Genomic DNA, 54047 nt, shown 5'->3' on the forward strand with positions numbered 1-54047 from the left:
AAATTCTAATTTTAATTAATTTGAATTTTCTGAGCTAATTATTTGCATTATTATTTGCAGGGAAAATTTTGGAAACACAATTTGGGACATTTGGAGGAGACAAAATAAAGTCAAGACTCTTCACATGGACATTTCAAATTTAATTACTTTGAAACTTAGTAGTCTAGATAGTTTTAATTATATTTGTAAACAATGGGCCAACTTTTGGTAAAAATAGTTTAGGCCCATAATGTTAGAATAAGACACATGCACCTTAGGGTTTTTAGAGGTGGACCCCACCTATTTTTGGGGTGACACTTGGTCCTAGGAATGGAGAGAGCCGTCACTTGGGCATTGCGAGACTGGGTATTTTTCTTTTGGTTGGCTTTGTAACGTTTCTTGGGGTAGAATGAATGAAACACACGGTTCTTGGCATTTGTGGGAATGAAAATGAATTCATACTCTCTTTTCTTTTTAATTGTGTGCAAGTCTGGAATGTTTTATCCTCTTAGAGTTTCTTATTGAATGAAAAGTGGTTGGTAAAGTCATGTCTTGAAGGAGGAGCTTTTACACGTTACAGCATTTTAAAAAATTGATACCTTTCTCTTGTATTGTGCTGCAGCCGCTGGTTCAATTAGGAAGGGAAGCCACGTCCATAGTTAAGGACTGGAACGTTTCTTGGGCAGAGTTTACAAGGGCACGGTGCATGAAATTCAACTTTTAAATTTGATTTGCTTTATCTTTGCTTGGGACAAACTTAAGTACGTTCAACATTAAGAAGAGAGGCACGGTTCCCAGTGGATAAAGATTAGAGCAAATTCCCTGTTGGTTTTTCTTTGCTTGGAGAATGAAGCAGCAAATGGAGTAGGTGGTAGTTGGTGGTACTAGCTGTCACGGTCATTGAAGAAAACACACATTTAATTACTTTGATTGGATGGAAATGGAATAACATTTCATTGTTGATTGAACCATTGCAGTACGGTGTTCAGTGATGATGGTTAGAGAAAAAATTAATTTCTTTGCATTGAAGTTTTAATATTCAGCACATTCCATTTCATGTGTGGATGCACTTGAAGGAAGTCACATGGGCTCACGGCTGGAACAAATTCCAAGCCTCAAAATTTGGGAATTAACATTTGAGAAATGAGAGGAGATTTGAAGAATGAAGTCACGGCCGAGAGGTCTAAGTTTTGGGCTATTTGTAAATTCAATTTCTTTGGTGGAGGTAAATAAGGTCATGTGAGTTGGTAAAAATAATATGTTGTTTATTTTCCTTAGCTTTAAATTAGTTTGCATTGTAGGATTAGTTGTTTTTAATTTCTTTAATTTAGTTTTGCATTTAATTTAACTGTGTTTAGATATTTGTTTAGTCTAGTATTTGGTTTAGCATTTTCACTCTCTGGACTCGATTTTAAAAAAATAANTGCAACCNNACNAGAGNTCCAANNGNTACGTTTTATATATCAAATGAAAGATAATTGAGTCTACTTTCCAGGAAAAAAAACCTCATCTCATTTAGAGCTNTGNAGAAAAAGTTATGGTTAAAACATTGAGCAAAGGTCAGAGTTGCCTAGTTCCAGCGTGAATTTTCGTTTTTACTGTTTTAATTTCATTTTAATTTTTCCGCATCCACAAACAACATTTCAAACCCCCCCCCCCACTGTGTTAGACCTGATTCTGAACCGCAATTTGGTCCTTGAGAGACGACCTAGGGTCATTCCCTAGCACTATACTGCATTCTTTATGCACATCAAATTTGTATGGGCCGCGACACCCATCACTCCCCTTATAAGCGTCAATACCCGGCTTTCTAAAAACATTCCCAGCCAAAAAAAATTGAGAGTGCAGAGTGTGTCCTGGCTCCGTGAATCAAGCTTCATTCATGTGCAGCAGCAAAAGAAATTGGTAGTGACTTCCCTCATCCAAAATCAAGAAATAACATCAACATTCTTCAAAGAAAACGTTGCAGCAGCCTAATGCTCTCCTCCAAATTTTTCCAGCCGAGAGCTTCCTTTTAATGGGTGACGGCTGGTGCTATTCTAAGGGGCCATGTGTCCCTCCAAATAAGGGTGGGGTCCACCCTAAAATAAAATGGAACCCTAGGCCTAGTGTCCTATAATTTTGGGCCCATCATAAAATTTCCAAAATTGGCCCAAGATGCAAAGAGTTTGTCTAAAAATTCTAACTACTAAATTACAAAATAACTAAAATTTAAAATGTCTAAAATGAGAGTCTTGAATTTATTTTGCCTCCTTCCCAATGCTCCAAATTGTGTTTCCAAAATTTTCCCTGTAATTAAAAATGCAAATAATTAGCTCAGAAAATTCAAATTAATTAAAATTAGAATTTCCGGTCAAATTAAGCATAATTAAGAAAAACGGGAAAATACCGGACAATTAAGCACAATTTCCTGATTAATTCTAGCACAATAAACTAAGTAAAGTCAAGAAAATATCGACTCATCAGAAATCCTTACCGAAGATCCATCTTGAGAAGTTGGACAAAGTAGGAAGGATGTAGTTTCAGTGGTTGTATTTATATCCGAAGATTCAGTTTGGGGGACAGAGTAGGATAATATAATTGAGCTAGCAAGTAGGTGCATCCATATCCGAAGATCCACTTTGGGGGACAGAGTAGGATATGATGTATCTCAGTAAAGTACCACTACAAGCGTAAAACCTGTTTAGAGTTCGATATTCATTATTTGAATGGGTTGAGTTTATGATGATCATGGTGTGTTTATTGTATTATTAAGAGATTTGACTTATAAGTTAGAAATTATGTTATTAATTTAAATATATCATGATATTTTGTTGCAATGGCTCACCCTTGCTTTATCTGTTGTTTGGTGGTTACTGTTGTGTTGTGTGTTTTCTCTCGGCAATGATCATCCGGTGGGTGTGAGCAGAAAGTGGTGAGACGTAGGTGGAACAAGTGTTAGATGAAGGATCGGCTAGTGTTTAGCTCTTATAGACGAGAACCTTGTTTTAATCGTTTTAAGTTTGGATTGTATTAAGTTTAAAATTTGAGTGATGGTTTGTATATTGAGGAAAACTTTTATTCCTCATTTTTCTGACTGTTCTATCATATCAAGAATGTAATAACTATATTATAGTTTAATACTATAATTATTGGGATGTTACATGATACCCTATTATTAATTTATTACCACAGTCATCAAACTCATATAGGACTTTGAAGGAGAAATCATCAAACATAATTGATAGAAGAAAACTTTATAGCTGAAATGTTTTTGAAGTTAAAAAACACCAAGAATAAAAACAAAAATTTTAGCATGTTATTTTATTAATAAGTATTCAATTTAATATGTAATTTGATATGTTACATAGTAACTCAAAAAATTTATTAAAATACATTTTAATATTTAATAAGTTTGTAAAAAATTATTGGGAAGCATGTTACTTTAATATAATTTCACAAAATTATGATCATAAACAATAAATTGTGTTATTTAAGTAAATATTGTAAATATGTTATTTGGAGAAATTGTAGCCATTTGGTTCTTGCACTTTTTCAAATTTCGACATGGACCCCCTCAAATGTTTGAAATGTCAAAACTAATCTTTTGAGTTTTGTAATTTAAGACTATATTTTTGCTATCTTCTTTTTTTGCTATCTTCTCTTTCACCTAGTGTGTCCTCTGCATGTGTGATATCAATTCTTCTTGTTATAATTTCAAGTGTGAGTTTAAGTCCCACATTAGATAGAAATGAGAAAGTAGAACACTATATAAAGCTGAAGAAGATCCATTAATCCATTGCCTTAAGATTTTGGATAAAGAGTGGTGTCAATCTTATCTGGTTGGGTTCAGGCCCGCTGGAAGGGTAGTGAGTGTATCAATGTGGAAGGGGCTCACCCTTAAAGGGGGAAATTGTTAGAATTCTAAGTGAGTCTAAGTCCTACATTGTATAGAAATGAGAAAGTATAACACTATATAAAAGTGAAGATCCATTAACTCATTGCCTTAAGATTTTGGGTAAAGAGTGATGTCAATCATTTATGTGGTTGGGCTTATGTCTCATTGGTGTTGTATCTCCTTAGTGAACCTCCTCATTTCTAAACCTAAATTTGGAGCATCGAAAAAGAGACTTGTCATGATGCATTATGTTGACAACGACTGGTAAGAATTTTCTTTTTCTTTTCTAGAATGGGTAATCCAAAACTTTACTAAAATGAGAAATCCAGATTGCGGAGAGATGTAAAGGTGGAAATAACAACCTGTAAATAAAATTCTTAGTATATTTCTAGAATGAGCTTTGTGAAACATATTTTCACAATACACTTTTCGAAAAAAACATTTTGGATAAGGTATTCCAAAAATATGTTCTAGAAGGACAATTCCAAAAACATATTTTGGAAAGTCTTGGGAGTATATTTTGGATTCTATATTTTGATATGTGTTTTCTAGAATTGTTTAGTGATTAAATTGCTTTCTTGTTTGTTAATTATTTGCATGTGTTATGTGTCAACTATTGTATAATATTACTTTTGTTCATGTATATGAAGAAAATAATGGTTAGAAACTACAAATGTTGGGTCCCAAAGTGATTATATAGGCTAATTATGTTTCTTAGATGAAAATAGTGAGATAGCTTGAGTAACATTATTTAAGATGACCATGTAGAACATAATGTTATTATTGAGGAGGCACGTGTTGTTTAGAAAGAAGAAGACTATTTGCGAGAATAATTGGACATGTCATTGCTTCTTAATTACGATGAATATGTCGCCCAATAATTATGAAATGGATTGGCAAGTAAATATGTTCATATAGTTTAATTGAGATTAGTATGTTGTGCATTGGAGATGCTAAAATAATATTTAAAAGTTGTGGTATTATGGTGAGCTGAAGTTGGTATCACATTGTAGTAAGATGAATAAGTTAGGAGGTCCACATGAATAGATGAAAGTTGTAGTTGAACAACTAGGCTTGAGAGGTCTTGTATGAGCTAGTTATGAGCTTGTAAACAAATGATTGTTGTTTGCACTTGTTGCACAGTAACATAGATAAAAATTCATTTCATTTGCCTATTAGTGAGATGACCATCACATTGGATTATTTGTCCAATTTGATGTCATTGCCCATTTTCGGGCAATTACATATTTATGCAACTTTAGATGTGGTTGGAGACAAAGTTATTGGTAGAGACACTATGTGTTGCAACAAAAACTATAAGACCCTGTAAAAAAAATAAATGAGGTGATGAATAATTATTTTAAAAAGATTATTTAAAAAGTTATTATAAGATATAACAATTTATTATTTTTTTTAGATAAAAGATTTTCTAAGAGATAGAAACAAAAATGTAGGAAAAGATATATGTGATATTTTGTGGTTATTAGAAAGATAACATAAAATCTCTTTAGTGTATATAGGGTTTTAAGGTTGAGAGTAAAACCTACAAATATACATATTAAACGAGGAAGTGAGTGTTATGCTCGTTGAGAAAGAATGTGGCATACGGAAGAACATTTATACCTATTGGTTTTGTATGTGTTATTCATCATGAATACAATATTAAAGGAATTCAATAGTTTTAGTGAATCCGGATGTGTCCAAATTATATTTGTAACCACCTTTGTGTTAGGATACAAAAAAAAGTCTCACATCAAATAAAACAAGAGATAAACATGAGATACACATAAGATATCTTCATTAGTAAGAGGTATTTTAGAGTGGTACCAAAAGCAAATCTATGAAGACTTGGACTAAAATGACACATACCTAACCATTATAAACTTGCTTTATGATAATCACAAAATGTTTCTCCATCTTTTACCGATTTCCCTCCCAACTTAAAAAGATATTTTCATTTTTTTTTTACTTCCATCATTATTGACTTTTAGGTATTTTTTTATATCATAACTATCTTGTCTATTACAATTAGGGATGACAAAAAAATCCGCGGGCACGGGCATCCATGGGTAAAATCTGCGACGGGTAGTTACTACCCGCGGGTAACGGGTATTGGGTATTTTAATACCCGGTTCTAAACGGGTCGGGTACGGGTAGTATACTATCCGATCTACGGATACTCGTTACCCGCAAAAAATAATAAAACAATTAATTTATATATTTTTTATTAAATTTAATTAAAAATAAAATAAAATTATATTTTATTAGGTTAAATTTAATTAAAATTAATTTTTAATTTATATTATATTATATATATATATTTGTAATTTTATTTAAATTATATTTTAAAATATATAAATTATATTTTTATTTTATTTTTTGTAGATATCCGCGGGTACCCGCAGGTTTTAAAATACTCACGGATATTTTCTAAAAGTGTATCCGGTGGATAACGAATCGGGTAACAGATAAAATTTCATCTGAGAGTCAGATTGTGGATAGGTACTATCCGTACCCAACCCGACCCCGTTACCATCCCTAATCACAACCTAATATGTACATCCTCTTTTCTTATTATCCATTCAATATATTTGACCTTAATATAACAATCACAAAAGTCAAAATTATAAGCCATCTTTCTTCTATAATGCAAGAAGTTATCCTATTATCAAATACCTAAAAAAAAAAATATTACAACCTTATATTTAATTCAATAAATACAACTTCAGAACACTAATGTGTCCGTAAGGCTTACCACATATGTTATAAATACATTACTATAATATTGTGAGCTACATTCATTGCCCAATTCATTAGAAGAGACAGCATTCTCTATTTCAACATCATATTAACTCTCTATTTCAACGTCATATTCACATGCACACACTTCACCATCATCCGATATAACTGAAATAAAAATTCATCCATATTACTTTTTTTTGGTCATAAATCAGTTTTAGGTAAAATACAAAACAAATGTTTTTTAATTTTCATGAAATATTTTCTGAAATAAAGGTGATATGTTTGGGAAAGATGTAGAAACATAAATATACTTTTAAGAAAAGACCATTCCGAAACAAAATTCAGCCTATTATTACGGAATTATATTTCCGGCAGTGTTATGGATTTTTCATCAACACCTTCCAAAATGATTTTTCCCAGAATGCTACATTACTCGTTCGGAAATACGAATATGGAAACATATTTCCCATCTTTTACACCTATTTTGGATCATATTTTCCAGAAGCATATGTCCGATTTTCGATGACCTCAACTTCACCATTTTACCCATATATGCATTAGGGAAAAACACATTCCACCAACCCCACCAAACCACTGTCTTTAAGAAGGAGACCACTTCCAAATAAAACAGCTGAGGGCCAATTTGAAATTCCAGTAAATGGATGGACTCACATAGAAATTAGTGGGGTGCAGGAAGTAATTGTCGAAATTTTATTATGCTACGATAGAAAAAAATTTCCTTTCGGCAATTCTTATTGTGATAAACAAAATATTAGAGACAATTATTTTCTAAACCGCATTTGCCTATTTATACACATTTTTCAATAACTTACGAACCATAAAAGCCATCTCCAATATAACTATTTACTAATTATTTATATAAGATCTCAACTTAAACAACATCGTTTAACAGACTTTATTTCTAAAACAAAGACATTGTTCACGTAATGTACCATTGGTTAAGAAAATCTTTCTTTGAATAGGAGATATAAATAGAAAGAGCGTTTTAAGCATTTATCCAAGAGGTTAATCTTAAAATTTATAGCATCAATTAAATTAAGTATTCACAAATTTGTAATTTTTCTTACAAGTTAAATAACACTATAAAACTTACAAAGTTCAAGTAAAATAAAAAAATTCTGTTATTTGTTTTTCTTTACATCATTTTCTTTAGCAAAGGGACCGTGAAAGAGAAAATAAAGCAGAGGAGGACAAAGAAAAGAATCAGATAAAAAAAAACAAAGGAAGCATGTTGTTGAGACGAGAGGGAAGCAAGAACATAAAACTGAATTTTTCAGCAAGTACAGTGAAAAAAAAAAGAATAAAAAAAAAGCGTGCACGAAGGAAAAGACGTGTAGTAGAAGGTGAGTGAGAACTGGGTGGTGCAAGGCAAATACACCCCACTCTCACACGAAAACTGAAATTCCAAATTAGTTGTATATTTTTATTTTTCGGGCACCAACCGAAAAACAATAACAATAAAAATAAGAATTGATATTCTCCTTTTCGGAGAGATTCCATCGCAGTACACACTCAACCAAACCAAAGATTGATTCCTCTCTTTCTGACAGAAACGCACATACACAAGCAATAAAACAAGGTGCCGAAGGAAAGAGATAGTGTTGTTGATTGATCGATAACAGAACGAAAATGGATGATGAAGTTGTTCAGCGAGTGTTCCATGAAGGAGGACGCGATTACTTCCAACAACAGCCTTCGACTTCTTCGTCTTCGTCTTCCATCCTCCAATCTCTCCCTCTCCATGTGGTATATGTAGCATGCAGCAATCTTATCTTCTCCTTTTTCTAATTCTTGCTTTCTCCATTTTCTCTCTCATATTATAGCTTTTGTTCGAAATTGTTTGCAATTTGGATTAACCGGCTTTGGTGTATATATATTTGTCCCTTGAAATTTATATTTTCCCTCCCTGACACAATTTTAGGGTTCGAAACTTCATTTTTAGGCTGTGTTTTTTATTTTTAATCACGTGATAGTTTTAGTATCAGCTAGCACTCATAAGTACTGAAAATTAGAACTGGTATCATTTTTACATGATCACTCCATTTCACTGTCATCTTATTTTAGACGAGAGGGAAAGAGAGATAGAGTTTTGCTTATTAATGTATGTTGAACTTTTACATATCGGTGAGGACTCCTCAACGTGGAGTGGTAAAATTGATTTTCATGATGGTTATCAGTTTACTGTTATCATTTGTTTATTTATTTGTTTGTAGAGTTTTGAAGTTTGAATGATACTGCTATTCATGTATGTTGAAGCTTTTTTGCGTGCTCAATTTTTCATGATTCATGAGATTTGTGGTAACTGTTGCTAATACGTGGATGAAATGGTGCAGTCTTTTGATCATGGATATTATTTGTTGGTAAAATCTATTCAAGAACTCCGAGAGAAAAAGGATGGCCTTGTTACTGTTGGCATTGGTGGTCCAAGTGGATCTGGTAAAACAAGGTAAGGTGTTGATAGTGTTTTCAATGCATTATTTTGAATATGTTTTGCTAGAGTATGTATGCTCTGCTGCCTTAGTTTTCCTCATTTGTTTTTTCAATTCCGTGGTTCTGAAGCTTAGCAGAAAAGGTGGCATCTGTTATTGGTTGTACCGTTATATCAATGGGGAATTACCGTCATGGGGTTGATGAAGGGAATGATGTGGATTCTGTAGATTTTGATACGCTGATCAAGAATCTTGAGGTTTGAATTTGCTTCGTTACTTTACCATGCCTTAAATGCTGATCTGGTTGTCCCTTATATACTTGAGAAAAATATAAAGAGAGAAAATATATTTCAGAGTGCTTTTTCAAGACTCTCAGAGGTTCTCACATTTATATGTATAATTTGTAGATTAATTTGAGATACAATGAGAGAGAGCAAACAGTAGAAACCAAGTAAAGACACCTCTAGGACCCTAGGTACAGATAGGTACAACGAAAAACAACATTTAAGTAAGCCTATTCTAACAGGTCTTACAAGGCCGATCTTATGATGGCTTTAAATGCTTTACATTTTGGCCTTTTGTAGCTTCATATGTTGCTGAAATTCAGCAGTCCTATGATCTGATTCTGACTGAAACAAAGAACACCAAAAGATGAAAACAAAAAATAAAGATTGTTGGTTAAGTAATTATTTTCATGTTTGTCTTTTTGGAATGAAACAAATTCGATCATGTGTCAATATAACATGTACTGTCCAGGACTAGCATATGGTTTTAATAAGCAATGCAAACGAGTCTTGTTTGTTGCTTTTGTCTTTTTTTTTATTTTTTTTTATTTTTTTTTATTTTTTTTATTTCATGGTTTGTCAATGATCTTCTCTGTTTTAATTAGGATTTGATTAAAGGCAAGGATACATTAATTCCAAAGTTTGACTATCAGCAAAAGAAGCGTGTTGGCTATAAAGCAATAAAGAGCGCTTCATCTGGGGTGGTAAGCTATGCTAATTGAAGTTTTGGAGGAGTTCCGTGTTTCACCATTTTATTCCTTTCTATACAATTGGTTTCAGGTAATAGTTGACGGCACATATGCATTACATGCAAAACTGCGGTCTTTACTGGACATACGAGTTGCTGTGGTAATTTTTTTTTCTTTTCTTAATATTGCAATGACTTTGTTCCCATAATTATGTTCTCAATTGCTTAGAAGTTTCAAAATAATACAGAGGATGCATTTCTGATAAATCAGGTTGGTGGTGTTCATTTTAGCTTGCTTTCTAAAGTACGCTATGACATTGGAGATTCTTGTTCACTGGATTACCTCATAGATAGCATTTTTCCACTGTTTAGGAAACACATTGAGCCAGATCTTCATCATGCACAGGTTGGTCCTGTTTTTATTTTCTACTCTAAATTTCACCACAAATATTTTAATTTCCTCTGCCCTTCTTTGGCAGATCAGAATTAATAACAGCTTTGTCTCATCATTCAGAGAGGCAATATACAAGGTTAAATGCAGAAGTGAGGTGTGTCTTTGACCTTTACATTAGTACTAATTATTGTATTCCTATAAGTGAATTTTATTTTCGATTAGTTGCCTATTACTAAAGGTACAAACAAGTCCGTCTAGCTAAGTTGAGCACTTGAAGCTCAAGTTTGGTTTGTTCATGCTTAATTCATTTAAATGAGCTAAATTAAAAATTTGAGCACGACCTGTTTAAATAATATGAAATTTTAAGCTTTACTCTTTCATGGCTTGAATATTTTTTTCCCTTTCAAATTTCTTCTTGAATTAGTTTTAAAGTTTAAAGATGAATGAAGAGGATTTTTCTTTTGAAATTTTAACACAATAACAAAAATAACTTTATCTTACTTGGTGAGGTCAGCTAAATGAAATTCCTTTTAATTATTTTCTCCAATGTCCATACTCTCTTGTTTCCTGTGCTTTTCACAACATTAGAAACCATGCAGTCTACTCTTTTCACTTGTGCATCTGGTGATCTTCCATGCACATGTCCAAAACATCTGAATTGATTTCCTGTCATCTTTTGTTGATAGATAACTCATTAATATTTCCCTAACTACATTAATTCCATATATCTTGTCCTTTCTGGTGTGATGATGCATCTTTCTTAACATTCTCATTTATGCTACTGGTACTGTTCTCCTACCTACTGGTACTGTTCTCTTCCCTTTAAAGCCTAACGTTCACAGTCTGAGTATAATTGGTTATTTGGTAGTACAATAATATACCCTTTGAGCATGATGTTATTTTTTGATCAAAAGTAACTTTTTCTTCCTTCTCCGTTAATTGAAGTTGTTCAACACATGACATCCATGCAAACACACATCCACATGCACAAGTTGCACCCCAAGATTTATTTAGGTGATGTGGGACTTTCCAACACTCCCTCCATGGATGTTTTCTAGAATAGATGAGCCTACCAGAATAGGTGATTGACCAAAATAGGCTTTGATATAATGTTAAGTTTCATCTCAACCAATTAGCATTAAGTTAAGTTTTCCAACAAATACATATGCTACACCCTACCCCTCCATAGGTGCTTGCCAAATAGACGGGCCTACCAGAATAGGTTATTTACCATGATGAGGCATAGGCTCTGATATCAAGTCAGATTTCCTTTCAAAACCAATTGGCATCAACCGAAGTTGTCCAACAAATATACAAGCTACACCCCAAGATTTGAGGCAGGGGGTGTAAGACTTCCCAACAGTATATCTTAGAATGGTCATCCTTTGGCTACTAAATCTATGCTATGCATTCTTTGCCTCTCCATCGTCTGTTATTAGATTATCTGCTATGCTTTTCTGGTTTTTTCACTGGTTCTATTGTCACAAACTCATAATTTTGCAAGTTAGATTATTAGAGATTGGTAGAAAAAGGGAATGTTTAACTTAGAGTTCCCCGATAATGGTTAATATAAAGCAAGCATGGATATATCTGCATGTCCTTTTATTGTTAATATAATCTCCTGTCTCAATTTAGGATAATTTTGCAAATATCTTTTCAGTCCTATTTTCTAGTATTTGCGTGTCTACGTCAATGTTTTGCATAAAGACTGTATGTTTTTAACTTAAAAGTTTTGTGACAGTCTACAGATGGACATTCAGGTTCCGCTTTCCAAGGAAATGAAGCCCAAACAGACAAGTTAGTATTTTGATTGTGGAAAGAATGAGTTTGGTGGTAACTAGTGAATTTTGTATTTAGATATTTCTAACTACTGTTCTATTATGTAGAATTTAAAATTTTTTCACTGGAAATTTGCCTTGTTTTCAGTTTTATTGAAATGTACCTTAGACCGCCTTCATCTAGTGAAGAAGCAAGGATAAATGATTGGATCAAAGTGCGGCAGTCTGGAATTAGATATTATCTATCACTTGGTGACCAGAGGATTGTCGACAAGAATTTCATTATCAGGCCTAAAGCTGAATTTGAGGTATGGATGTTTTCCGTTTCCTTTCTAAGGACAACAAGCTATTAGCAAGATGAGTGGGATGGTCTCATATGCCCATTAGGTAAAGGATATATTACCCAATTACTGTATATTTAAGCCTGCTTATTTGAATAGAACTGTGCATTAACTAGAAGGCCTATGCTTTTGTCCCTGTCCGTGCTTAAAAAAATTTGAGGTATGTGCAATTTGTAAATGTGCCCTTCAAGCTCGATAGGCAACATTAAAACAGTTAGCAGTTGACATGTTAGGAACCAATATTTGAATGGGAAAGAAAAGAAAGATTTTATTAAGAGGAGTAGAATAAGAAATAGGAGAGAAATCTCGTCCAAGGATTTCCTCTTTACGAATGATTTCTCCTTTTAAAAAGGAGCCAATGTTCAATCTACAAATGAACATATATCCAACACCCTTTACCTTTATTTCCTCCTATATATTTAACTCATTAACTCCCCCTTTCCCACGACTTAGATGCTGCCCCTTTCAATAATGCTAGGAAGTTGAACTTTAATCCTTCCTAGAGAGCACTAATTAGAATTTAAATTTTGGATAGCTTCTTCGTTTTGTGCCAACATATCAATGTTATGACTGCAGTTTGAATGATGAGAAAAAGACAAAACATAGTGGTATACTGTTTCAGTATTACAAGATACATTTGTTTTCTCATGATGAAGTTACAAGATATACATGATACTAATTCATCCTTATTAGCAAAGATAATTGCTGACACTTCTTTTAACATTTTATTCCTTTAAAGTTATCATCCATCACGAAAAAAATGAACCTACTCCTTTTTAGCTGATTTTTGTTTGCTTTTTATGATTTTAATGTTGAAACAGGTTGGTCGAATGACATTGGGTGGGCTGTTGGCTCTTGGGTATACTGTTGTGGTTAGTTATAAGCGTGCATCGGCAACTGTCAATAATGGCAAGGTTACCATCTCTTTTGAGACCATTGATGTTCTTGGTGAGACATTTATGGTGATGAGAGGAACTAATAGAAAGGTATAGTTTTTTCTGATCCCACTAGACATGTTCTAGTTAAAATGCAATCGTATTGAGGACTCACCAGTCACCATGTATTTTATGTAAAGCATCTTATTGTAGATTTCATTATACTTACTATTGTTTCTTAGTTTGATCAAGGTAAATAAGGGTTAATCCTCCGCAGCACATTTAAAATACCTTGTTTTCTCATTTTTAAGGATTTTTTGTTTTTACAATTTCTTATATGAAAGGCTTCCCATGGTTTCTTCCGTTTTATATTAAATAGCATTTTTTTGTTTGTTTTTACTTTCTGCTCAGTCTGATTAAGCCTTGTCTGGTTGATAATATGGTGAGTTACTTATCTGAAAAATGGAAAAAAAATCTCAGACTGTTGGAACAGAAGCATCAAGGATGGGTATTGATGGACCTTGGATTACGAAATCATATCTGGAAATGATTCTGGAGAGAAAAGGTAGGGATTGGGATGCTCTCCCTTCAATATAGTTTATGCACATTTAATTAATTCAGTTGTTTTTCTTACAAGTGATAATAACTGCTGCAACATGAAAAATATTGTGGTTTGAAGAGTGTGAGTACAGCATTTGGCCAATTACCTTCATGACTACTTGAACTGTTTATTTCCAGTAGATTATCTTAATTATCTAGACTAGTGCAAAGACAGGAACATCTGTACACATATTTAATCCTTTTTAAAACAGTTCAATATAATTAATTTGACAAGAGGCTATGAAAGAAGCAAATATTGTGCAGTGAGTAATAGGTCCCATAAAATGTGGAGACCAGAAAGGGAAATTGCTTTGTTGTTGTTATAGATTTACATTATAGATATATTATAGTTATAGATTACAAGTTAGAGAAAAGGTCTTGTGTTGCATTTAGTTGTATTCAACTTCTCACTTTCATTTGCAGGTGTACCTCGTCTTAGTACTCCACCACTTGTGTCTAATACTACTGTGGCTGGTAGTCAAGAAACAACAATCATTGCCCCAAAGCCAATCCGAGTTACTCCTAGTGTTGTTACTGGGTTGGAGGATTTACCCCAGCCATGGACTCGATCCCCAACAAAATCTAAAATGGAACCTGTTGTGGCTGCATGGCATTTCATATCTTCAGATTCCTCCCAGCCTGACAATTCAGTTCTAGGTATTTTTCCTTGAATTGGAGAATGCAAATAATTTTGTAGATGTTTATGTAAAATTTCCTTTATATCAAGACTTCTCTCATGAAGCAACCACAGATCCTTCATCTTTCAGGGATAGTATTAGGCTTGCTCCAATGCCTGATTCATTTGACTTGGACAGGGGATTGCTTTTGGCTGTTCAAGCAATACAAGTAAGGAGCAAAAGGCTTGGAAAATTTTCTGTGTCTTATGTTTTGAAGATTACAATTCCATAGGACATTCATATTTATGTGTTTGATGGAATCCTATTTGCTTATTTATACTTTTTCCAGGCATTGTTGGAGAATAAAGGTGTCCCAGTCATAGTTGGAATTGGTAATATGGACATTTCTTGATACAGCGTCCTCCTTCCTTTGTCTGTAGTTTTTGCCTATCCCCATTAGCGCACAAATATTTAAGAGGAAAAAGACTTCACACTGATATAATTTATATAAGGCATTTAAAGATAAATGACAGTCACTTTGGCTATTATCGTTTTTGAAATACCAGGTTGGTTCTTCACATGCTTGCTGATAAAGCTGGAAACTAATTGAGCTGAATCAAAATATTGCTATCTCAAACTTTCTTTAAAGGAAATGGGTCCATTAACTTGACTCAAGTGCATATCACCTTAAGCCCATTACCCACCGCATTTTCATTTGCCAAAATTGATCCTTTTATTAATTAGATATTTTAGTCCAATGGTTTCAGCTTGAATGTGCATGTAAAAATCATATCGAACCTTTTCTTTTGGTTACTGCTTTACTGAATAATTCTGAATCAATTTTGCGTCATCTCAGTCTCAGCATGTATTTTTAACAGCGGTAGTTCTGATAGAATCACTTATCCTGGAGAAGTTGTGCATTTCAGGAGGTCCAAGTGGGTCTGGGAAGACTAGTTTGGCTCATAAAATGGCAAATATAATTGGTTGTGAAGTAGTTTCCCTGGAAAGCTATTATAAACAAGTAAAGGACTTTAAATATGATGACTTCAACACACTTGATTTATCTTTGCTATCGAAGGTAAGGTAATTGAACAGTTTAGATGTGATTGATTTGGTCACTCTGCATGATATTGATTGATGTCACACATTCACCCACATTACTTTTTCTGAATAAAAATGGTTTTATTTCTTCTGAGGAATCAATTTTTTTTAGTACTTACTTTTACCATGACATGTTAATTTAGTGTCACTATTTTTAGTTCCCATCCATTACCCTACTTCATTGTTTGAAGTAATGATCAACTTAATATGAAGCATTTGCTTTAGAAGATGTAAACCTTTGAATGGTTGGGGACAAACTCTGGTTAGACTTGTTAGTTAAGAGCTTTGTGTGTATAACTTGACAGAGTCTGCACGTCCTCAATTGCTCCAAAACTTGTCCTGTCAATTACCCAAAACTCTTATTCCTTAATCTGAATAATGTAACAGTCCAACTCAGTAACACAGTGCCATTAATTAAAAATCAGTAGAATTAAACGATTTGTAGCAAAGGAAAGATTTCTTTTAAAAAAGTTGCTTTTTTGATTTTGAATAATTTTCTCACAATTTATTTTATATTTGTAAGTTTGTAACCTTATATAAATACTTGACTGATACTTAGTGCTAATTTGGAGTTATTAAGGTTCATAGAAGTTTCAGAGAATTGAAACTTTATTGCTGGGGAGAAATATTTATTACAACAACATTAATTGATGTGATATAGCTATATAGAGCTAAGAAAGGAAACTAACTCGCAACAGACTTCAAACAACTACCAATAGACCTTATTTCTAGTTAATTTGAGACTTTCAACAAACAACTACCACTAATAGCTTTCAGTTAGATAGATGAACAGTTAACTGCCTTCAAAATTAAAAATACAGCGAATATAAGAAAAACTACAGGGAATAAAATTCTATACTCTAGTAAGAGTACCACATCATTTGAGATAAGCATTTTAGCTATGACTTCCTTGATGGTTGCATTATGCTGATAAAAATTGTGGCATTAGAAAGGATCAGCTAATTGTAGGATAGAAATTATGGTCCGTGTATGCTATCCTTGTTGTTCTACTGTAGTTATAGCAGTGAAGCTTTATCCCACTAGAACAGAGCAACTATATGGATGAAAATTTACACTGTTCTATTAAGAATAAAATTTCTAATAAATTTATTACTCTGGAAATGTTATTGTGGTCCAAGGTCAAGAATGACAAGTTTTATATAAAAGCTCCACTTTTTTTCTACGAAGAACAAGAATGACACAAAATTGGATCGATATAAGTACACGGAAAAATAAAAACACATAAGACATGGAAACACGTGTGTGTATGTATATGACAACAAGATTATATGTTGATATGATAATAACTAACTCTCAATTACTAAGGCATCACATTTCATCAGTTGGCATCTGTTTGTGGTATTGAAATCAAAATAAAACTCTTTTAAACTGAAAAAAAAAAGTCATAAAACTACGGAGAAGCAGTGGAAGGGAAATAAAATAGAATAATTCAATGGAAGTGCAGCGAGAGAGGATAAAAATGAAAGTTGATTACATGAGTGGAGAGAAAAGGCATCACAGTATGCACTACAATTGTCACCCGAAGCACTGTTTGGCTGTGTGGAATTGCTCTCTACTTGTCGGTAGGGATGACAATGGATCGGACACAGATAGTATTTACCTATAATCCGATCTGTCAGATAAAATTGTATCTGCTATCCGACCACCTATCGGCGCGGGTACCTGTTTAGAAAATATTTGTGGGTATTTTAAAATCCTCACCTGCAAGTACCTGTAAAAATTAAAAAAAATATTTTATACATTTTTAAAATAAAATTTAAATAAAGTTACAAAAAATATATAATATAATATAAATTAATTAAATATAAATTAAAATTTAATTTTAATTAAATTTAACCTAATAAAATATAATTTAATTTAATTTTTAATAAAATTTAATTAAAAATATAAAAATTAATTTTTTTTATTATTTTTTGCAGGTAACGGTACCCGTGAGTCGGATAGTATACTACCCGTACTTAATCCGTTTAGAAACGGATATTAAAATATCTTATTACCCGTTATCCGCGGAAAGCAAATATCTGCAGATAGTAACTATCCACCGCGGATTTTACCCGCGAATATCCCTGCCCGTAGATTTTTTTGCCATCCCTACTTGTCAGCATGGAATGGTGTGAATCATTCTGGTTTTTCTCTTGCGTGAAGGTGAGGAGGGAAGAGAGGATGTTTCTCTCTTTTCTTTCTTTTTGTGACATGATTTATTTATTTTTTGTAAAAAGTAAACGAGGGACTCTGCCATCTATTAGGAACCCGAAATTGAAAAGAGAAAGAAGAGTAATATTCTTTATTGTATAGACTAAAAAAACACAAAATAGGAGAACACTCTTTCCTCCATGGGTTTCCACTTCACAAAGAGCTAAAGCTCAAACTACAAAATTATCCAAAAGTCCCCCACATACCAGGACCCCAAACTATATAAAGGAAACTTCACTCACCCTAACAACCTAACTAACAACTACTTCTTAATCTGTTTCCTTCTATCATACACATTATATCCTATGATTGCATGCCACTGCAGAACAACCCTGTCCTCAAGGTTGGGATAGTGAAGCTTGTCCCCATGGTTCATCTTCATCAATTTGTTATCATAGGAAGGGAACCCACTAACTACTACCCTCTAATTTAGGTATGGAGGCTTGGGTGGTGGTCGATATGAGAGAATTGTTGACTCTTTCTGTTCCATTAATGATAAGAATTGATTCTTTTCTAGGATTCCCATGGACCATATGATTGTTCTATACTGCATTCTGATCCAGTGACCTCTTACATGGGCTTGGACTTTAATAATTCTTTGACGAATGATCAAAGAATTATTTTCTCTTCTTCCAACCTTGAGACTTTTTCTGTATTTGTATAGCAGCTGCATTGGCTAAACCCTTTCCTTGTCTAGATTTGTTCATCCTAGAAGCTAAAAAGGAAAGAGCTTGTTGATTTGACCATCCAAATTCATCATCATCATGTTGAGCTAACTGTTTCCTTTGAAATGACTGCATTCTGCATACTTGATGTATTTGATCAGCAACTTGTGTAGCATTTTGGACAACATTGAGAGAATCCTTAAGGTAGATAACATTTGGTTTATCCCCGTAAAGCACAAGTATCACAGTTTGCTCTAAAACTGTTTGCCCTGCTTCCATTCCTGAAGTTTCTTTCGTACCATCTTTACCTTCCTCCACTGTGAGTAATTCAAGATGGCTAGTTAATAAAGAATCTGCAAGAAAATTGGAAATTCCTTTGTGGCAATTGCTAGAAGCTAGATCTGCAAGTATTATAACATCAGGAATTTCAGGATATGGATCTGTAACTGCTATAGTGGATGCACCCATGGACACTCAGACCTCAACTCGGTTGCTTCTTGAAACCACTGTTTTAACCCCATGCCTCAACAATTTTTCTCCTTCCTTATCTAGTTTACTACTTTATGGATATCTTTCTCCCTTCTCTTCATCATTAGCCAAGTACTCTTCTTCAGAGAATTTCTTGCCTTTCTTGATGTTGTGCAGACTGTCTTTCACAGTATTCCTACCCGTTTTTCCCTCTTTCTTTCCTTTCATGACAGATTTCTCACTTCTTTCTAAGCCCCTTCCACCATTGATGAGTTCTTGTAGCATGTCTTTTATTTCTTGGACGATTTCCCTTATTTCTTGCATACAGTCCTTTTTTTTTTTCTCCTGTCATAACTCTTCCTTGTTTGCTGGCCCCTTTCTCCAAAATATTTACTCTTTCTTCCATGCTTCCACCTCTTTCTTGATCTGGTTGGACCAATTTGTTAAGAACCCGAAATTGAAAAGAGAAAGAAGAGTAATATTCTTTATTGGATAGACTAAAAAGAACAAAAAATATAGGAGAGCACTCTCTCCTCCAAGGGTTTCCCCTTCACAAAAAGCTAAAGCTCAAACTACAAAATTATCCAAAAGTTCCCCACATACAGGACCCCCCAATATAAAGGAAACCTCACTCACCCTAACAACCTAACTAACAAGTACTTCTTAATCTACTTCCTTCTATCATACACACATTATATCCTATCACCATCACTGGTGTGTCTGGGTGACTGGGAATGTTGAGGCTTGGTGGGCTGTGTTGGGCACTGTAGACATTCCAGGTTTCCATCCTACTGGGTTCTCACACATGGAACCGCCCGTTTTGGGCACATTTGAGCTTCATAGTTTGTACTTCATGGACACAAGGATATGACAAATGTGAAGCTTAAATGATTTAACCCAACCCAGTTATTGTGCATTGTATTAAATTAACATAACATGAAAACAAATCTTTAAATTAAAAGAGAGAATTGATGTTTTAGAACTTAGCATGATTTGATGTAGACACAATAAAATGCCACATGTTATCTAATTATTATGATATTCCAATATTTGTTGGTGTACGAGTTCAATCATTATAAGTTAAATTTTATCAACGAAGCTAGGAAACTCTAACATGTATGTGAAGCTAGGGTTTTCTAATATTAACTTGTCTAACAATGGATATGATTATTATTTTACATTGTTTCTGCTGCTTTTTTGTTTGCCATACAGTAATCAATTTTCTTCAGAAGTAACTATAAAGAATCTTTATACTAGTATATTTAGATAAATTTCTTTACAAACACTTGAAAATAAGAATATTTGAAGTTAAAAAGAAATATAATCAAACTTCTTCCCAAAGATAATATCAACTTGCATAACTTTTGTTTTATCGTATAGAAATGGTCAATCAATTTACTTTCTTATTTTCTTCTCCTACAAGTGTCTATAAACAAATTTTTTCATATGGAGCCAGAGTGAAGCTAGTTTTTGGATGAAAAGGTATTTTGGAGCGCTATCAAAAACCAAAACTGTAATAAATTCATTTAGTGATTAAAGTGTCATTCTCGTGCAGAGTCTCGACTTGTCACTGCCCAAAAACTTAATGGACGTCCCTTTTGTGATTCCTGCTGCAAAGTTTGTTGGTAGTAGTTATTTGTTTCCTAATTGTGTCTTGAAATGTAACTGTTTAGCATTGTTTTTTGGCATTATTGTAAAATTCTTTATTCGTTTGCTTTCTCTATTTGTTGTTCAAATAAGATTATGGTAATATCTATATTCACCAGGAAAAAAGTTGATGGTAATATCTCTTTGCCGTAAATGCTTTGTTAGTCTAAGCTTGTGGATATTTTCAGACAAATTACTAATGGATTATTAAACTTTCTCGTTCTCGTTTCCCTTGCAGAACATTGATGACATAAGAAATGGCCAAAGAACAAAAGTACCTATATTTGATTTGGAAAGTGGTGCTCGAAATGGTTTCAAGGATCTTGAGGTTTCTGAAGATTGTGGAGTGGTCAGTTATTAACTAGCACCCTAAGTGCCTAAGATTTTGTCTCTGTACTGACTTTTATTGTGAGATATAATAATATAGCCTAAAGTTGAAAAGTGATTTCTTAATTGCACTTTTGTTTTCATGAAAATATATTAGTAGATTTTGAATTTAGTGCTCCTTGAGCTTAAAGTTAGGACAAAATGAAAGCTTGCTTAAACCTTTTACTGATATATTTTGAGTAGAACAGTGGAAAGAAAAAATTTAACTCCACATCACTTGGTCAGAGAAGTTTATGCCAATAGCTGCTAAGGAGTTTCCACATGGTGTTAGCGTTTAACCCTTCATAGCTTGCAGGCTTTTGGGCTTGTTCCAAAAGTGCCTCCGTAGAATGAAATCACTATTGATCTGGAAAATGGAGTCATTTACCATAATACTGACTGCAGTACAGCGTGCTTTCTGCTTCTTTTACATCCCACATCGAGCTGGGGTATGGGATATAGCAATTGATTAGCCCACCATTTACACTTCATATACAATGTTGTCTCCCCCCACTACCCACTTTTACTTGTTTCTTAGTTTTTTTCAGAAATCAAGGACACCAGAAAAATGTATGCATGATAGCTTGACATTATATATAGTTTATCTTTATGCTGAAATCCTGATATAGTTTGCTAGTCCTGTTATGGTAGTTCTTTATGTAATTGTTTCAATGTGGTTCTTGAGAGTGCATTTGTTAATTTTGACCAGATTATATTTGAAGGCGTCTTTGCTTTGCATCCTGATATCCGAATATCACTTGACTTATGGATTGCTGTTGTAAGAATGAATCCTCAATGATGACCTTTTCTTTTTCTTTATTTTATAGTTTATTGTGGGGCTAAGAAGGCCTCGTACTTTGATTTTCTTATTTGGAACAGGTTGGAGGTGTTCATTCACATTTGATTTCACGAGTTCAAAGGGATAAGAGTAGAGTGGGATGCTTTATTTCTCAAAATGAGATCATGATGACAGTGTTTCCCATGTTCCAGCAGCTTATTGAACCTCATCTTGTTCATGCACATGTTAGTGGATAGTATGCTTTTCCCCCTATATTTTAAAACTTCTTGGAATTAATGGTTAAACCATTATCGTTTCCATGTCAACTGACAAGTTTTTATATTTTAAAGCCTTGATGATTTTAGATTTTCCAGTTTAACCATCAATGATTCCATGTAAACAAGTACACTTCCTTGCCTTTTACTGTGCTCTCTAACTATGCCTACTTTATAATTTGTATTTCTGTTAATTTTGTGAAAAACTTCGGCTTCATCCATGATGACTGACCTGTCTTCTTGTTTGTATATGTGAATAATGTATAGGTTGGTTATTTTAATTGATATTTGCAGTCCACTCTTTCTATTTGCTGCACTCACCAGTCACCCATTTGTTGTAATAGCATCTCAGTTTTCTTTTTATTATGATTAGCAATTGTTTCTTTTTGGATAATAGATTAATATATATCACATCATCAATTAATGTTGTCTTGCAGCTTAAAATTCGAAATGATTTTGACCCTGTGCTTTCTCCTGAGAGTTCATTATTTGTATTAAAGAGTAACAAAAAAGTAAGTTTTAACTCTACACACACTCACATATTGTGACAAGGTTTTGTTCAACATGTTTGCTGAAAGTATAGTAATAAATTACAGGTAGCATATCAAGATATTGTTGCAATTCTTGATTCAGCAAAATTTTGCAGTTCGGTGCAGAAATTTATTGACATCTATATTAGGCTTCCTGGGATCCCTTCTAATGGACAGTTGAGGGACAGTGATTGTATTCGAGTCAGAATATGTGAAGGCAGATTTGCGTTGCTGATACGAGAGGTTGGGAACATTATTTGCTTGTTGACGATAGCTTAACATAATTATACACATAGTTGATAGTGTGGCACTTTCATGATTTATTTTACTAAACAAATTTTGTTATCTTGTTCATGTGCCAGCCCATCAAAGAAGGAAACTTTATCATTCAGCCCAAAGTGGATTTTGATATTAGCATTAGTACGGTTGCTGGCCTTCTTAATCTTGGGTAAGCCAAAATTCAATAATGCAAAAATATATTATATACTAATTTCCAATAAATGGATGACTAATATTTATGATGATTAAGTTTTTGTGTTAATAGAGTGAGAATTGTTTGCTAGTAGAATGTAGATTTTTATTGATGTTGTCCTGATTCTATGTTTCTATATTAAAAGAAAGGGTATTTTATTGTCATTGGCATTGCTGTCAGTCACTTATATGTTTTAAGCATTGGGAAAAGATAAAATTCCCCATGCTGCCTTCAACTTGGTTGTCAGAAGGAAAAAGTAATTCATGGAAGTAGTAAATGAGGATAAAACACCATTAGTAAATGATATCTCTATATGCTATGAGAACTATGAATAGGCTAGGCCTTACATAACCACAAAAGCTAGCTCAAGGAGGGAAGGATTACTCAAGTCATTATTTGCAGTACAGTTGTATTTCCATATTCCTAATTACAGAATGGTATAATTTGCTGAATGTATTGTGTCTAGGACCCCAAATATCTGAATGAACTAAGACAAAAGGTGATGAAATACTTTTATTAACTTGAGTACCATAGGTATGACCAATGTGTTTTCCTAACTGGCAAGACATGCATTGAAAAGATGAACTGTTAGAAAAACTTGGAAGCATTAGATGCATTTTGGTCGAATTAGGATGACCTAAGTGTTGATGCTCAAGAGCTAGAGATACAGTGGAGATACAAGCAATTGATTGTGACAAATAATATAATCCTCAAGACTCATGTCTTGCTCCAATTGTTTGTCCGAGACACCGGTCCTGAACATTACAAAATTATTAGCATAAAGAGCAAAGTAATTTTGGGTGCGAGTGAACTTTCTTATGGATATTAAATTAAAAGGACACTTGGGAATATAAAGCACATTATCTAGGGTAAGATTAGAAGAAGGTCGTGTTTGACCAATGCCATGAACTTTTATTTAAGAGCCAATCTACCATGGTCACATAGGGTAAAAAACTCCAAATAGTTCCTTTAATAGAAAAGGGACTTGTTACTAGACATATGATCATAGGCACCAGAATCAAGAATCCAAGGCCAAGGGAGGAGGACTGAGAAATACATGTTACAAGATTACAAGACAGAGCAACGACGACGACAGGTTGTGTAGGTTGCATGGCTCCCTTGTATTGAAGAAACTCATTGAAGGAATCAACGAAAATTAAAACCTTATCTGATGCTTTTGGGGAAATGACTTGAGCAATATTAGCTGTCTTGGGTTGTTGTCTGATAGGTTTTCAGACCTATAATGAGATGTTTGAGAAACTGCAGATCTTTATTCCAACAACATACCAGGTTTCTTCCAATGTGGAGAAACCAAACACATACAATTTCTGTTATTCGAGAGAACCAGACTCTCCACTCTTCCTATTCTTTTCAGAATGAACAGAAACAATGAAAAAGGCTGCTAAAAACAATTGCCTACATAGACTTTATAAAAGTCTGAGACAACAAAACCTACCCATAGACAGTTATAACTGTCTGTCCCTTTTATTTCTCCTAATATGAATATTTCCCTTGAACCTATCAATACCCTGTTACGTGCCTGAGTTAGGGACGTAACTTAGAACAAGTCCTCACACACTCTCACATAGAAGGAATAATGGCAAATAGATGAATAAACCTCTTTTATTGAATGAAAATACTGAATCAAAGAAAACAACCAATAACTGGGAGCATAACCTCCGTCAGTCACCTGAGAGCATAACCTCTCTTATGAACTCACAAATCAAAAGCATGCCTTTATCCCTAGGCTTCCCCTTAATTTATAATAACTAATTCCCTCCCAAGATATACTGAATATTAGAAAATATTCCTATATATTTAGTCTTATTTACTATATTATATCAAATAATATCGTAAGATATGGTCCTGATTACTCTAATTGATATCCTGTGAATCTCCTCCCAAGATTTCCCTCCTATTACTCTAATTAGTTTCCCGCTGCGCTCTTCTAGGAATCCTCCTTACTGCTATCCATCGTTCGGTCAGCTCTGTACCCGTCCTCCCCCGCTCCGTCCATTCGGTTTTCTTCTTCAGCTCATCCCCTTTCTTTCACCGTTCGGCCTTCTCCCCCTCGGTCCTCTTCCCATTCCCTTCTTACCGTTCGGTCTTGGTCCCTTTCCCTTCTTACCATTCGGTCTTGGTCCTCTTCTCTCTCCCTCCTATACTTTCTCCTCTCATATACTTTCCAGCCCCTAACATACCCCCTCCATGAAGTTTCACCTTGTCCTCAAGGTGAAAAGCAGGAAACTCCTTATTGATGGTAGTGACATCTTCTTAACTGTTTTCAATGTGTGAGAGGTGTTTTCAACTGGACGAACAACCTTCTTTTTTTTTCTTATTTTGTAAACTGTATCAAACCTATCAACACCCCCTCCATGAAGGTGCACCTTATCCTCAAGGTGAAAGTTTGAAAATTCTTTATGAATGCAAGCAGCAGATTCCCTCAACTCCTGCATTTCCTCTTTCGAAATAAGCAACATATGGAGTTGTTTAGTTTTGCAAGTATGATTAGGCCCAAACTTTTCATCACACCTGAAGCATAAGCCATTTTTTTATCTTATCTTGCAATTCTTCTTGGGACAATTTTCTAAATGTGTCCCTCCTTGTTGAGTCCCAGCAGGAGAACTATTGATGGTGTTCACACAGCCACTGCTCTCTCCACTTCCTCTATCGGAGTTGGTAAAACCCACTGAATTTCCCCCTTCCTTTGAGTAACTGTGAGTAAGTAGCAATTGTCTATAGGTGTTACTTTGAAGTTGCACAGTGAGAGAGTCCCCCTTGGTGGTGACTCTAACCTTTTCCTCCACCATTTGAGCCTTCATCATTAACTCAGCAAGATTATGGGGTTCATAAAGTTTAACCTCCGCCTTTATGTCTTCCTTTAGCCCATTCAAGAATATGTCCACCAAGTAATCTTGTTGCATTCCTTTCATGAACCTTGCATATTGTTCAAATTGCTCAATATATTCCCCTACTTGTCCCGTTTGGCATAGGCCAATCAAAATTTCAAACGGGCTTTGCAGCATTGTTGGCTGAAATCTTCTAACCATCGCGTCTTTGCAGGCTTCCCATGTGGGATTCGGATTGCAGGTTTCCCACCATTGAAACCAATTTAAAGCTTTCCCCTCCAATGCCAACATAAGAGCCTGCATTCGCTCCTCCTCACTAACCTCTCTCAAACGGAAATATCGCTCTAACCTATTGGTACACCCATAAACTTCGTCCCCTGTAAACACAGGAATGTCCAACTTCCTCCATTTGGCAGAAATCCCAAAAGAACTTCCTCCTGCATTACTCCTATTGTCCTTATGGGCATTCATGGCAACAAAATCTTGAGCCTCTTGATGCTTATAAGAGGATGCCAGGCGTTCAACCACCCCTGTCAGTCCTGGAATCATCTCTTCCAACCATAGGAAGCGACGGTTATTTGCGTGTTCTTCTTCTTGGACGATCTTCTCCAAGCCATCGCATCTTGCCTCCATTCTTGTGTTGACCATAACCTTCAGTGTGCCCCCACTTCACTGGGAATGAGGCTCTAGATACCAATTGATAGGTTTTCAGACCTATAATGAGATGTTTTAGAAACCGCAGATCTTTATTCCAACAACATACGAGGTTTCCTCCAATGTGGAGAAACCAAACACATACAATTTCTGGTTATTCGAGAGAACCAGACTCTCCACTCTAACTATTCTTTTTAGAATGAACAAAAACAATGAAAGAAACTACTAAAAACAATTGCCTACACAGACTTTATAAAAGTCTGAGACAACAAAACCTACCCATAGATAGTTATAATTGTCTGTCCCTTTTATTTCTCCTAATATAAATATTTTCCTTGATCCTATCATTGTCATTGTACAAGACATTATGCCTTAGTATGGCCGTACCATTGACAAAAATTGCAACAAGGGCGTTGACCATGATATCCACCACGAATTCCACTTTGTCCACTCTGGTATGAAGATTGGGAGTAAAAAGCAAATGAATCAGTTGGAGGTACAAGAGAATGACCAAACATGTGAGGAACTGAGAGGTGAAGTAATGGTTAACTAATAGTGTCATAAGATGGAGCAACCGTGCCAAATAATATTTGATTGTGGACAGAGTCAAACTCTAGAGGAAGCCCGACAAATGCAAGAACCATAAAAATTTTCCACATTGTTCAACATGTTTGTCTGCATCATTAATGAATCAAAATCAGCAATTAAGGGATCGAGCTTACCAAGATATGTTTGTATATCATGATTTTCCTGTTTCACAGTTATAAGGTTGGAAACAACATTATAAAGGTGATGAACACCATTGGAGTATACTTTCTTGGCTTTGTTCCATACATCATAACAAGTAGTAAAAGCATGGTATTGAGGCTGCAATTTGACATCAATGGAGAACTAGAGAACATTACACAAAGAGGCATCAATTTGCATCCATTGGGTTTGGTCTTTGCGAGGAATGTCTTTGGCCTATGTCAAGTGGTCGACATGGTCTTGACCCTGAAACCACAGCTGGACAGCAGCAGCCCATGAGTTATAGTTGCTTGTCCCAGACAAGAACAGAAATCTAAATGGAACAGAAAATGCAAATCGATAATGGAATCAGACGAGTAATGCAGAAACTGAAAGTAGAACTATGAATTATAAATTGAGAATGAACAGAGATTGAAAACCCATTTGAAAGCGAAAATGCAGAAGTGAGAAATGCAAGAAGATGAACCAAACAACAAGAAAACTCTGAAAGTTGCTATAAGAGAAAAGAGGAACGCCAATAGCCAAAACCAGAATACTGAAAAACTATTACAACTAATTGTGTCTCTACTCGTACCTCCCTATGGATTCCTTTTCCTGACTAATTCAAGCTTATATATAATGTTCTGAACACAGGAAAATGAATGGGCCCGAAGTTGAATCGAGTTGGGCTTTTTACATTGTCAAAGAAAAACAGAATTTCTAAACAGAAAAGCTACAACTTCTGACAAGTCATTTGCTGATGTTTTTTTATAGCTCTGCACTCCAAATGCTGCGTTCCACATATCCAAATTAAAGTCCTGGAAGTAAGGAATCCAATGAAAAAAGAATAAGCTTAAATGGACATCTAACTAAAAAGATATGGACAAAACAGTAGACAGAGGTAAGAGTAGACTGCTTATAAAAATACAGTATAAAAATACTGAAAATAGCTAGTACTTAGAAAAATTCCTATTTATTGCAGAAAATACATGTACATGCTATTCCCTACATGAAGCTCTTTCGTCTTCACCTTGACTAGCAATATAAAAAATACAACATGGAATTCCAATTGCAAGCTATTCTATGCAACGTAAGGGCTATGATTGTTTAAATTTATTGGATAAGATCACCATTTCAAAAGATCTCAATTTCAATGAGTTTGGTCCTTTCGTGAAAGCCAAAGTTAGAGATAATAATATGAAGAGAAACCTGATCGTCTCATATAAGTATCATTTGAGTGACATCTCCAAATTTTAACTCTTTAAGTAATCGTTTAAGCCTAATAAGTTCACAAGTGGCTGAAGTCATAACTCTTGCTTTCATACTAGACCTTGTCACAACATTTTGTTTTTTCCTATTCTAAGAGATCACGTTATCACTAATGGAGACACACGAGAAGTGGACCTTCTATTAGAAGGAGATCTTGTCCAATCAGCATTTGAATAACAAACTTTAGTATGGTTATTGTGACCATATATTAAACCTTTTCCAAGAGATCCTTTAATGTACTTTAATATACGAATACGAATGATTGCATTCCAATGATTTGCACATGGGGAGTTGAGAAATTAACTCACCACATTGACTACAAAGGAAATGTTAGTTCAATTTTTCAACTAATGTTATGTAGTTCTCAAGATCTGAGAAAGACTCCTCCTGATTAGGTAGGACTTTGGTATTGGGATCCATGAGTGTATCAACAAATTCTGAGTTCATCAACCCAATTTACTCAAAAATATCCAATGCACACTTCCTTTGAGATATAACAATACTATTGTTGGATTGTACAACTTTAATCCCCAAGAAATATCTAAGTTTGCCAAGATCTTTGGTCTAAAAGTCGTGACAAAGGGGTTGTTTCATCTAGAAAATGCCATGGTAGTCATTTCCTGTAAGAACAATGTCAGCAACATACAATATTAAATAGGCACACCCATCACTTGTGTCATAGTGAAAGATTGAATGATTTGCCACACTGATTCATACCAAATTGTTGAACAAAACTGCTAAATTTTCCAAACCAAGCCCTAGTAGACTTTTCTGGCCATTTAAAGATTTGTGAAGACGACATACTGGCGGTGGTAGTGATGATGCCAATAGTGATGGTGACAACTATGATGACAACGGTTGCAATGTGGTGGGAAGATCAGACTGGGTGGTAGGAGAAACAATGGTTGGAAAAAAAAAAAAACTTAGAACAATGTTTGAAATAACAGTTTTTGAAAAAAAATGACATTGACGAACAGTGGCTTCATCGAAGAGGCAAAGAGTAACCCTAGCTTTGATACCAAGTTAAAATAAAAGAGAAAGAGACATAGGATGAATCCCTAATGTGTATTGAGCATATAGGGTTATGCATTTATAATAGGAAATTTTAAAGATATGGGCTTAAGCATGTTATATGCAAAACTAACACATAATATTGTAACTAACAGTGTCTAATGTTATCTTAACAATATCTAACCATTTTCGTCTTCATTTCCCCTCCCATATGTTCCTATTCATTCTCTCTCTTTCTCTCATCCTAGGTGTCCAAGTCCTCTTGCTCCTATACATTCTTTCCTAACTTTTCTTCGTCATGCTCCAAGCATAACTTTTCATGGTAGGACCAATGGATGACTATCATTTTTAATTAAGAAAATGTTATCTTTGTCAATTTGATTGGGTTTGTCTACACTTACTATTAGTTAGCAAACAATGTTTATTTAATCCTTTAGAGAACCTTAAGTCAACTCTATTAGTATTTGTAACAAGCTCTATACATGATATACATGTACACACACATATGTTTGTTTGCTTCAACTTGAGGAAGGGGGTCTCAGGATTAAACACATGCTTCATATGCACTTTGTAGTATTCTTTTTGTTGGAGATCCTACATCGATTAGGAATAAGGCCAAATTATAATATACAATTGGACGCAATTCTCATCTTACAAATTGGTTTTGTATGATTGAGTTAGGTTTAAAGTCAACTTAAAATGGTATCAAGCCATTTAGAGCCTATCTTAGTGAAGTTCATTTGGCCTTGTGTCACCTGCTATCGGGTTACCTCGGCATGAGGGAGTGTGCTAAAGAGCCCACACCTACTAGAGATAAGGACAATTTATAAGATATAAGTGGGTGCAAACCTCATCTTACAAACTGGTTTTTGTGAGGTTAAGATAGGCTTAAAGTCCAATTGGTATCATACATGTTGAGTCTATCCAAGTTAAGTTCATTGGGGCTGTTGTGCCACCACTATTGGACTCTTGTTAGACTTCCAACAAATATCTAATCACATGCTTGAGATGTTCATTCTTTGGTGTAAAAGAGTGTGTTGGAGATCTTATATTGACTAGAATTAAGGTCAATTTATAAATATAAGTATGATGCAAACCTTTCCTTACAAACTGGTTTTGTAAGGTTGAGTTAGGTTTAAAGTTCCCTTCTCAAGACTTGAAATTACTTGATATTGTAATGTCTAGCAAATAGAAAATAGTGCCTATGAATAGTTATGATACTGCCCTCCTGTACTAATCTTGTATATAGATCCTTTTAGATGTGGTAGCACACAATTCCTCGATACTACTTTTCACTCCATCACTTGTTTCTGTTTATTTGTTTGACAGTTAATATATTTATTTACCATCGATGATTTATTGATCAATAGCATTTTCTGTCAGGTATCAAGCAGTTGCTTATATTGAAGCGTCTGCATTCATCTATCAGGATGGAAAGGTCAGTTGATTTATCTCAAGAGTTACATTGACTGAAAATACTTGTTTCCATTAATTATTTGATTGAATTTACAGTGCTGAGATGAACTTGTTCCTGATTTCCTTTTCTCCCAAAGTTGACTGAATTTTGTTATTGTTTATGTTCACAAGAACTTGAGATCAGATTTATATTATAATTATTTATTCTTTAACTGTTATTGGTATTTAATAGCTCTGCACGGAGTAAGCATTGTGAAGTCAATCAGGCAACTGAAGATTGTGTCAATTTATCCAAGTATATATGAACATCATTCTCTTATAATAGAACTGGGTTTTAATGTAAAATTTATCCTTGGAAAACAAGAGAGATACAAGATTCAGAGGGACAGTCCTAATTACTTCAGAATGGTTAATAGCAATTAGACCTCTATTTTATAAATGCTATGACTACACAATGGCCCTTATTTTCCCTTCACTTTTGGGGGTTTCCTAGTTGTTCAGCAAGTTAGCAGTACTACTATATTATATTTCTTAGCATAAATTATAAAAAATATTCACCAAGCTCTCACTACTTGATGGTGAGAACTTATGGATTTTAATTTAAAAATTGACAAATGTTCTTAGTTTATAACTAAGCGTTCTGTTAAAAATGTTGGGAAGGAGAGAGTACAAACCAAGAAAGTGTATTATTTTCTAGATTGTTGATTGCATAAAATTCCCTTTACATATAGCTGGGTACAAGGAGGTAACAAACTAGCTAAAATTCTAACAAACTATACAGCTATCGGATAGTGACAGGTGTAAACTGATTACAGTTATAACAGTAGCCTATTGCATTGCACTCTATACTGGACCTGTGTAATATATATGCGTGCATACATCCATATAATAAATGAGCATAATGCAACTACAAAAGTAACTTTGTGGTTAGCTATGTTGCTGTATGGGCTCTTTTACTTCTGTTTGCCGTCCTAAAGTTTGCTGCTTATGCATATTGAAATAATTTATGGTTCTTCTGTCTTACATTATTCTTTCTTATATCGGGGTAGATTTTAATTGAGGTTGATCACCTTCAAGATGTACCTGGCCCATACATTCAGATAAAGGGTGTTAATAAAGATGCAGTAGCCGCAGCTGGTTCAATGCTTAAATTGGATACTTCATATACGACCAAGGTATTAAATTTATTGCTTTATTGTAATTAATCTTTTGTGTCTGGTGCATCTTGCAGGTCCTGGATAAATTATGTCATGGATGTCTATATAATGGTTACTTTTTATTGTTCTAATTTTTTACTTTGGTAGAGTTATCTTGAAATAATTTTGGAAAGACTACCAGCGATTGAAAGAACTTCTGGTGGGATTCATTCTCAACAATCAGCAAGGCTGCTAGAGATTGTTGAATTTATTCAAACTCAGGTAGGCCTTTACTCAACAGGTTTTTGTCTTATTTATTTATGGCTTCATCAACTACTAACCATCTGATTTAAGTATTTTAAGCATGAAATATCACTTTTAGGCATTATAATATAGCGGTATTATGTTCACACAAACAGGGGAGTAGCTCTGCTTCAGAATCCTCATCAGGTAGAGTAGTCTCTCCAATTGATGGGGTTATTGAGGAGATGCAATCAAGGATTAGAAGGCTTGAAAAGTGGTTAGCGATAAATACGGTACTCCCAGAAACTCTATTTCAAACTGTTTTCTGAATTTGGTTTTTTCTTTGAATTCACTGTACTTATCTTGTTTTATTTTAATTTCTTTGTTTACTTTGATACTGTGGGCAGGTCTTATGGACATTTCTGATGTCTGCCCTTGTTGGTTATTCACTGTATCAAAGGAGGCGTCAATAATGGCCTTGTGGAAATTTTCTGCATCATGCACTGACGTGTGTATATGGGGCCCATTTTTTTGAAGTGGCTAGTCTATAAACTAACTATTGCCACTAACCCATCGATTTTAGGTTACAGTTTATCAAAGGTTAATTGTTGATTAATCCATACGTACATAATTTGGTGACCAAAATGAGGGATATGCAGCCCCCACCCACTTCCTGCTATTCAACCAAGAGAATTATGATGACCACAAGCAAGAGAATCGTCTGGCATTCAGCAAATGGCTTTACTGGTATTAGCAGACACGTGACAGATTGTGGACTGTTCGATGTCTGCTGGAAAAATATCCAGGTATCTGGGCTGTAGAACTGCGAATGCTCATAAGATCAAATATAAATATTTTTAGAACTTAAATTTACTTGTAAAAATATTTTATATGATTTCTTACCAAAGTAAAGAGATTTTTCTTAAGAAGTTCCGTAGATATTTTTTTTATTATTATTTTTTTTAAATAGGAGTTCTGATTTGTTTTCATATTGAGAAGGCCAATTAAAAGAATAACTTTAAGAAAAACTACTCATTTTCGTCTTCTCTTTTATCTTGAATCTAATTGTTAAAATGCTATATATTATAATCATTAGATTAAGAGAAATTTAGTTTTACTTCTAGAGTAAATTGATCCTTATGATACCTAATTGTGTGTGTGTGTGTGGAATTTTATTTTTGTTTACAATAGAGTTGCTCAAAAAGTCACTACCTTATATCTCATGTTTCGACTAGTTAAATGAGAATTAATAATTTTTTACAATAATAAAAAATCATACCTAATATAGCACATGCAAGTAAGGATTCCCTCTAAAATATAATATGAAAATATCAATTAATATATTTTACCCTTTCATTCTTTTTAAATATTAGTTTAAATTATTAAGTAATGATATTTTGACTCTTATTTTTAATATTTTAATTCTGTCACGTGTCAAACAACTATTAGTCTACATAAGAAAAAATACGTGGAAAATCAATATTTAGGGATTTGAGTTTTGCGGTTTTCCTCATTTGTTTTCAAAATTAGTTTTCGAAGTTGGTTTTGGGTGAGTGAGGTCTTTGTTGGGAGGAGCAGGGACGCGCATGCAGTCATCACTATTTATGTTGATTTGTCTTTATGTGTTGGGCGTCAGTGTTGTAGTTTGTGTTCTGGTAGGAGTTTTGTACTTGATTTTGGGAGTTTTTTGGAACAATTATTGTGGTTGTGTTGTTCGTTAGCTGTGGGTTGTAGTGTTGGTTGATGTATGTGGTTTTTGTGTTCTGGTTTAGGTACTGGGGTTCTTTTTGTCAACATATTTGTTATTTATTCTTTGATGGATGTGTTTTTTATGGGTTGTTGTTAAGTGGTTTTGTTTTTTTGCCAACAATTGTTTCCATTCCACAAGAAGATAAAAACAAGGTAAGTAAATGTGTAATAGTGAACAAATAACTGGGAAAAAAACCTACAACATTGATTGGGGAGTAATGCTAAAATAATTAGGGACCTAGGTGTGTGGTTTTGCAAAGAAAGGTAGGCTAACAAGTACATAAATGTTTTAAACTCAAAATATTGATTAGGATGTCAATACACCCTTAAGTACAAAAAGATTGGTATATTATGATTAAAACATACACTATATGTGACAAAATTACATCAAAACCTGGAGTATTGGTTGAAGAATAGTGCTAAAATAACTAGGTACTTAGGTATAAAATTTTGCATATGAAGGAAGACTTATTTATACAAAAATGTTTTAAATTCAAAATATTGATTATTATGTCAACACACTTTTAATTCAACAAGGTTGTTATATCATGATCAAAACATGCAACATATGTGACAAAATTACATTAAAAACTTCAAAAAAAAAAAAAAACTCTACAATATTGGTTGGGGACTAGTGCTTAAATAACTGGGGACCTAAGTGAGTGGTTTTGCACAAGAAGGTGGACTGACTTGTAAAAAAATATTTGAACTCAAAATATAGATTACCATGTCAATACACCTCTAAGTTAAACAAGGTTAGTATATCATGACCAAAACATACATCATTTGTGACAAAACTACATTAAAAATGTCAAAAAGAAAAATTTGCAGTATTGGTTGAGGACCAATGCTCAAATAACTAGGGACCTAGGTTTGTGGGTTTGCATAAGAAGGTAGACAAATTTGTACAGAGATGTTTTAAACTCAAAATATTGATTACCATGTCAATACATGGTAATGAATATTTTGAGTTCAAAACATTTATGTACAAGTCAATTTACTTTCTTATGCAAAATAAAAACACCTAGGTGCCTAGTTATTCGAACACTGGTCCCTAACCAATATTGTAGATTTTTTTGAGGTTTTTGATGTAATTTTGTCACATATGGTTTATGTTTTGGTAATGACATACCAACCTTGTTGAACTTAAGGGTGTATTGACATACTAATGAATATTGAGTTTAAATATTTCTGTAAGAGTTGGCCTACCTTCTTGTAAAAAGCTACACACTTAGGTCTCCAGTTATTTGAGCACTAGTCTTTAAACTAATATTGTAGGATTTTTTTTTTTTGATGTAGTTTAGTCACATATGGTGTATATTTTGGTCATAAGATACCAATCGTGTCGAACTTAAGGGTGTATTGACATGGTAATAAATATTTTGAGTTTACATTTTTTTATAAGTCAGTCTACCTTCCTCTGCAAATCTAGTATTGTAGGCTTTTTTTAGTTTTTGATGTTGTTTGGTCACATATTGTGTATATTTTGGTCATAAGATACCAATCGTGTTGAACTTAAGGGTGTATTGACATGGTAATAAATATTTTGAGTTTAAAACATATTTGTACAAGTTAGTCTACCTTCCTATGTAAAACCAAAGACCTAAGATCTCAATTATTTGAGCACTAGTCTAAACCAATATTACAGTTTTTTTTTTTTTAAGATTTATGTAGTTTTATCACATATGTTGTATGTTTTGGTCATGATATAGCAATCTTGTTGAACTTAAGGGTGTATTGACATGATAATGAATATTTTGAGTTTAAAACAATTATGTACAAGTCAATCTACTTTCCTTTGCAAAACCTCATACCTAGGTCTCCAATTATTTAAGCATTTGTCCCAAACCAATACTTTTATATTTTTTTGAAGTTTTTAATCTAGTTTTGTCAACATATGTATATTTTGTTCATGATAAACCAACTTTGTTGACCTTAAGGGTGTATGGACACAATTTTCAGTATTTTGAGTTTAAAACATTTTTGTACAAGTCATTCTACCTTCCTGTGCAAAATCACACACCTAGGTCCCCACTAGGGATGGCAAAAAAATCCACGAGCACGAGTATCCGTGGGTAAAATCCGCAGCGGGTAGTTACTACCCGCGGATATTTACTACCCACGGGTAACGGGAAGCGGGTATTTTAATACCCGCTTCTAAACGGGTCGGGTACGGGTAGTATACTATCCGACCCACGGGTACTCGCTACCCGCAAAAAATAAATAAAAAAATTAATTTATATATTTTTTTAATTAAATTTAATTAAAAATAAAATAAAATTATATTTTATTAGATTAATATTAATTAAAATTAAATTTTAATTTATATTTAATTTAATTTATATTATATTATATTTTATATATATATATATATATATATATATATATATATATATATATATATATATATATATATATATATATATATATATTGTAATTTTATTTGAAAAAATATAATTTTTTTTTTTGCGGATACCCGTGGGTACCCGCGGATTTTTAAAATATCCGCGGATATTTTTTAAGCGAGTACCCGACGGGTAGCGGGTCGGGTGGCGGGTACATTTTTATCCGACGGGTCGGGTTGCGGGTAGGCACTATCCGTGCCCGACTCGACCCGTTGCCATCTCTAGTCCCCACTTAGTTTAGCATTGGTCCCCAACCAATATAACAGGTACTTTTTCTGAAGTTTTTAATGTAGTTTTGTCAAATATGGTGTAAGTTTTGGTCATGATTTACCACCATGTTTAACTTAAGGGTGTATTAACATGATAATTAATATTTTGTTTAAAACATTTTTGTACAAGTCAGTGTACCTTCCTGTGCAAAATCACAAACCTAGGTTCCCAATTATTTAAGCATTGATACCCCATCAATACTATAGTTTTTTTTCTTTTCATGTTTTTAATGTAGTTTTATCACATATGGTGTATGTTTTGGTCATGAGATACCAACCTTGTTGAACTTAAAGGTGTAATGACATTGTAATCAATATTTTGAGTTTAAAACATTTTTGTACAAGTCAGTCTTTCTTTTCGTGCAAAACGACACATCTAGGTCCCAAGTTATTTGAGCTCTGGTCCCTAACCAATACTGTTTTTCTTTCCTAGTTTTTGATGTAGTTTTGTCACATATGGTGTTTGTTTTGGTAATAATATACCAACCTTGTTGAACTTAAGAGTGTATTGAGATGGTAATGAATATTGAGTTTAAAGCATTTATGTAAAAGTGACTCTACTTTCCTTTGCAAAACAACACACCTAGGTCCCCAATTATTTGAGCACGGGTCTAAACCAATACTGCAGTTTTTTTTTCAAGTTTTTTATGGAGTTTTGTCACATATGGCACATGTTTTGGTCATGATATACCAACTTTGTTGAACTTAATGGTGTATTGACATGGTAATGAATATTTTGAGTTTTTTTGTACAAGTCACTCTACTTTCATGTGCAAAACCACACACCTTGGTCTCTAATCATTTAAGCACTAGTCCCAAACCAATATTGTAGATTTTTTTTGTAGTTTTTAATGTAGTTTTGTCACATATGGTGTATGTTTTAGTCATGATATACCAACACTGTTGAACTTAAAACATTTCTGTAGAAACTAGTCTACCTTCATGTTCAAAATCACACACCTAAGTCCCTAGTTATTTTAGCACTGGTCACCAGTCAATACTGCAAGTTCGTTTTTGAAGTCTTTAATGTAGTTTTGTCACATATGGTGTATGTTTTGGTCATAATATACCAACCATGTTGAACTTAAGGGTGTATTGACATGGTAATCAATATTTTGTGTTTAAAACACTTTTCTATAAGTCAGTCTACCTTTCTGTACAAAACCACTCGCCTAGGTCCCAAGTTATTTGAGCACTAGTTCCCAACCAATATTGCAGGTTTTTTTTAGGTTTTTAATGTAGTTTTATCACATATGGTGCATGTTTATGTCATGATATACCAACCTTATTGAACTTAAGGGTGTATTGACATAGTAATCAATATTTTGAGTTTAAAGCATTTTTGTGCAAGTCGATCTTTCTTCTTGTGTAAAACCACACACCTAGGTCTCCAGTTATTTGAGCAGGAGTCCTTAACCAATAATGCAGGATTTTTTTTCCTGGTTTTTAATGTAGTTTTTTCATATATGGTGTATGTTTTGGTCATGATATACCAAATAGAACTTAAGGGTATATTAACATTGTAATCAATATTTGGAGTTTAAGACATTTCTATACAAGTCAGTCTATCTTTCTATGCAAAATCACACACCTAGGTGCCTAGTTATTTTAGCAATGGTCCCAAACCAATACTGTAGGTTTTTTCCCAGTTATTTGTTCATTATTACACATTTACTTACCTTGTTTTCACCTTCTTGTGAGATAGAATCCATTGCTAGCAAAAAAAAAGTGTGTCAAAAAATAGGTTTTTGTACGGATATAGGCAAATTTGAGTGCCTAATTACGAAAATAGGCAAAAACAAAAAAAAAATTACAAAAATGGGGAAGTCGTGGGGGGGCCAGAACGACTTCCAAAGAAGAAGTTGTGCCCTCCCTGCACGACTTCACACTGTTCACATGAACAGTGGTGAAGTCGTGCACCCCAAAAATGACTTCTGGGCCTGGTAATCGATTACAATGTGGTAAAATCGTGCCCCCCCTGCACGACTTCAGTTTTCTAGGCAAAAATGGGCCTGGTAATCGATTACAGACCCTTGTAATCGATTACCAGGAGGTTTTTATGTAGTAACAACCCTGGTAATCGCTTACCAGTGTTTGTAATGGGCAAAAAGTCCCTGGTAATCAATTACGATGCAGTGGTAATCGATTACCAGCAGGTTGAATGCAATGACAGTCCCTGGTAATGGCTTACTAGTGTGCGTAATAGACAAAAAGTACCTTGTAATCAATTATAGTGTAATGATAATCGATTACCAGATTGTTTGAGTCATTTTATTTGTGTTGTAGAGTCATATTTTATTGAATGAAATTACAATTGGAAAGAAGAAGATAAACTTAGAAACGAAATTTGAAGTATTTTATTCAATTGAAAATTCATTACATATGGATTATAATGACCGGGAAGCAGATAAACTGGACCCATCTCATCTGATATAGGATGAAGAAGGCTTTGAAGCCGAATGCTCCTTTACCATATGCGTTTTTGATCACCCGTATCTTGGAACATTTGGAAATTCCATTGGATGATGAAATTCGTGGCCCACGGAACAGGCATATGAAGATATCGAAAAAATCACTAGATTCCTTTGGATTTCACAAAAATGAAGACGACATATGGGTTCACAAAACTCCTCCTCCTCCTCTTGAAGGCGACAATGAAGCACCTCCTGCACAACAACCACCACCACCGCCCATTCTTCCCCACCAAACTTTTTCAAATGATGACTTCATGAGGGGGATCAATGATCTGAGAACATTTGTGGGGGACAACTTCAACGCATTGAATGAAAGACTTGAACAGCTCGAGCTCAACATGGGAGACCGCTTCGAAACATTGGACACTCGAGTTGGTCATTTAGAGCATGAGGTTCTGCGTCGTCATATTGATCCATATGGTGGACCTTCCTCCTTGATAGTTACCAGTGTTATTGTGTTTGTTTTTACTTTTTATCGTATGTAATGCATTTTCAATTGAATAAAATACTTCAAATTTCGTTTCTGAGTTTATCTTCTTCTTTCCAATTGTAATTTCATTCAATAAAATATGACTCTACAACATAAATAAAATGACTCAAACAATCTGGTAATCGATTATCACTGCACTGTAATTGATTACAAGGTACTTTTTGTCTATTACGCACACTAGTAAGCCATTACCAGGGACTGTCATTGCATTCAACCTGTTGGTAATCGATTACCACTGCATCGTAATCGATTACCAGGGACTTTTTACCCATTACAGACACTGGTAAGCGATTACCAGGGCTGTTACTACATAAAAACCTCCTAGTAATCGATTACAAGGGTCTGTAATCGATTACCAGGCCCATTTTTGCCTAGAAAACTGAAGTCGTGCAGGGGGGCACGATTTTACCACGTTGTAATCGATTACAGCTCCATGTAATTGATTATCAGGCCTAGAAGTCGTTTTTGGGGTGCACGACTTCACCACTGTTCATGTGAACAGTGTGAAGTCGTGCAGGGGGGCACGACTTCTTCTTTGGAAGTCGTTCTGGCCCCCCACGACTTCCCATTGACTTTTTTTTACCCATTCTGGTAATTTATGAGGCAAATTTGCCTATCAGGGTCAAAAAACCCAGAAAATAAAAACTTTACACCCAACAACAATCCTAAAAATACTCATCCATCAAAGAACAAATAACAAAAACGCTGACAAAAAGGACCCCAATACCTAAATCAGAACACAAACCTCCAACGCCCACCAACAACATCACCCATGGCCAATGAACGACACAATCATGGTGATTGTTCCACGAAAGTTCCCAATAACAGACTCAAAACCTCTACCAGAATACAAACTGCGACACCCATGACCAACGCACGATAACAAATCAAAGCGAACCGTGTGGACCAATATTTACTTGACATGTGGCATAGTTAAATTGTTAAAGAAGAGAAGTCAAAATATCATTATCCTATTGTGTTTAATCAAATAAAAGTAAATGAGTTAGAATTATGAAGATCTCATGAGTGACTATATAACTGGTGGAGTGGACCTCAATGTGCTATGCCCAAGTTTTACCACTATCTTTAGATTGTTATATTTTTATATTAATGATAAAGCAAGTTGTCTTTACAATAGGTGATGGATCTACCATATACCCTAAATTATATTACACTCTGTTTCACGATTCACAGATATTCAAAACATTTGAAAAGACCTATTCTATACAACTATCTCTTTTAAAGATATATTTAAAAAAAAAAAAAACTAAAAAAGAATCCAAGTTTTAAAAGCAGGTTATAACATAAATCCTAAAGAAGACCGTCATTATAAGCCTACAAGCCTACATTTAAAGTAATAAAAATCACTTGTTAATCACAAAATATTTTATATGGTTATCATATTTAAAGTAGTTTCAATTGGATTTCTTTTAAAAATATATATATAACAAATAAGTCATTTATGTTCATTTGACACAAACCTCGTCAAGACGTGATGAACTATAATATTTAATAAAAGACTTGTCATTTGGTTGAATAATTTCAGTAACGTGTTCACTCGTCTCCTTTTTAAGTGATTAGATTATTGGATCCTTGAAAGGTTCTTTGATCATGATAGTTTCTAGCTTGTGAAAAATCAAAACCTGGATTCTACATGAGGGCACAACAGAATCACGAGTAGTGGTTTGAATAAGACAATAAGATCATCGTTATCTAAATTATTAATGACTAAGGTTACAATAGTGTAACACAATCTGGCGCAAGAGACAATTATTGAACCTTATCAAATAATAATTTAATAATCATCAAGTTAATTTTAGGAATCAACAATGGACCAGCTGTCAAAAGGCAAAAATTTAGTTAATTTAGGAATAAACCTAATCTTGTTGACTGTGTAAGTGAATTATGTGAATTCTATTGTATCTATATAGACAATGTTTGTGAGTTCTACTAAGCCAAAAAAGGGTTTCAAAAAAAGCAAAAGAAAAAAAAAATACTCCCATTTTTGTTTAGGGTGAGTGTCAAAATTCAACAAAATCTATTTAGGAGTAGAATAATTCGTTTTGGCAAAAACTAAAGAAAAAAAAGAGGTAAAATCTTGATCATGGATGAACTGGTTTCCTTTTCACACTGTTTTCAAATCCCTAGCTATTGGTTTTCTGTTGGTCTTTAAATCTCTAATTTTTGTATGACCATGATAATTATGAATCAAATCTCCAATTCTTGTGTTAACAAAGTTGTGCAATTAACCAATATTAAATTTTACATAATAAAATAATTCATATTATAATGTTTATGTTAACCATTACTATTAATCATTTATACAATATTAACGATTTAAACTTATTTATTAATCCAATTAAAACTACTTAAAATCTAATAACCGAATTAAGATTTTAATACATAAAAAATCATCCAAAATTTTTAACCTATTTTATATTGATTAGAAAGATTTCACATTTATTAACATGTAAAAATAAATAAATAAAATGACACAAAAAGATAAACAGAAAATGTAATAACAGAAATTTAATTAAAAATTATAAAAATTTTGAACACAAAAAATTAATAAAAATTCAATGAAAAATAATCAAATTTATGGAAACTTAATTAAGAAAAAAAATATTATAATGAAACTATTTAATATTTATATTTGACAACGTTATTCATGAGTGATTACAAGATCATTTTTTCATAAATAGTTTACATTATTAATAAATAAAAAAAATACCTTTATTTGCTGTGAATTAAGAATATAAAAATGACAATTACTCTTTATTCTTTCTTCTTCATACTACTTTTGCTTTACGAAATTGTGAATATCGGATAAGCAAACTTTGTTTAACGTACTCGCAAGTAAAATTGTACCACCGTCATCATCATAACTTTTAACCACAAAAGAGACAAGTAAATAATTTACCAACAATAACAGAGATAAGAAAATATATGCTTTCATTAAAATTAGAAGTTTGCAGTAAAAACTCAGCCTTGAAGTCTTCTATATTGGTTGAACCATTTGGCAGAACTGGTAATATGTAATCACACACCTTATGGCAAATATTTATTAGTTTATGGGGACTATTGACTACACCCATGCCTTTGGTGTATTTCTCACTGAAAAAGCTACATAAAAAATAACATCAAAATAGCGAGCAAGTAATGAATAACTGCTCAACTCTACAAGGAAGAATTCCACAACACATGTAAGGTAACGATACAACCCATGTTACATGGCATTTTAGAGAGAGGGTTGTCCAAGAATAACGTTTCATGAAGATGCCAATACAAAAAAAGAAAAAAGTATCAGAAAACCCCTCAAAATGAAAATGCATCAGCACTGAGCAGTGGCATTCACAAAGATGCTAAATGTTTCATATTGAAATAAGCAAAATCTTGAACCTTCATTTTTCAAGTCCTTTCTGGAGAAAGTAAGCAGCAATAGCAAGTAGGATGATAAATACTGCAATCCACAAGCTCAGTCCTCCTTGAAACAAGAGAAAAAGTGAGTCGAGTGCAATATTGACCTTCTATTTGATAACATGATCAAATACAACATTCATTTAGTAAAGTCAATTATATATTTTATTGAAAGATGAGTCTCTAATTTCTTTTGTATCATATTATTTTGTAAGTTACATTTTTTTGGGTGTGCGGTTAGTCAAATTTGGAAGTTGTTACCTTCGACCCTTTATCCAGAAAGTTTTTGGATAAGCTATTTGAATAGAACTTTCAATACACAACTGAAACATGGAAAGGGGGAGCTACGTAACGTGAATGATAAATATTCAACCAACCACGCTACAACACTATATTAGATTACTTATTTTTCCACTTTAAGCTAATATGACCCAATTTCACTTTGCAGGAATTGAAAATTTAGACTGGTCAGATGTTTAAACACGTGCTTTCGATACCTGAGTCTAATACAGAATTATAGACACCCACAAAATTAGTTATATAAATCTTCACTAGCAGGAAGAAGACATCTTTCACACGCAGCGTGCTAAACTTTCTAACTTTTCTGAAACATTGTCATTTCAACCAAAATCCTGGGCTCCTAATGTTCCAGGTTAATTAAGTCACAGATAGGCTGAAAGGACTATACACTATGTACAAAGAGTTCTGCAAAAACAATTATGTATGTGTATAGCAAGAACATGTAGAGTTAATCTGAGAACAAACTATGAAATATACACGTACCATTTGTCTTCTTCTCTTCAATTATTGTTACCCTTGCACTTGAATCCATGGATACCGAAGCCAAAGCCCTAAATACAGAAGCACAAATATGACTACCCTTAAACATGGCATAAGACAGCAAAGGGTTAATGACCATTTTGATATTTCAATGTGGGTGGTCACTGAAAAAACAAAAATTATGATTTAGCCCTGAATGTGTAAAATTTTCAACAATTGTGTGTTGTCAATAAGTTGTAATGTTTAATTCGAACCTGAATGATATCTTTTGAATGTCAATTGGCATTAAGTTGTAATCTTCAAGAATCAATTTGTTAATATAACTGTCACTTTTTATACATTGAGATTAAATAAGAACAGTCCGTCTTTGAGGAACTAAATTGTTACCAGTTTACCTATTTAGAAACCAAAATCATCATTATCGAACATAAAATTTCTACGGAAAATTATATAATACATATTTCAAACCTTGAATCAGGGGAGAATGCTAAAGCAGTTACAATGCCAAGATGAGCCTTTTTTATCATTGTCTGAATTCGCATATTTGTTGAATTTACAATTACAATGTCTCCTGAAGGTGTTCCACTGCATGAAAATCCATCAAAATAGAAGAAATAAGTTTTTGTCAAAGTGCACCTCGAGGTCTGAAAATCACAAAAGTCAAGGCACATTTTCTTCAAGTAGCTTAAGAAAAGATGGGGGTGCCATCTTAAGTAGTAGAAAAATACAGATCACAAAATGTACCATGCAAGAATCTTTCCATCAGCTGAGACATTAAATGCAGAGATTGCATCACGGATAATATGCTTTGAGCCCATCCTTTCCCATGTTTGTGTATTCCAGGTAAGGATGCTTCCACCTTTATCTATAGACAACAATAAAAACTTCGTTCAGTTAAAAGATACAAAAGACAGATAAGATAACTTTTCTCTGAAAAATTATTTACCTGTCATGGCAGCAATATACAAGACTTGAGTCTTGTCATTTGTTTGAGAAAATCTGCAAGAGCTAAAAGTTTCACGCTGCATAAATTCAACAAAATATGATTAGAATACATAGTTATTGACAAAGCAATCACCAAACCAAATATGAGAATAATAGGGGCACATGTTTAATCCTGGAGTTAGAAAGCAGCCTTAATTATGGTCACAAAAACTGCATTAGCTGCAGTCTATGTGGAGGTTTCCTTCATAGTAGTCTTAGGGAAAATATTTAGTCACAGATCTACAAGAGATATAACTTAAATAGTATTCATACAATTTGAACAGTCCTCATGTTACCCCTTGATTTTGTGGGTTTGAGTTAAACCTAAATCCAAATCCAAAAATGATAGCAAAATCTATCTTAAAATTCATTGTTGGGCAACCTTCACTGCCATGCTTGCTGACCTTCTACCTTGCCTTAGTTGCAACCTATTTAGACATTGTCTTAATTGTGGTATCAAGGGTAGTCTTTAGTCTAACAATCCTCAAAAGCTAACTTTTAAAGTGAGAACTGTCCAAGCTTTAATTTAAGTCATGTCTCTCATTAATGTGGGACTACACATCACCCTTGAGGCCAACAACTGAGGTGGGCTACGGGTAGCTACCATTAAGGTGAAGCTAGGCAATATAGAATTTTCCCCACTAGATGTTGAATGCTAGATTTACTTGATACAACATGGTAGTTATGACTTTAAGATTATAACTAATTTCTACTTCGGATAAAGGTAACCTATTTGCCAATAATGACTAGAATGAGATCAAGACATATAGGAGTTATGATACATGGTGAACAAAGTTTCAAGAATAGTTATTATTTGGGATTTCTACTTACTCCTAGAATATATGTTGTTGCCTTTAAAATATTGGATCCTAACCTCTTATTTTTTGTCTCCTTAATTTTTCCCATTAGTAGCCTCTCTACAAGGAAACCAATTCATCTTGTTTTCTTTGAGGTTGCTTTAGGATCCACTGAGCCTGTTATCACAAAACTAGTAAATTCAGACCAAAAGCAATCTGCTCATTACATCTGATAGGTTCTTTAATCAAGAACCTATGGAAAACACACTGCACACCCAAAAACACAACACAGAATACTATATAACCTCGTTGTATTTACTCTCAATCAAAGACTTGAGATTAAAGACTGATAAGAAATATTCTTGAGGGCTTAAAAGACCCTTCTCATGTTCTATTATTTATAGAGATGATCATTTGATACAATAGAGAGATGGAAGGTGAAGGGATTGTCCTAGACTGCTAGGAACAATCATNATAGATAAACCAACACACAACCCCCTACTTTAGGCTCTACTACCTATACTAATCATAGGTAAACTTAATAATTATTCTAACACAAAGAATCGTATACAGAGAGCTTAACCTCCCCCTCTCAGGACAACAAATTCCTGATAAAACTCCTGTTCACCAAAAGTCCCTCTACAATTAAACCCAAAACTATTTATACAAGTTTCTTCTCGCTCTCCCTATCTGCCTAGGCAGTTAGGCTAACTAACTAATATCTCTTCCTTCTCTCATATACTAATAATGGCCTAACATTACTCTCCCCTCCTTCAGCAACCTTGTCCCTAAGGTTGAACTCAAGATATTGATACTGCATGGTTTCCATGTCTTCCCACGTAGCTCCATCTCTCCCTCCGTCTTGCCACTCCACCAAGACTTGTTGCATCGTTTCTTCCCCCTGCTTTGCTGTTATATGAGAGAAGGAAGAGATATTAGTTGGTTAGCCTAACTGCCTAGGCAATTAGGGAGAGCGGGAAGAAACTTGTATAAATAGTTTTGGGTTTAATTGTAGAGGGACTTTTCTAGCTGTGTGGTTCTTGCCCATCAAACCCCAGTAAGTTTACATTTTTCCTCCAATTCTGTTGTATCCCCCCATTGTCGCGACGCTCGTGGTTGTCATTCATTGAGCTACTCCCCCTTTCCGATCCTCCTTCATGATTATTCTGGCCTCCGCCCATCATCCTCATCATTTGTTGCAGGCCATGTCTTATCGCCGCCGTTTCCTCCTTAATTCCCTCCACCGTTATCTCAAGATTATCTAATCTCCCCTCCGAATTGCTGTCCATCGCTGATTTCTCACTCCTCTTGATCCGGCAGGTCGGACCAAATGATAGGTTCTTTAATCAAGAATCTATGAAAAACACACTCTACACCCAAAACACACAACACAAAAAACCTCATTGTATTTACTCTCAATCAAAGAATCGTATACAGAGAGCTTAACCTCCCCCTCTCAGGACAACAAGTTCCTGATAAAACTCCTATTCACCAAAAGTCCATCTACAATTAAACCCAAAACTATTTATAAAAGTTTCTTCCCGCTCTTCCTAACTGCCAAGGCAGTTAGGCTAACTAACTAATATCTCTTCCTTCTCTCATATACTAATAACGGCCTAACAACATCTGTCAAACTGAAAACCTTCCACAAAAAACAGGTATCGTCACTGAGTAAGTCAGAATTATTAATCATAATAGATCAACATCAGCACAAAGCCGTTGGTTGACAGTGATGCTCTCTGACCACTGGTTCAACATGAACCAACCTAAATCACATAAGAAGAACATTTTATTATAAAATATATATTAAACTGGGCCAAGAGATATATTACTTAGAGGGAAGGAAATCTTATGCTATGCTATCAAACAAATGTTTTTAGTCCCCCCCCCCCCCCCCCTCTTACTCTAAGTAATAGATGAATAATCATGTATGTCCTGGATAATAATTGATATAGGAAAATTGTAACCAAATAAGTATTATACAATTTATAACAGCTAAAAAGGTTTTAACACGAATGTATGAAAAAAATATTATGTATCATCCTAAGTCTAGACAAATAAAAATTAAATATAACTTTTACTAGTTAATTGTGATTTATAAAATTTTCATCTCTAAATATTATGTTAGTAGTAGTATGGAGCAAATCCATGACATAACCAAATTTCATCTATTATCAAGAAGACAAATTAAAAAAAGGCACGTAAAGCTATCAAGCCCATGCAAAGTTTATCCAGTAAGATTTAATCAATTGCTCACATTTTCATTTGGTAGAGTAGATAAGACCATTGATGAAGAAATGTCCCAAACCCTGCAGGGGCCACCACTTCCCAAAGAGGCAAGTAATTTACCATCAGAACTGCAATACATGTAAAACCAAACTGTAAGGCAAAATCCTTTTACAATAATGGGGTTTAAAGAGATCATTGCCATCTGTCATTTTTCCTTTATGAATTATAGGTAAATGAGTGAAAGGGTAACACATCTGTGAAATGCTGATGATTATATGCACATCAAACCTGAAATGTAAATCCTTCACAGAAGAATGAGCATTAGATTCGTTGAGAATAACTTCCATGCTAGGCCACTTGAAAACCCTTATATTTCCATCCTGTACTGCACCAAATTACAATATCATACCGCATTTCATTCCTTGATCAAAAAAGAAATTATCTACTAGTTAATGCTTATTTTTCAGAAGAATGAAAGCATTGTAATTATGCAATGAAGAAACTTTAAAGCATATATATGACACGGAATCACTGTCCAATAAAACAAGTTTCTCATCATTTAATATCAATTAGGAAAAAGTGACAAACAAAGACAACATATCACATCATACAATGAATTGAAGAAATTGGAGAAGCATTAGGAAAGGTTACATTTTTAGATTTTGACAGCTTTTGAAGCAATGTTTGACATACAAATTTGATGTTTGTGATCTCTTCAAACTGGTTCTCAGTAAGCACAAACAATTCTTTGATTGAGAGCATATTTTCATTTCGACTTTGTAATACCATTTACTTACATCAAATTCTTCTTAATGAGAATTTCACATTGGTACCATTTGTATGAAGCACCGTAAAACAAGTTTGGAATTTGGTTATTAATCAATTTGTATATATTCATAACTTGAAAATGAAGTGCAGAAATAATTAATTGGTGGAAATGTTTTCCAAAAACCATCTTTCCTTCATGTTGCTAAAAATTAGCATCAATCTTATATTGTTTCTTTTGACTAAAGTAAATATAAAGGAAATCCATACCTCCCCACCAGCAGCTAGTGTAGTACCATCATTGTTGAATGCTAATGCTAATTGCTGTCCAACATCCTCCAACTGCGTGAGCACTTTATCTGACATCTTCAGACTCAACTTATGAATTTCAGAGCTCTTGTTTTGATAATCCCAGTCAAACCATCTATATAAACGAGGCACAATGCTGATCATAGTGTTCTACAGCTAGATGAAATTATAGAACAAAATGAAACCAAAGCTTCTTCTTGGTCTAAAATATCAGTTCAGCATGTAGAATATGGAGTGACAAAAATACCTTTACTTTCCTCTTTCTACTTTATTCTTGTGTAAACTTTATTAAATGAATCACTACTTTCATTTAGTTGGTGGAAACACTAGGGAAATATTTGGACAATTTACAATGGCATACACCAAACATCGAGCTACCAATCCCCTAAAAGAATTTATAAAAATGAAAAGAAAATGATAATTTTCTAGATATTTTTGTACATTGACGCAACAATGTGCTGTTGTTATTTGCCTTTATCTTGTTCTGAAGTAAACAAATTTCCACAAAAAAGAAAAAGAACTAGACAATAGAAACTCCCAAAACTACCAAAACTGGGCAGCTATTTCCATGAAAACTGTTGTTCGGAAAATCTGGCATATTCACATGCTAATTTTGTCAATCAAACTTTGCACTGATACTAACAAGAGCAAAATTCAAGTTGTCAAAGATTCTCTTGCATCATTTCTATGGTCTTAGACAGAACTATTAATATACCATACTGTACAGGGTTTATCACCTTCCAGTTCAATACTCTGTAATATACAATAACAGATAATGTATATAAGTAAAAATTTCTTCAATCTATTTGAAACTAAGTCCTTACATAGTTTGATGAACATGAGTTACTTTCACACCTTAGTCAAGTCCAAATTCATTGAGATTATGAATAATCCTCATCCTAGTTGGTCAAGGTAAAAAGATTATATGATATTGTTGTAATTAGAGGAAATATCTATAGAATCTTCCTAATTAGAAAAAACATATGTACGACCTTTTAGATTATTTTGTTTTCTTATTTTCCTTTCTAGAAGATTAGATTACTACAAATAGAGATAAGGAGAATGTAATTATTATGAATGAAAATAATAAAATCATTCTCTTTTTCAAGTGATATACATAATTAAACTATATAGGGTGCACACAGTTCCTCAGCATTCTAGACAAGTCTTAATACTTGTGAAGCTCACAATTTTGAAATTGTGATTGTATTTCCTACCCTGTATTTCACACAACTCAGTTGGGAGGACGAAAATGAAAATTTATTTGCACATGGTAAAGTATAGATGAAAAATGTTTTCATTTTCTCATTGGTCAACCAAGCATTACTTCTACATCATGTATGCTCGAACTAGTCCAGGTTCGCTCATCCAAAACATTTGACACAGATTTACACCTAGAAATGAATTCTATACAGATATTAAGAAAAGAGGTGATGAGAAGCAAAGACCTGCAAACCTTTGGCGTTTCCATTGCACAAATGAGGCCATCACCCTGGGATTGAAGTGCCATCCTATAAGGCAATTCGGAATCAGTTCCTAACTTAAACACCTGAAATATTGATAAGGTCTCAGACAAAAGAATTTAGTATTACAAACACATGAACATCATCATTCTACTATCTTAGACAAACAAAAAAAATTTAATGCATCCTTTGCTCTCAATTCTAACAAATCTACTTCTTCAAAACACTGCAAGGAATATCAAAATCAAGCAACTAGAACAGATTCCTCACATTCTAACAAAAATACATAGCAGTAATCCACATTGCGTCACACAAAGAAGATCCTAATCCAAACCAGATCCAATTCCTCTAGTTTCGAAATTTTCACCACAAAAATCAAAATCATAAGAATTGCATAATCCGGCGAGAAGCAAAAGGGAAGCAAAAGGAAAATTCGTACCGCTTGGCTGGAGAGAGAATTAGATGCAATATCGAAGTGCGCAATCACCAAAGCATTAGGAATACCACTGCGACCTGCTCCACCGCCACCGGTGAACAGCAGGTAGTTACCGGTGACCGACACAGGCTCCGACTCCGCCTTAGTCGCGGACTCTGACTCCGGTTCGGTGGAGAGCACAGAGTTATGATCGAAATCGGAGGAATCATCGGCAGTTTGAATTTGGCGCGATTTGATAAGATGTTGAGGAATCCAAGCAACAGAGTAGAATGGAACGCCGTATTTCTTCAAGTTAGGAGGGTCTGAGATTTGTCTTTTCCCCATTCTATCTCTCTCAACTTTGGCGTGAATTTGATTCAGCTGCGTCCTGGTGCTTGTTTTGTCAAAGCTTTTTCTGCTATCCTCAATATCAGGGTAAGACCTTTTTCAATCTTTCAAGAGTGCATCAATAATCAAGGCAAACATTAATCAACTCCCTTTTGCTAAAGAAAAAAAAATAACAGGGAAGTTATTTAGAAAATAAAAAGGAGAAATAGGTAAAAGAAAAAACAGAGAAAATATAGATTCTTTTTATGGAAAAAAAAAATATGAAAAAATAGCATAAATAAAGATAATTTAATTGAAAAAATTAAAAGTATTTAAATGGTCTTGATCTTCTTTAGGAATGGGCAAAGCCACACTCTTCGTCCCAAGCAATGCCTTCCTCCGCTGGATCCCCTCTTATTCTCCTATCACGTCGTCTCCGAGCGCCTCCCCTTCTCCGACCTCCTCCTCCCCGCCGCGCCCGCCTCCCTACCGTCCTCGCCGTCAAAACCATCTTCGTCACCGACAACTTCCCGCCAACTTCTCCCTCGACCACACCCCCTTCACCCACACCGGCCTCTTCTCCACCCTCTCCCTCGTGCGTCCACCGCGTCCAGTCCTTCCTCGACTACTCTCTCTTCGGCGATAGCCTCCCGCTCTCGTCCTCTTCCCCCCGCCGGCAACTCCATCGACTCCTTCTGGAACTCAGGTGCGTCCTCCTCCGGCTCCCGCCTCAACAGCGTCGTTTTGCTCCCCCTCTTCTCCTTCGTTCTTCCACTGTTACTGTGCCAAGATTTTTCAATCTCTTTTGAAAGGGAAAGGGAAGAACGTACCTTTGGTTGCAGATTTGCTTCTCTTTCCAGCGAGAAGTGTTCTCAGAACCTTGACAATGGTGGAAGAACCTTCAACAGTTCGACAACGGCAGGATGCGACAGACAAAACAGATAGAAAATTGTGATGGAAAAGAAAATAAAAAAACCTAATTTCTTAGAAAAGAGGAAAACTGAAACCACAGTTAATTGTATTCAAAATAAAATAATTCAGTATTTTTAAAATTAATTTTTAGTATAAGTAGTTTAAGTAGTTTAAGTTTTTTAAGTTTAAAACAGTATAAATAAATTGTAGTTTAAATTTTTTTAGTTAATTGTGCTCAGCTCTAATCTCCTTTATGTTAAGGTATAATATACATGATGATCAAGCAATAAGTATATTTAATAAAGATATTTCTTAAATAATTTTTATTTTAGATTGAAAAAAAAAATGTCTCCAAAATTAAAAATAAAAACTATAAAGACAAAGCGCAATAATGTAGTAAAAGAAAAAAAAAGTAAAGTAACTTATTGGAAACGAAATTATTGAAACAATAAATACAAAAAAAAATATATATATATATAAGGTGATGACAAAGTATAAAGATAATTAGATCAGTAAATAATATTTAAATTTGACTGTGTGATTTTATTTCATGGATTGCATCTAATGAATTATGTCTAAAATTTATAAAATGAATTGAATGAACATATATAGTTATGAATGCTTAAAACCTTTGGTGAACAACTTACTAAGTATTGTTATAGTGTATGCAATTTCTTTCTCCGTTTGAAATGAACTTGCCTTCAAAAGTATTTACGAGAGTATGAATGAATGAGATTAATACATGAGTGTTTCAAAATAATTGGAATGTCTTTCAATAACAAGTTAATAATGAAACTACAAATTTTATTAGAAGACTTATAACTTCAAGTATGATGAGGGATATAGTCTCGAGGATAATATACTAAAGTATACTATATAAATATATTAATAAAGAAATTCATTTTATACGACTCAATGAAATGATGATGAAAAGATCATGGGTGAAAAAGTTTTAATCTTGTAAAAGATGTTACTTGATTTCATATATATGACAATTAAATTTGCTTCCGCATACATTGTTTGAACTCATCTTGATTTTATGAAAATATATTAGGTAGAAAATGAGACGTAAGTGAATATATACATATCTCTCAAATCCATACATTTTCTTATAGTTGTCTATGTCCACATTCTGGTTTTAAATTAATAAAACTCAATTTATTAGATAACCTGAAAACTTGTTTTCATTGTTCTTTTTTATACTTAGTTTTCTTTCATTGAAGAAACTCTTATTTTTTTTTTTCACATAATTATTCATTCTCTTTCTCAATTATTGTTCAACTTATTCAATATTCACAAATTCATTCACACTCCTAAGGTTCTTCTCCTCCTATTTCATAATTGACTATACCCTTTTTTATTATTTCGTTTAAATGATTAAAACCCTTAATTTTATAAATAAAATAATTTCTAAAATATAAACTTAATAATTTTTATTCTTCTTTTAATATTTGTATTCATTGTTTATTCTTTTTATAAGAATACATTCCAAAATATAACGTATAATTATATAATTTAAGACGTCATCATACATAATAAAAGACAACAGTTTAAGAGTAAGAAAAGTATTTAGGGTGTGGTTATAGTAATCCAGAAAGCTAAAAGAAATTAAAACACGTGGAAAAATGCTTGATTTTTTCAAAATAGATACATGAATTCAAATGAAAATTAACAGTTCAGAAAATCCTAAGGAACTAAAGAGCAACATCAGTGTTTTCGTTCCTCTCCAAGGCGTCCTCCAAGGTGACCTCATTCTCCTCTGCTCACATTCAAAAATGAATGATCATTGCAAAAGAAATACATACAACATACACCAA

The 54047-nt window shown here is 33.8% G+C and overlaps 3 protein-coding genes across 6 annotated transcripts; 1 reads left to right on the forward strand and 2 right to left on the reverse strand.

Moving 5' to 3' along the window:
- The first annotated feature begins 7857 nt into the window (after positions 1–7857).
- On the forward strand, positions 7858–33374 carry LOC106768623. 2 transcript variants are annotated; one of them, XM_014653863.2, is made up of 26 exons: positions 7858–8365; positions 8953–9065; positions 9179–9305; positions 9938–10036; positions 10113–10181; positions 10292–10426; positions 10500–10568; positions 12156–12211; positions 12341–12500; positions 13355–13519; positions 13889–13973; positions 14432–14665; positions 14760–14854; positions 14975–15017; positions 15552–15703; positions 20959–21069; positions 21796–21864; positions 21966–22109; positions 22577–22651; positions 22736–22912; positions 23032–23117; positions 31034–31088; positions 32116–32241; positions 32371–32484; positions 32622–32738; positions 32853–33374. In XM_014653863.2, exons 1-26 carry the CDS (start codon positions 8249–8251, stop codon positions 32916–32918), a joined length of 2859 nt encoding a protein of 952 aa, XP_014509349.1. In that variant the 5' UTR covers positions 7858–8248; the 3' UTR covers positions 32919–33374. The 2 variants fall into 2 exon arrangements, with proteins under 2 accessions (XP_014509349.1, XP_022638796.1); XM_022783075.1 differs by having other exon boundaries at positions 8239–8365; positions 9184–9305.
- Positions 23200–28159, reverse strand: LOC111242018. The gene has a single exon (XM_022783076.1). It carries the CDS (start codon positions 26636–26638, stop codon positions 25694–25696), a length of 945 nt encoding a protein of 314 aa, XP_022638797.1. The 5' UTR covers positions 26639–28159; the 3' UTR covers positions 23200–25693.
- A 9391-nt stretch (positions 33375–42765) lies between the features above and the next one.
- LOC106768790 (SEC12-like protein 2) lies at positions 42766–52270 on the reverse strand. 3 transcript variants are annotated; one of them, XM_022783077.1, is made up of 12 exons: positions 52149–52270; positions 51016–51494; positions 50562–50662; positions 49075–49228; positions 48328–48419; positions 48068–48167; positions 44976–45051; positions 44774–44894; positions 44498–44614; positions 44033–44100; positions 43232–43313; positions 42766–43009 (listed from the first exon to the last, which is right to left on the reverse strand). In XM_022783077.1, exons 2-11 carry the CDS (start codon positions 51334–51336, stop codon positions 43234–43236), a joined length of 1230 nt encoding a protein of 409 aa, XP_022638798.1. In that variant the 5' UTR covers positions 51337–51494; positions 52149–52270; the 3' UTR covers positions 42766–43009; positions 43232–43233. The 3 variants fall into 3 exon arrangements, with proteins under 3 accessions (XP_022638798.1, XP_014509602.1, XP_014509601.1); XM_014654116.2 differs by having other exon boundaries at positions 43232–43316; XM_014654115.2 differs by having other exon boundaries at positions 42768–43316; positions 51016–51443; positions 52149–52260.
- Positions 52271–54047: the final 1777 nt, after the last annotated feature.

The sequence above is a fragment of the Vigna radiata genome, chromosome 7 (assembly GCF_000741045.1).
Source record: "Vigna radiata var. radiata cultivar VC1973A chromosome 7, Vradiata_ver6, whole genome shotgun sequence".
In the NCBI taxonomy this organism is placed as follows: Eukaryota; Viridiplantae; Streptophyta; class Magnoliopsida; order Fabales; family Fabaceae; genus Vigna; species Vigna radiata.

Excerpts from the sequence above, each read along its gene's own strand:
- LOC106768623 (XM_014653863.2), top strand. The coding sequence starts at position 8,249 with ATGGATGATGAAGTTGTTCAGCGAGTGTTCCATGAAGGAGGACGCGAT. Across the intron at positions 10,037-10,112 it reads AGAGCGCTTCATCTGGGGTG|GTAATAGTTGACGGCACATA; the intron begins GTAAGCTATGCT and ends AATTGGTTTCAG. Across the intron at positions 32,485-32,621 it reads TTGAATTTATTCAAACTCAG|GGGAGTAGCTCTGCTTCAGA; the intron begins GTAGGCCTTTAC and ends TCACACAAACAG.
- LOC111242018 (XM_022783076.1), bottom strand. The coding sequence starts at position 26,638 with ATGGTCAACACAAGAATGGAGGCAAGATGCGATGGCTTGGAGAAGATC.
- LOC106768790 (XM_014654116.2), bottom strand. The coding sequence starts at position 51,336 with ATGGGGAAAAGACAAATCTCAGACCCTCCTAACTTGAAGAAATACGGC. Across the intron at positions 48,420-49,074 it reads CACTAGCTGCTGGTGGGGAG|GATGGAAATATAAGGGTTTT; the intron begins GTATGGATTTCC and ends GGTGCAGTACAG. Across the intron at positions 44,615-44,773 it reads GATGGAAAGATTCTTGCATG|TGGAACACCTTCAGGAGACA; the intron begins GTACATTTTGTG and ends ATTTTCATGCAG.